We start from the raw sequence: 72089 nt of genomic DNA, 5'->3' as shown, positions 1-72089 counted from the left end.
AAAACCGTAACTTTGCTTTAAATAATTTCCACTTAGAAACTTTTAAGAATTTCTTATTAATTCTGAAGTCATGTTAATTAATCAGTCAAAAATTTTCAAAACGTTTAATCTATGCGAAAGCTTTTAAGACAGTTTGCGTATTTGTGTATATTTTGTTAAAATGTTTGATTCATTTTGAAAACTCGATTATTCCTATCATTGACAGTTATAAACCAAAACAATATAAATCTCAAATTAAAAATAAAAATCCAGAGAGGCTGTTATCACAGTAAAATACCCCTAAAAAATCAAAATTATAATTAAGTAGAATTAAATAGGTCGTGTGGCCACCGCTGAGTCCTCCGTCGCACCGATCATCCTATGTCTAGGGATTACCTGTATAGTCAAATCAAAAGGGTGAGTTTACAAAAACTCAGTGTGTAATCTCATATAAAGCAAATAGAAAGAAAGCAATAACAGTCTGGGCCTAAGCCCTTTTCAGTGTCAGAGACAATACCAGTTTGGGCTTTAGCCCATCTTAGCACAAAAGCAATCATGTGTTTGGGCCTTGGCCCATTACACTAACAATAATCAGTACAGTAACAGATTATACAGTATACAGGTCCTACCCAGCCAGCCTCTACACTCCAACTCCGTCCAACCCTACACTCCATGTGGGGATATAATCAACCCACCCATCCTTACACTCCAAAGTAGTACCAAATGCAGCACTAGACAGTAGTTACAGCTGAGTTGCCAGTAAGTTAGGCTCAAAGCCTTTCAGTACACTTCCTCTAATCAATATCAATCCCCAACCCAATGCAATGCATCATACAATCATGTCATGGTATCATGTATAAATAGTATAGAGTATATAACATGCTCAAAGTACAAACATACATATCTATATCATATAGGCATATAACAGTCTTTCAGTCGTTTCAGTGAATTAGGGGTCTAGGTAAACTTACCGACCCTTCAGTAGGTTCACAGTCGACTTTGACGATCTGTGCAACATTAGCAGTCAAACAATAAAAATGGCCCCATAGGCCCATGTTGCAAGCCCAGGTAGGCCCACACGCTCGTGAGGCCCACAGGGCCCAAAATGGTTTTGACTGTGTGGTTTACACGGCCTAGACCAATATTCTCACATGCTCGTATTGTTAACCTGTGTGGGGCCCAATTAAGCCCGGCCCATGATTCGTACATGGCCAGCCTTGTCGATCACACGCCCATGTTCGATCACACGGCCTACCACACGAGCGGTCACACGCCTGTGTGGCTTCGAAAATCATATTTTTTAGCTTTTCATCGATTTCCATTTTCAGAGTTGTGTTTACACACCTGGTTTGCTTGTGACGTAAAAACACTTCCGAGATCCCCAGCATCTATGGTCAACAACCAAACCCCATAATCAGTCCTAATTCCTAGTTAACTCGAAACCAAAATATTGACAATGATTCGTTCAATCCATTCGTTACTTACCTTCAAAATTGAGTAACCCCCAACTACGGATCCGAACGAGATAGGTCACCACAATTCGCTGCTGACAAATCTGAAAGACCCAATAAGACAACAATTCACATCTTCAAAGCTTAAAAGAATAGAAAAGCTTCCCCTAATTCACCAAACACAATCACCTTACCTACTAAACGAGTAGTGGCAGAACCACACCGCTCCAATGCTAATTGAATCGTTCTACTCCTTAACCTTCATCAATGAAACAGTCGACCTATCGGCAAAAATCCATAAACCAAATAACACCACAGTTACAAAACTTGCCACCAATGTTTCGAAATATTTACTACAAATTTTTATTCTTTTCCTTATAATTTATACCATCTTTAACTTTTTAATTTTGAATTAAATACATAATTAGCATTTAAAATCCCCTTGTAGTAAAATAATAAATTTATTACTATATGTTTATGAAATTAGTTTACTTGAATTTTTTTCATTTTATAAATTATATAGTCAATATTTTTTAGACTTTGATTCATGGTTAATATTGAATCAGTATGTAAGGAATGGTTGACTATTAATAGGTAGATCGGAATTGGTCATAGTTGTAGTAAATTGGATATGTTATGTTGGCATTGATACAATAATGGTTATGTGCTTTGTTTGATATTGGAAAGGTTGATAATTATTTTATGTATTGGCTAGATGTTATGTGCAAATTGCATGTTTTAGTTTGAAGTTTAATGCTAATACTTATGTTTTATACACCTTAAATTGTAAATGTACCACTGAGTCTTATTGTTCAGCATACGGTTTGTTTTCTCTATATAGGTATAGGCAAATCTCAAGAATTCGAGAAGTCTTTCCAACATCCAAGAATCAATTCTCCGACTCAGCAAAATTTGTAATGTACCTTTTTAATTGAATGTGGCATGTACTTAGGCTTTTGGTTGGATATTTGTATTGAAAATAGTTGAAGTTAGAATTCGATAGTTGATGCTATTTTGAAGTATCATTTTGGCATAGTTTGGTTTGATTTCAATTGCTATGTTGTTGATTGTGTTGTATGAGAATATGTATGTATAATTTTAGGTCACTCAAGCTTGAAACAAGTTGATTTTTGATGTAATAGTACGTCACATTGCGTCAAGAAATAACTTAGGATCCTCATTACGACGACATAGCCTCAAGGTCCTAATGAACCTAATTCAGAGAGTCATATAGCGGGGAGGAAACCCCAAAGTCACGACATCAAATCATAAATTTTTTAATCTTTACAATTTGAACCATTTCAACCCTAAGTTAGCAAAAGAGCTTTCGTAAGTTTGTATAAGACTTCGAAATGATTATGTACTGTTTAATACACTTGATTCACTTGTATTTAAATGTATAATGGTTTTGGATTGAATATTATTAATTGTAGTTGCTCTGGAAATGAATATAACACCTTGTAGCTCGAACCTGGCGACCGGGTTGAGTATCGGGGCGATACATTTATTGGTATCAGAGCTGTAACCCCCCAACTTAATTTAGACATTAGGCTCAAATTCGGAAGATTACATTAGCCACCAAAGTGACCTAAAAAGCTAATAAAGTTTTAAAAATTGGTCACCTTAAAGCTTTTGTATGATTTAGTATAAAATTTAGTTAAATACCAATTAATTATGCATCAAAATTATAATTAAACTCTAGCAGCAAAAAATGATGCTTTCCAATGTTTTTAATAAAAACCAGGGTTCATGCCTAACCACTTAACATTTAAATATCTTAAAACTTGATTAAATATCATGTAATAGGAAAGAAATATAAAATTTCAGTCCCATGTCGTAGTTCGAAATGAAATAATACAGTTTATGAATAATAATAAAAATGTCAAATAATAAATCTAAAATATTTTAATAAAGCAAAGTCAAGTCCCTCCGGATGTCGTGCCCAGGTCTTAACCTAGTGATTTATCTAAAAAGATAGAATATAGCGTCCTAAACTAGTAGGTTATCTAAAAAGATGGAATATAAAAGGGAGTGAGCTATGAAGCTCAGTGTGAATTCTATCACAAGATAATCAGTGCAATCGATTAGCATATAAAATCACATCAAATATAGTAGTTTGTAATGATGGATTTGGAATAATGGATTAACAGATTAGCATCATACACGTATACATATAAACATAAATATACATCATCTCAAATATCTCATATTTGTTTGCACATACTTTTGTGAATACAACACAGATATAGATTTAGTAAAAAAGATCCTACCCCACCGCTACACACCATAAGAGCTCCCCAGAAGTAATCCATCCCTACACACCACGTTGTGGATAAACTATAAAGTTGCAAGTTAATATGCTACCAAATGGTTGTGAATACATAACATAAATGCATATGAAAGCTACCAGATAATGAGCGAGCGAACCACCAGTGTTGCAGGTTAATACACTGCCAAATGGTTTTGAATGCACAACTTAATTGTAGATAAAATCTACTGGATAATATGTGGATGAACCACCAGAATTACATATTAATGTTCTACTAGAACTTCATCCTTTCAAAATGTCTCATCCCATGCAATAAAATTTAGCATGCTTATAACAGAACAAAACATAAACGTGTATCATGTTTATAACATATCAAGAATGGAATCAATAAATATATCCTCAACTAATCAATATAGCAGCCAAAACATGTGGTTTTAAAGGATCCAATTCAACGGTATCATAAGGCATGTTGTACAAACAATTCACTAATATAAATACATTAAACAAGCTTAATCACAATTCATACAATCATATAAATATAATATCAATATAGTCAATTAAGTCATGAATTTCATCATTATTCATATTATCAGGGACTTAATTGAATAAAATAAAACACTGAAATAGATCGAGAACCATTCAGGGACTAATTTGCACAAAATATAAAATTTTGGGAAAATTTGTAAATTTTAAGAAACATGGGACACACGGACATGTGATAAGACCGTGTGAAGGGGGTACATGACCATGAGGCTGGGTTGTGTGAAAAATGTAAAATCGAGGTGCAAGAGAGACACGGCCATGTGGTAGGTCGTGTAAAGGGTCTCAAGCTGTGTGAGAATCGAACTCCTAGGGTTTTAGCGGGAAGATGACTGTGTGAGAGGGTTGTGTGGTCCACATGAGTGGCCTACACACCTGTGTGGCCCTATTTCGAGGAACGATTTGCCCCAATTCACTTGTAAATAAACACATACCGAGTGCCATCCCTCTAATTCAAATATGGTTCGAGATACCTAAATTGTGTCAGATTTAAACGAAGGTTGCATGGGTTTCAAGTAAAATGAGGATATCACATGTGCATCGAACAGATTCTGATATAACTCTCTATATGTCATCAGAATGAGTGTGAACTCGAGTTTTTCTGTGTTTGGTATTGAGTTAGATTCTTGTCTCTAAGGGCCTTGATGGCTAGTTGTCATGGACCTTGGTTGGTCCACAGTGACCGTTTTGAATAGCTCTTGTTATACACACTCGTGGTATTCACTTCATTTTTTTCTTCCTCGGGGTTGATCTTTTGGCCTTTTTCCCCACGTCTATTTTCTCACTCCTTATTGTATTTTTAATCATCTTTCCGGACATTCCTTTATCTGAGAAGCTCTTACTAGCACTTCTCAATATATGGTTAATGAACGGGGCTTTTAGAGTGTTTATGAAAAGCACTGTTGTTTTTTCTCCAGAAGAGGTGGTTGGACTTGCATTGCCACCTCTCTCCATCTTTGAACATACTGCCGAAGCTTTCACTTCATCTTTTCATGTTCTGCAGTGTAATTATATCGGGTGTCATGTTGGTCACATAGCTGTATTGTTTCATGAAATCCTGTGCCAGGTCTTTTCATGAGTTGATTTTGGCACGACTTAGCTGGTTTTACCACTTGGCGGCTGACCTGATCAAGTTATCATGGAAGCAGTGAATTAACAATTGGTTATTATTGATGTATCGCATCATTCTATAGTAGAACATTGTGATATGGGCTTCAAGACAACTAGTCCCATTATATTTTTCAAATTCTAGAGTTTTGAATTTTTGTGGGAGCACTAGGTCAGGGACTAAGCTCAGCTCCTTAGCATCAACCCCGCATAGGTAGTCGACACTCTCCATAGCTCCAAATTTTTCTTCCAACCACTTGCACCGATTTTCTAGCTGTTTCAGCAATTCTACTCTTGCTCTATCCATTTCTGCCATGTTGTCCAAATCTAGAACGAAGGGATTAGTCGGATTATTCCCGAGATAAGAACCTGAACCCGTAGCGCAATTCAATGGTGTCGAGGTGCCGGCTTGGTATTGTTGTGGTCTTATGGTAACGGGTACCCTTCGTGGATATGTATCTGGTTGGGCTTAGACATTTATTGGGGTAAAGCTTGAGGGGTATATAGGATCTTCATTATCATCTCCAGAGTTATTCATAGTATTTTTCCCATTTTCAGTCCCTCCAACCAGCAAATGGGTCAACTAGCTTATCATGCTTCATTAGGACTCTTGTATTTGATCCCTAATGTCTTGTTGTACCTTAGCTAATTGTTCTTGCAACTGATCTTGCATGTCCTTCTAAATTTGTTCCAATCTCTCTAACCTTTGATCCATGGCTCTAGTTTTACCGCGGGTACTGTAACGATATTCGGTTGGCAAATTCTTGTTGGTTTCTAGGGTAACTGTCATAATTTTGATTAATTAAGGTCTTTTTATGAAACTTAATGCATATGATGAAATGTTATGTTGATGAATGAAAAATGAATGCAAAAAGAGGTGTTGATTCTGATTCAATTCTATTAGAATAACTTTACTAGAAAATGAATCTCTTTACATAAAACGGATACATTTTACATATATGACGTTGCCCTAATACTCAAAGCCTTGGCTTTCCTCAAAAGCCAAGCTAATTCTCAGCTCCGATCAGATTCTGATTCGTATTTTAAGCTCAGCATGTTGACTTGAACTGCTAGGGTTTGTAAATGGTCAGCTACTTCTCGTACTTGAGTCACAGCTTCGCTCATAAATTGATCTATATCTCTAATATGACATTTAGAGTGTTGGAATTTCTCTTTCCAGTGTTCATTATTCGTTTCTAAAAGTTCAACTCGAAGTTCACAATTTTGTAGTGGGGTTTCAGCTCTTCTATCTTTCTCTTCAACTCTTCAATCTTATTTAGGCTTACTTTCAACTCAATTGTTGAGTTACGACTACGATATTGACACAGTGACCTTTCTAATTTTGCTACCCGGGCTCTTAATCCAACCTTTTCATTTTGACTTTCTAACAAATACCTTTATGGAGCATCTTCTCAAACTTGAGCATTTTGGAATTTCTTTTCCCACTGATCAGCTCTAATCTTTTCTTCTTTGATCTCTCGCCACTATTGTTTTGATGTTTTACCCAACCCGGCAGTCTTTATTGACAAGTGCCGCTTCTTATCATCTATTTTTAGACTATCTAAGTCTTCCTCAGCCCTGTTCTTTCCTTTTCTTATTTTCTCGGCTTCTAACTTCTGAACATCGATGTCTAATCCTAGCTACATCTTTTCCTCTTCCAACTATTCTATCTTTTTCTCCAACTCCGAACTCTACTTTTTAAAGTCTTACTTTATGGTTTCCAACTCAGACGGGATTACTTGTAAGTCTTTTTCTATTGGCTAAGTGTTTTCTTGACTTGACATAGGGATATTGTTATTGACTTTTTTACCCCACCACCAATCATATTCAGGGGTCGTCATAGGATTTGCGGAAAATCTTTTTATTTTGTTAGTTTGATTCTAAGCGTTCGATATTTCACAAACCTTCTTATTGTAATTATCACCCTTGTATGCAAACTCGCCTTGATTACGTTACTTGTATGAACTGCCTCGATCTATACTATCTCAATACAAGTAGAGGGATGCATCCAATAGTTCCCCATATCCCGAGTAGAGGGACCCAGTCGAAGTCTCTGTATTGGTACAAAATCTCATCAAGGATCATCGAAGGAGCCCTCCATTCAATGTCTTCATCTTGGAGACTCTAGAGAATTGCCATTCATTTTTCCTCTAAAATGTCGTCTTGCCTTGGCGTAGCCATGAATTCTTTCAACGGAGAGTAATTCTTAGAGAATACTCGATAAGAGACATTTTCTACCTTTCAAAAGTGGCTGTGAAACCAGGCTAGCAAGATTTGTGCACACTCAATAAACCTCCTTCACCCGCTCTTCGGCATACACTTAAGGATTTGAAAGGTTCGACCAAAATTATCGGGATGGGCGTGACCCTTTTGTCAAGCCAGTTGAATAGGTCTAAAACTGTATCATTTATGTGCCCTAGCACTTTGGGGAAAATAACCAACCCGTAAATACACAAAGCAAAGACATCAACCCTTTTCTTCGTATTTGGATGTGCTAAGATCAAATCCCGCAAACTTTTCTAAGGGATGCATTATCTCCCTTTTGTTTAATCCGGGTTTCGACCTATTGCTCACTTATCCTCGTTATGCTCATTAGCCTCTTCAAGAAAGTCGAGATGTTGGCAGCTCTAGAATAAGCTTCGTCGGCTTAGATCCTTGGAAAACGAAGCAGAATTGTGCACTCTTCTACGGTGGGCACCAAATCTACCTTCCCAAAAGTGAAGCAACTATAGGCAAGATTCCAATACTGGGTAAGTGCTCGGAATAAGTGCTTATCCACTTTGACATCGAGTAAATAAGACAAATCACCATAGTTAAAGTAGAATAACTGCTTGATTTCATCATCCCATTGGTCCCATACCTCTTTCAACTCTTAGAGATTATTCTGAGTCATATTGATGTGAGTAAAATCCTACAATTCTAACATATAACCCTTCGTTAGGCTATCATCCTTCTCATGCTGTGTCTTCTCAGACCATATCCGGACGGCCGTATTGTCTTTCACTTTATCAAGAAATCCCTTTTCCATGACAAGCTCTCTATTTAGCAACTAAACGTGAATCAACACCCTTTTTCTATGATGAAAATGCAATGCAATCACAGCCAAAATAAAATGAAACAAGTCAGTACATTTCATACAAATCTAGAATTCAAAGCAAACAAGAGATAATACATAGAGCACCTATTCTGGTGACCACTAAAGGTTTGGTGTGGCTCTACCTAGGGTAAGTTCTTAAGGCTCATTATATGCGGTTCAGTTCTAAAGTAAGGGTACCTGAACTGGTAAATCCCTCTATCCTCACCCATTATAGGCTCATATGGATCGAGTTTAGTTTAGGGGAATACATTTCCCTATGGCTATACAGAGATGAAGATCTCATGAAGACATAGGTATGGATGTATCCCGAAAGCGATCCACTATCCTATTTGGAGGTGAAGACCTCACGAAGGAAGAGTTTCTCACTCCCACTTAAGAGGGGAAAAATCGAACAGTTTTGCAATGCAATATACGACAAACACACAAAAACACTTTCGAACCAATAAAACAGATATACTAGATCGTTATACAACTCGAAATATCAAAACATGAAGGATGAAATGCAACGAAGGGATCGTAAATTTAAACCAAATTATCGATTTTCGACACAAAAACCAAAAGTAATCAACTCGCGGCTTAACTCTCTTATTTTGTCCCCAGCGGAGTCGTCAAGCTGTCGAAACCTTTTTTTTTAAATCGACTTTTTATTTTAAGAAAAGACGAAAATGGGAGTCGCCAGTAATCACTTTTAAGAGGCATGATCGGGTCACCTCGTTATTTGATCATTTTAATAAGAGGTTTGATTTATTAAAACAATGTTTTTTAGTCTACAAAAATCTAGAAAATGGGTTTGGAAGTCGGTTATGCACAAGGAAGGATTAGCACCCTCATTACGCCCAAAATTAGTACCTAATTGATTACTTGATGTCTTTAGTGTCGAAAATTAAAAATTTGAAGAGATTTTAAAATAAGATCCTTTGTTAAGACATTACTTAACTAAATTAATTTTCACGAAAAGGGGCTTATTTCAAGTTGTCCCATAAGTTAGGACACAATGCCTTAAATCCTTGTAAACGAGAACAAACGCGAAGATCTTATTTTTTATTTATTTTAAAATACATATTCGACTATCTCGATTTTAGAAGGAAGCCATATTCCGTAAGTTAGAAACACGACTTTTCTAATTTCAAAATAATGAACATTTGTCTCGGTTTAAAAATCTTCCTTTTTTATACATTGTGCAAAAAAACGAACGTAACGCTTAAAATGATATGCATTTTACTTCTTCGGGCATAATATAGATATGGATAAATTCTTAAACCTAATGTATGATATAGTGACAGCGAAATAATATAAGATGGTCATGTGGGTAGAACATTTATATTAGAATGATAAATATCAAATAAATGGATAAATACTATAATAATAATGTAAATATAGCAATAATAAGAATGTTAATTCATGGCATTAACAACAAAATAAATAAAGCAACTTAAAATAAAAAAAAATGAAAATGAAAGGTGCTTAATGAAAAGGAAGTATAAGTAATATCAAATTTAAATATTTAAAAAGTAAAAAAATAGATAAAAATATATACATAATATTAAATTTAAGTATTTAAGAAGTAAAAGAATAATAAATAAATTGATAAAATAAATATAAAAATATTAAATTTAAGTATTTAAAAGTAAAATAATATGAAACAAATAAATAAATAGATATAACAAATATAAATAATATTAAATTTAGGTATTTAAAAAGTAAAAGAATAATAAATAAATAAATAAATAAATAGATAAAACGAATATAAAAGGATGAAATTAATTGAATGAAGGACTAAATTAAAATTTAAACGGAATTAAAGGTATAAATCATAATAAAATAAATAATAAAACCGAATAAGGACTAAAATTAAATACGCGTAAATGAGGAGGGACTAACTGGGAAATTATTCCCTGTCCCATAACGTGTCGTTCCTTAAGGGACCGAATCGAAACAAAATTAAAATCATAGGGTATAAATTAAAAAAGCGAAAAAGGACTGGATTGAAAAGTAATTAAAAAGTGGAAGGGCTAAAGGCGCAATTAGACCCCCTTTAAAAAACACGCGGATCCTGCTGGGTAGGATCGGGTTGGCCCCCAAAACGACGTCGTTTTTGGGTCTTTCAGACTCTTCTAAAACGGTGTCGTTTTGGCACCTTATATAAGTCAAAAAAATTTCAAAAAAAAAATCATTTCAGCCCATTTACAAAAATAAAAATTCAGAAACCTTTTACTTTTTTTTTCTCTCCAAGCCTTCTTCGACCTGACTTGGTTTCGACGAGTCACCGCCGCAACGGCCATCGGTTGTCGGCGATGGCTCTACTGTGCACAATGGCCGAAAAACAAAAACTAAAACCTCCCTTTGGGTCATTTTGGCTCCCTGAGCCCAAATCTAGGGTCGGTTTTTTACAATCTGGCTAAAAAATTGCCGAAAAGGCAATGAACCCTTCGGCTCCCGACGGTAGAAAATGAACACCAGGTGAGTTTTTTTTCTTTTTATTTTATTTTTATATATGTAATAATAGATTCAAAGAAAAGAAAAATAAAAAAGAGATCACCTTTGAATTTTTTTCAATTGTTTTTGTTTTTTTATTTCGATTTCTATTTCAGAAAAAAAAACCCACCCCATAGTTGATTTTTGTAGGCCTTTTATAGCCAAATTACAGCATTATTTTTCTATTTTTTCTCTACTATTTGCTACTGTTCTTACGTGCTTTTTGCTGATTTTTGCAGGTGGTGGTTGAGGAGCAGTTGGTGGTGCGGTGCTGATGTGCGAGGAGAGGCAATGACAGGCTAGGGTTAAGGTGCGGCGCTAGGGTTTCTATTGAACACTGTTTAGGTTTTGGGCCATTTGGGTTTTTTCTTTATTTTGGGCCATTTTGGCCTCTCTTTTTTTGTAATTGGACTGGACTATTTTTATTTAGTTTTATTTATTTTATTATTTTTGTTCATAGTGGGCCGGGCAGAATGGCCTTTTACAGGCGCGACATTGTCCTGAAGATCAAAATGGTCAAATTGCATCTTTCTTCTTAATTCCTCGTTCTGTCTTAGCAATTCCTGGTGAAACAATTGTTGCTGTTCAAACTTGATACTCTGTTGAGTCATTTGTTCTTTTATTAACCTTATTCTTGTAAACCAAATAACTGCTGCGGCGACGGTCCTTAATCAAAGGGAAAGGGTGGCCCCTAACCAGAAGCGGCATTGAGAACAAAGGAATTAGAAAAACCTCATTGGCCTAAGTTGCCTAGGTTTTCTGGCCAATCAGCAAATCAGCCAGCGAAAAGATCCATCTCTCGAAGTCGATTATCGATGTCAGAACCTCCTGCTTGGCTAGATGGGAAGTTGTTAGGGAAATTCTCGTTCGGGTGAGTCATATTGGTTTTCTAATTTTTTGATGGTTAGAAGTTTGTCCACGCTCATCACACCAAATTGTTGAATATTTTTGTCTGTCTCTCTCTAAGAGATGCTAATTTTCATTTTTATATGATACGGTTCCTGGATGTGACATCCTAGGTAGGCCTTTATGCATGCCAACACGTATCCTATTCTAAGATTAACACGTGTTTCCTCAGTATGAGTTCGCTTGCATGATGATGCGAACCCATGTAAGTGAACTATAGAGGCCATTGCTCACATCATCATGCAAGTGAACTTGATCCCAGTCAGAAATTTGGGTAATGAGTCAGTAATGATGAGCACCATAACATGCTTAGTTTTGAGTTTTAGCTCATATGTACAAATGGTAAGTGCCCTTGAATTTGCTAATTTTCCTTTAGTATCATGATTAGGAGTTTGGATAATTAGTGTAATAATGGTTAAAATAATTATGTGAATTAAAATGTAAGTAACCATGACTTGATTTGTAAAGATAATTAGAAAGAAAATGGTAGTATTAATAGGTCTTCGATTAATTGAATGAAAATAGTAATATTGATAAGAAGAGTATTAACTAACAAGTGTTGAATGTAATCGTAAGGAACATTATACTCTCAAAGAGAGAATGCATGCTCAAATGTTGGAGTTGACATTGTTGGGAGAGGCAATCGTAAACTTGAACATAAACCGTAAAGCAAACATGGAGGAAAAAAACGATGATTAAAGATTAATTACTTCTATTTTAATTAACTTTTTACATTTTGGTGGTGCTATTTTATAATAAGTTCTATACCTTTTAACTATTATTAGATTGAATTTAAATATTTGAAATATCGCATAAAAAAACTTATAGCAAATAAAGTGGAACTGATAATATAAGTAAATTAAGAACATTAAATGGGAACCAAAACAAATGATTGGAACAAAGAATCTAAGAATAAACATTAAAAGTTAGAGGTCATATCCCTGTTGTAAAAAGCAGCCAACCTAGTGATCAAACCCTTAGCTTTCTCACAATCCAAATCATTCAAATGAAACCCATGACCCTCCCCATCCGTCTCCATAATTTCCACTACGCCCATCCACCCATTTCGCCCCAAAGCCTCATAATAACGCCACCCTCTATCTCTTAACACATCTTTCTCAGCCACACACACCAACACCCTCCTGCACCCAAGCCCCACTAAGCTTGGTCCATCAGTGCTTACAGGGTTAACCCTTGGGTCATTGTTGTCTGGGTTTGCTGGGCAGAGGAATGGCCATAATCTATCCAAAACAGCCTTTCCATCCTGGTTCAATGCCTCTGAGCCAAAGGGTTCAGACCCCCAGAAATATGGGTGCACTAAAGCTATCCCAAGTAGCTGCACGTTTAGCCCAAGAATCTTCATATGCTGTAGGGATAGGGTGTTTAGGAGCTTTTCTATAGTTCACTGAAACCGCAATCACGTTATCTTCAGCAACCAAAGCGTTGAAGTAATTGCTGTACTTGGGAGTAAATGGTGATGAAACACAAAACGCTCCGCCATGGAAATAGACAAGGAGAAGTAGCTTTTGGTTAGGGTGGGTCGGTTTTGGAAGGAAGAGACGAGCTAAAACGTTAGATTCAGGGATTATGATTATATCCTTGGATGAAACACCGGTTTTGGGGTGAGTGGGTGGCGGAACAAACTCAGCTTCAATGAGTCTTTCAACATGGCCATCTTTATACACTCTGATAATGCCTGGGAACTCAGTAACCTATTAGGAGATAAAGAAGTGTTGGTTAGTTGTTAACAGTTAGTTAGGTAAGGGCAGTTGTAACTGCTATTGACTTACTGTATATATACATACGTACTTTGCATGAGATAAAACAAGAAAAAATGATAGATGAAGTTTTATTCAGTATTCTTGAAATTTAACTTGGTATCAAGAGCTAGGTGAATCTTGCTGATTTTCTGAAAGAAAAAAAAGGGTATCTCATGGCCACTGATGCAGCAGGTGATACTCCCCGTCACTCGTCCAACACTAGAGAAGCTGAACACTCACAGGGTAATGGTGCTCAAGGCTCGACTGAAGTGCACTATTTCTCCAAGCATGATACAATAAAGCTTGCGTCGCACAACTACCTTTTATGGAAACATCAACTCTTGCTGATTCTTGAAGGGTATGGACTTGAAGGATATGTACTAGGTACCACTTCCTCCTCTCCTCAGTTTATTGATGGTCATGATGGTCAGCAAATTGAATCAAGATTTCATCGTTCATCGAAAGCAAGATAAATTTCTTGCCTATTGGCTTTTATCTACTATTACGGATGATATTTTGGCTCATCTTACAACCGCCAAAACTAGTTGTGATCTGTGGAATGCGATTGAAAGGAAATTTAGTGCTAAATAAAACATAAAAATCTTGAGCATGCGGCATGCTTTATACTCTCTCAAGAAGTCCAATCTTTCTGTTAAAGAGTATATGTCGAAAGTTAAGCAACTCAATGATGATTTGACTGCGGCTGGGAGCTTTATATCTGAACAGGAACAAGTGAGCATTATATTGGCTGGACTTTCTGTTGAATTTGATTCCATTAGAGTTCTAGCTACTGCAACTCCGTTATCTCTTGATTTGTTGAGTGAATTGTTACTTGACTGTGAAGCACGTCAGTTAGAGCTGTTAAAAGACACCCCATGTCAAGCAAATTTGGCAACTCATCAGTGAAATAGCGATGATACGGGTAAACAATCAGCAGACTCTGCTAGGTATTCTCAAGACTCCAAGCAGAATGATAGAGGACAGGGCCGTGGGTGGTCTCGTGGTCGTTTTCGGGGAAATGGACGAGGATGGTCACGTTCGAGGCCGCAATGCCAGTTGTGTGGGAAGATAGGCCACATGGTTCAAACATGTTACCATAGATTTGATGAGTCATTCTCTGGGAATGCAGGAGCTGGTACGGTTCAAGTTAATTGTCATCAGTTGCACGCTTCCAGTTGTGTGCCAGCTACTCTAACATGTCAAGCGATGTCTCACTGCTGTCACACAAATCCTCAGTCTTCCTCTGGTTCTTTTCCTCCTCATCCATCTTCACAAAGTAGTTCTATCTGGTACCCCGATTCTGGAGCGACGAACCATATAACACCAGAGGTGTCTAATCTTGCGGCTCCCTCTTCATATACAGGTAAGAGTTGTGTCACTATGGGTAATGGTGATTCGGTGCCTATAGCTCATGTTGGTTCAACTGTTCTTTCAACTGGAACCCGACTCCTAAAGCTTCAGAACGTACTGCATGTCCCTGCAGTGTGCAAAAATCTAATGTCTGTGGGTCATTTTGCTAGAGATAACAATGTTTATTTTGAATTTCACCCTGTTCTATGTTTTGTGAAGGATGTTCAGACAGGGAAGACGCTTCTCGAGGGCCGCATGCATGATGGCCTTTACAAGTTTCGGTTTGCAAAGCCTGTGTCAGCTTCAGGTGCTAAATCTCCAGAGTCAAATTCAACTGTATTGAATACTGCCAATTCTGTTCAGTGTGCACCTTCTTCGTTGTGGCATGACAGATTAGGTCACCCGTGTACTGAGGTTCTTAAACGAGTTTTAAAAACTTGTAATATTCCAGTTAAAAAGAACTGTGTTCAACATATGTGTACAGCTTGCCAACTAGGTAAAGCTCACAAACTTCCATTTACAGCATCTAAAATAATGTATTCCTCTTCTTTTGAACTTGTTGTATCTGATGTATGGGGCCCTGCATGGTTACCTTCCAATGGCTTTCGTTATTACGTTTCATTTGTGGACATGCATAGCAGATTTACCTGGGTCTATTTTCTTCAAAACAAATTGGAAGTGGCTCGGTGTTTTAGAGATTTCTATCAGCTGGTTAAAGTGCAATTTGATAGGTCTATTAAAATGCTACAAACTGATGGTGGTGATGAGTATCGAGTACTAGCTCGTGAGTTGTCCTCTCTTGGTGTCCAACACAGGATTGTGTGCCCCTACACTTCGGAGCAAAATGGGGTTGCTGAGAGAAAACATCGACAGCTTATTGATATGGCTTTGTCTCTCTTAGCTCATGCAAGTCTACTGTTGAAGTTTTGCTGTTATGCATGCTGTTCACCTAACCAATCGACTACCAACTCCGGTCCTCGGACAGACTAGTCCCTATGAGGTTCTCCACAAAGTCAAACCGAGCTATGAGCTTTTAAGGGTCTTTGGGTGTGCGTGCTTCCCAAATCTCAGGCCTTTTCAGCCTCACAAGCTGAGTTTTCGGTCTCAACTATGTGTATTCCTTGGGAGTGTTCCTAATACCAAGGGCTATCGATGTCTCGCAGAAGATGGCAGCATGTTTGTGTCTCGACATGTAATTTTTGACGAGGAAAAATTCCCTTTCAAAGATGGGTTCCAAACTAAGGCAGTATCACAAAATTCGCGGACGGTGCCTCATCGGTCTGTTCTCCCAATAGTTTCAGCTGGTAGTTCGCATGTTCCTACTACGACATGGGCATCAGCTAGCCCGTCTACCATAGGCATCTCTCCTGGCCAGTCTCAACCCAATCCTACAGAGTTTCCTACTCCTAATGACACAAATGGTCCACCTGATAACTCTGACCTATCTCCATCGCTACCTACCCAAGTCAATCATCACCCCATGCAGACACGTTCGAAAAATGGGATTTTTCGAACTAAAGTGCTGGCTTCAGTCGTAGATGAAGTTGAACCTACCAACATTCATGAGGCATTTCAGAGTCCAGCTTGGACTACGGCAGCCGAGGAAGAGTACAATGCCTTGATTTCCAATCACACCTGGGAGCTAGTTGGTTTACCTGAAGGTCGACGAGCCGTTGGATGTAAATGGCTCTTCCGTATTAAGAGGCATGTAGATGGGTCTGTTGCTAGATACAAGGGCAGACTCGTGGTCAAAGGGTACCTCCAGGAAGTCGGTGTTGACTTTCAAGACACTTTCAGTCCCGTCGTCAAACCCACCACAATTAGAGTCGTCCTCGCCCTGGCTGTCTCTCACCAGTGGTCTCTTGGTTAAATGTGTCTTTCAATTAAACTCAGCTTCAATGAGTCTTTCAACATGGCCATCTTTATACACTCTGATAATGCCTAGGAACTCAGTAACCTATTAGGAGATAAAGAAGTGTTGGTTAGTTGTTAACAGTTAGTTAGGTAAGGGCAGTTGTAACTGCTGTTGACTTATTGTATATATACATACGTACTTTGCATGAGATAAAACAAGAAAAAATGATAGATGAAGTTTTATTCAGTATTCTTGAAATTTAACTTAACAACTTCCGGCTGGAATCCATAAGAAGAAAGAAGAGAAATTTGAGAGGGTTGAAATTTTGGGCATTTAGATATTGATTTTCAGCTATTAATTTTCTCCTCCTTGCGTTTGTACTTATAGAAAAATTGGCAGAAGCACAATGGATATACTTCCCTGATCTGCTTTGAACAATGGACAAAGTGGCCTCAACCATTGCTTTTAGTTATAAATTATCTACTTTAGTAATGTAATTCAAATTTATGCTGTTCATGTTTATTTTTATATTTCATGACAAGCTTTTTATTTATTTAAAAAAAATCCATAATAAGAAGATCAATCACACTATTAGATACTTTTAATTAAATATTACAATGGATGTATAGATAATCAAAATACATTTAATATTTTTAGATGTAAATTAGAATAATTTACAATTAAATTATAATAAATTTAAAAAGAATTCACATAAAACTTATATAAGATAAAATTTAAACACGAGATTTAAAATTATTTATGATCAAAATTAGGTTTAGGGTGTGTTTGTTTGGTGGAAAATGTTTTCCAGAAAACATTTTCATTCATTTCCAGTGTTTGTTTTGTGGAAAGCGATTTTCATAGGAAAACATTTTACAAACACGAGTAAAATCTAAAGCAAAATTTTGGAAATTGTCTTACTGATTTCTAATCTGTAAGACATTTTCCCTTTCTCCTTTCTCTTCTAAGCAAATTTTCTTCCACATCCTCTGCCTCCCCATCTCCGTTCGTCACCTCACCTCATCATCTCCGTCCGTTATCTCTGTCAACCGTCGACCTTACTTGTATTTTGAAGAAATCCTAAAAAATTAGCAGCCACATTCAATAAAAGAAGACCCAGAAGAAGTGGTTCTCTCTCTGTCATCAACAGGTATTTTTTTTTGTTTAATTCTTTTAAAAATCCAAATTGTTTGTTGAAGCTTCCATTGTTGAAGATTTTAGAAAACATTTTTTATGTTTAATTTTCACTGATTTGATTGGTGGATCGGGCTGGTTCCAGAAAATAAATTCTTAGCCTAGTAACAACCCATGATCGATGATAGTTTTTTTCGCTGCATCTAGAGGAACCAAAAGGAGGATCAAATAGCTAGGTAAATTTGTTTACTCAAAGTTTGAAATTTGTGGCATCTTTGGCTTTTTTAAAAACTAAGAAAAGCTAAGTGTATCTTTGTCCGTATGTTAGTAGGAATAATTTGAACTGTTAATTCCAATAAGTTCAGGTTAGGAGTGAGAGATATAAGTGAGAGATATATGAATAATGGGAAGTTAATTCAGGTTGTAGGGCGTAGAAAATTTGAAGGTTGAAATAGTTTTAGTACTTTTGGGATGATAGAGAATTGCAAATTTGGTATAAATTCTTGTTGTGACCGTGACACACCTTTGTTTTGACTTATCTATTCATGGAAAATGTTAATTTTTTTGTTGGTAAGCGATTCTGGTTCAACACTTTGTTAGTTTACTGTTAAATGATATATATATTTGGAGAGTTGTTTATATTGTCGTAGTGAATTTGAGATTTGTAATTGGCCTTTTGGAGTAAGGCTTCCTCTTTTATTTTGGACTAAATTTGTAATTTTGTATGATGAGCCTAGTTTCTTTAGGATCAAAAGAAGCATTCAACTGAAGAAGCTCATGAATGCATATTGTGATCGAAAATCTGTGGATTTCAACTCGATTGCCTTCTTGTTCGATGGTCGCTGCCTGCGAGGCGAGCAAACTCCTAATGAGGTATCATTCCATTTTCTCTGTTAGATGAGTGACCACTCGTGCTAATGTGCACATTACGGAGGGGGAATGTGTTCTAATGCATATTTTTCTCTTTTGTTTCAGCTGGAAATGGAGGATGGTGATGAGATCGATGCTATGCTTCACCAAACTGGTGGCACAAGTGCTTGATGTTGTCAACTGTGTGAAGGCAAGTTCTAGCTTACTGTTTGATTGTGTAGATGTTATTATATACAGACTTATTTCTATGGTATCTTTATTTACCTATTTGGTTCTGAAATATCTAGCTTTTCTTTATGAGTTCTAATGGCTTCGGTTTAAAATGAGACGGGATTTGGAGCTTGTTTTTTTCATTATGCCTTTGGTTTGATGGCTGTTTGGCAATTGCTAGCTATTTGTAAGTTAGTGATTTCTTGGTTCTTAAATATTTATATTGCATGCATAGTGTATTCACTATATTATGATCCAAATTTGGATGAGGTTTTATTATGGATTGGATTTTATTTGTTGAAAGAAAAAAATATGTAAAAAGGTTAAATTCTGCTATTGGTCCTATATGTAAAAAGATTGTATCACCTCTGAATGTGAAGAATGTAAAAGTAAGTAAAAAGGGATTGTATCTTACTCCGGATGTGAAGAATGTAAGTTCCTCCTCAATCTGAAGCAGTAACATTGTAAATCTTTTAGTTTCCTTTTTATGTACTGACATTAGTATGATGTTATTAGGCTAAGTAGAACTACTCTTTTGTATTAGATTCAATATCTGAAATTTTACCCATTATCTCTTTGTTTTTAATAGAAGGGGACATTAGTATTGGAGCATAAGGATGAGCGCGATTTTGGGGCTCCATTTGCTGCAGTTTGCTGAGGTAAGAACTTAAGGGAAAAAAAGAATAATCTATTTATTTTTTCTTAACTCAGGCTCGGTCTGACAAATTTTTATCTTGCTTTCAGGTTGTTAAGGAGGCTTGTACCAATTTGTTACCGAATGTTGTGTGACTACCTCTATAATTTATCCGAAATCTTCTCCAAATTTTACAGCAACCCTGAGTGCAAGGTATGATCAACGATCTAATTATATGGTTTCTTGGTAAAATAAACCTTGTTATTGCTTGTCACCCTGCCTTCACAAGGCCATTCACCTAGTGTTGAAACTAGGAAAGTTCTAATGGCGAAGTGAATTCTAGGTAAAAGATGTTGCAATGAAACTTTAAGATGACATGTGCCATATATTGATGAAATGAACAGGTTATCGGGTCAGATAAGGAAACAAGTAGACTACTATTATGTGAAGCAACCGCAGTGGATATGAGAAAATGCTTCAATCTCCTGGGAATCACACCTATTTACAAGATATGATTGTACTTTGAAAGCTTTACATATAACCTATTCTTGAGAAAGGTGGGTTATATATTACTTCATATAAAATCCTATGTACCGCGACAATTGTATTCAGATCTCGTTACTTTATTTATTTGGACAGCTTTGATTGTGCTTATGTGTTTTAGCTATGAATTTATTCATACCTGCAGTAAGGCTTATGTGTTGAAGGATTGTCATGAAATTTAATGTAGACAATTAATAAATAATTTATATAACAAACAAATTAAAGAAAAATAAAAGACAATTTCTAAAAGCTTCAGAAACACAACTTTATGTGTGTTTTTATTAAACTTTCATTTTATAGATTTTTTAAAATAATTTTGTGGATAATTTTGTTGTTTAATTGTGGTTTGAAAGCTAATTTATAATGATTCAATCCTTGTTTTTTTTTTAACACAATTACAATTAATTTATTTGACTTTTGTTGTTTTCAATTTATGACGGTTAATATTGTAACTTAATAATTGAGTATTATTATATATTTAATTTGATTTATTTATTTATAAATAAATCATTGCAATATATGTAAAAAAAATTTAAAATATAAAAATTTATTAATATGTATATAACTTTATTAATATATGTAAAAATAACTTTTTCAGAAAATATTTTCAGGAAATCTGCCAAACAACAGAAAATATTTTACACAAATTCATCCAAACACCAGAAAATATTTTCAGTAAATCATTTTCCAGAAAGGTAAACCATTTTCTAAAAATTATTTTCCGGAAAACATTTTACTGCCAAACAAACAAACTCTCCCGTTATGGTGATTGGTGTTCCCATTTCCTGCCCCTTTTTGCCATAATATGCCACAAAAATCTACGTTTATTGTTTTAGTGCTTCAATATTTATTATTATTTGCCCTTTTTGCTTAGATTTTTTAATTAATATTTTATTTAATAGTAAAAATTAATCTAAATTAAATTAACTCTAAATTATTATCCTAAATTAAACTTTTACAATTAATAAAATTTTAATAAGTAGAAAGAGCAATACACAGTTGATAATTTGTACTCTTTGAGTTACGTAATTATGTGAAATTGAGTACCTAAATTTTATTTGGTATCTAAAGTTGATTGATACACCCATTTAAAAAAAATTTGAGTCAATCAAGAAGTACCACATCATCATTTCATTAAAATTTAATTAAATAAAAAATTATATTAATATTAATATTAATTAAAAATAATTATATTAATATTAAAAAAGTGTATTCCCACCCCACCGTGCCTCTCTCCCGGTCCCGGGCTTCTTTTGGATCAACAATTAACACTAATGTGATGGAATCTTAAGGAATAATACTTTTTTATTGAAGTTTTTGGGTGTTTGAAACACCAATGGTGAGGCACATTTGGAAAGTCTCACCTCACCGAAACTCCAATTTTCAACTGAAGCTTAAAGCTCCAATGAAAAAAAAGCAACCCCAGTCAACCTGATTTTTTTACAATTTTAACCTTTTATTTAATGTATGTTTGTATTGCTGATTTTTTTAAAAAAATAGTAGTTATATATATTACCATTATAAAATTAATATTAATTAATTAAAAATAAACATTTTAATAAACATATTTTATTAAATTTATAAATTTACATATTTTTAATAATTTCGTAAAAGTAAAATAATTAAAAAAATTCTATTATATAATATTTCTAATGTAATATTTTTAATAGTCATTTTATATTCTCGAATCAACGTTACAGTTGCGTTTGAATACAAACACATACTTTCTAATCTCATCACTTTATTATCCAATCTCACCGCTACAGTAACTAATCTCACCACCACCGCTGTTTTTAACCTCACCGGAGCTAAACTCACCGTCCATCCAAACTAGGCCTAAATAGATATTCAAGAATTTCTCAGCAAAATCTTCAGTAATGGCAGATGGTTAATTTATAAAGCTTTGGATGTCAAAAAACACAGAGCAGAACTAAACCCAGAAACTGTTGTAAAAGGAAATGCAAATTTGACGATTCGTGTTTGCTTGGATGAGTCCATAACAAATTGTGTTACTGGGTTCTTTTCTGCTTGCCTGTTTCCAAGTCCTTCCAAAGATCTCCAGTGAATTTTCTGATTGGGAATGGGCAGCATCAACACTAGTAGAATCAAACAAAAAGTATAATTTAAGAGTCTTTTATTCAATTAAACCTCGGAATTAAATCAAAATAAATTTAAAAACAACTTACTTTAAAATCATACCATGCAAATTTAAATATTGAATCTAATCTTTATATATATTCGTGAACATTTTTATTGAATCGAATATTGCATGCATATAGCTCAGGTTTAAAACTAGATATATAATGGAGCTAAGATTCCCACAACTCAAAAACTTTTCTAATGTAAGATTCCAACACAAACAACATTTATGCTCCTAACGTGGGACTACAAAGATGTAGAAGATTTATTTTAATATATTCACTAGTTATTTGTCGGATTTATTCTTTGTGTTTGGGTTACTTCAATTTGGTACAAGGTATTCTGTATTGAAGTTACATTGGGAAGAAAACAATCCGATCTCCCAAAACTAACTTTGATGCATTTGGTCCTGATGAAACCTATTTGCTAAAGAAGGTAGAGACAGAGTTGGGAGCAAAGATGAGATAATGTGGTCCATTTAGAATTCATGTGATTCATGGTTCAGTGTGACACTAGATAATTAGAAGTGAGGTAACTTTTCCATTCTGTGAATAAGATGTGAGAATCTGCACTATGATATTTGTTCATTCTTGCCTGATCCGTGATTAACATCCTAGGCTAAAATTAACCTGTTTAGATCATACAGTCTGCAGTAACCATTTTCAATCCATCGTCAGGAATCAGCAGATGCATCTCTGTGCTGCATTTATAGTGTTGGACAACAGCACTCATTGTTGGTTAAACTGTGTAAATTCTGATTGTTAAATGGCTGCTTTCGTTGGATTCAACAGTGCTCAACAATGTCAAGTATAATTAGACAATATGGCGACTTAGCATCTCAATTTGGTGCCTTTACGCCAAGACCAAGACTCGGAAGGGGATTTAGGCAGAGGCGGGAGTAACACAGTCTTCTTGCATAACCCAAATGGCCACCCTTCACAATGACACAGTTCGTGAATGATTGACCGCCTGCTAAAATCTCGGAAATCGAATTTCCATATCTCCGGGAAATCGATCTTGTTTATGCTCGAAGAACGGGAAAAATCCGTGTTAGCCGATAGAAATGCTTCCCGACTAGCAGCACTCGGACACAAGGAGAAACAACTCCCAATAGAAAAGAATTCATCTGCTTCATCTTCTATTTCATCTTTGTCTCGTCCTTTGGCCTGCTTTGATGGAGATAATACCCATGAAAAGCTTTCTGCTACTAGACTCGGCCTGTGCTTCATCTTCTCCATTGCTCGACTTCGAATTTCGGAAACAACTTCCTGTATAGAACATCGCAAACAGTTAAGATGCAGGTAGAAGACTAGGGACAAAAAAAAAGCATCTTTTGCTGCTACTGCTAGTTAATAAGTTTAGTACTTGGGATACATCATTGATGTCGCTTGTTGAATATTCTTCCTCTAGACCTGAATCAGAACGCCGTCCATTGAATGTACGGCAATTGGAAAATGCTTCCTTCAGAACTGTAGCTAGGAACTTGCATCTCTTGGATTGACGGGGTTGCTCTTCCTGATAAAAGACACTCATGTTGGAGAAAGCGGCTGTCTGGAACTGTCAAACTGAGACATGAGATTTACTTATAAAGAACGTTAACTGTCAATGGTTCATTTTTATGCTGCTCTAACCGTTTTCGACAGCGACATTTTAAGAATCCTCAATTTTTGAGTTACACTAGTAAACTATTCAAAAATTTTCAAAAATGAACTTGAATCTTAGGTATCTTATTCAACTCGTCGATGATTATTAATCCCACCGCACTACTTGTCGAATCATTACTTAAAACTCATTAGCCGAATATATCAAACATTTGTTAAAATAAATTTAACAGTCTAATCAATTAAATAAAAGTTCCATTTGAAATTACTAATCAAAATGTTACCTTAAACAAAATCCCAAAAATAAAAAACATCATACCCAATTCGAGTGTCATGAATTCATTCTTTAGAATTTTGATGTTGAAATTGACCTGCTAGTTTTGATAGTTCCCTCACAACTTACTCTAAGTACAGGCACTCTATCCTTTGGGGTAAAGACGAAGTTAAAAAGGGGTAAGCATGATAGCGAGAGATTAACTACCGACACTCAAAACCCCACTTTTCAGCTTCAGATTGCTATCTAATGCTCATCAAGGCTAAGACTAAGAAGTCCCCTATGGAGTTGAATGATATTCCTGTTCATCTTTCCGTAGATAGTTCCTTTAGAGTAATTCACAAGTTTCCACTTCAAGCTAAAGTCACGTTAAAAACTGAGACATGTTACCGAACAAGGACGATAAGGATTGGACAAATATGATATGAAAGATAACGTTAGTTCTTTGACGTTAGACAATCTAGAAACAAGTAGCTTTAAACTGCAAATCAAATCATGGAATAGAAATCCAGCTTACCTGAATAAAACTGGGTAAACGATTATATTGAGAGTGAAGAGCAGTATGTCGTGAACAACCAGATCCAACCACAGTTCTATTTATATGCTTCAATATTGAATGACAGTAAATGGCAATCTGAGCCGGTGAAATTGGTGCATGACACTCATGATAATGGCCAACCCACATTAACTGTACTAAGGGAAAGAGCTGTGGGCCATTTAAATGGAATCTTGGTGGTGGGTGAAATGTTTAGAACCAGGTTAATTTAGATTTGTCACGAGGCAACCAAAAATTACAGCAACTTCATGAATTTATTAATGGCAGCTGTTGGGAAAGGATAATGAATTTATTAATGGAACTATGTGTGCAAACCATGTGTGCAAAGGATAATGATGACGGAGAGGTAAAAAGGCTTGTTCGCACGAAATCATCACAAGTAGGATATTATAGCAATAGCTAACTATGATGATAGACCATAATAAAACAATAGCTTTTGTTCAAGGATTCTGTTAACATGGAAGGAGCAAGCAATGGGGCATTGGCTTGTTCATTATACCTGTGTCATAATTATGTTTTATATTTATACTAATATTTGATAGATTAAAACTATATTATATAAATATTGATATGTTCATATATTTATGTATATTTTCTTTTTCTTTGCATCATGTGCTCGTGTCCAACATTATTAAATTTATCCCTCCGAGAACGAGAGAACCATTTCTAAATGGAAAAGGCAACATGATAGAGTTGGCGCCACCTAATTTAGAAGCAAACATCACATACATGAATGATATAAAAGAAATTAAATAAATAAGAGCAATCATTTCCACTGCCTTCCATTGTTAGAACCCAATATTCAATATTTATTGCATCTTTCAAAACCTAATTATTATCTTAAAGAATAAACAAAAAATAATTTTACAAAGTCAGTCCAAATATGAACATAAACCCAACCATCTCAAAGTGAACATCAACTTTTTTGGCGGATCATTCATATCTGTTAATACTTAGTACTAAGTTATAACTCTCAAAAGATTAAGACTATTACCAAGCAGATCCAAAACCCACAACTTTGACAGACTCTTGATTCAAGCTCGACGAACTATAAGTTACTTAACTCGAGCAAGACATAATCGACATTTCTTTTCGAGTTGTATCACTCCACCTTGAACAGCTTAAAGCATAAACCTCATCTCAAACACAACAGATGTATCAAAAAGAAGTTAATCAACTGCAAGCTTGAAACCTCCTCACAACAGTCTTTCGAATTGTGTTGGCACAATACATAGTTTTCTTTGTCACCAATATAGCTAATGTAACCCAGTCACGGTGAAAATCAGGGGATATTGAGAGACAAACATTCCAAGAATAAAGACCTTCATCAGCTATGTTTCAACATCGAAAGCAAAAATGAAAGACCAATCATAAATACCCATCAATTGGAACTTTAATATCTGGATTTATCATCAGCCGAACAAGCAATGAACAAGAGCCACAAGGAAGAACGATTGATGCTGGTAAAGCATCAGGAGTCCTTACAAATATCCCAGTCCCATCCCTCATTAAAGTGTACCCCATTTGATTCAACTCCAAAGAATCAACCGAGAAGTTATCACCACACTGGCACTGGTAATAGAGCTCCATCACCTCACAGGCATCTTCAATTATCATATCATCTAAGCTAATATCTTCCGAGGCCACTACATCCTGTCTTAAATCTCGCAGCTCGCTATCATAGGCAGTCCGTGACTTGGGGTCACTAAGGATTTCCCATGCCTTATGTACTCTCAAAAATCTTTCTCCAGTCTCATGGTCAGAATTCAACTTATCAGGATGAGAATTAAGGATAGCTGTACGATAACTCGCACGAATTTCTTCATAACTCGCATCTTCCTTAACAAAGAGAACATCATAGTGGGTTTCTCGGACAGAGTTACTTCCGAGAATCATGGTTCAGCACCACCGTTCACAAGACTAATATCACTGCAAATACAAAAAATTAGATTTCACAGGTTAGTAGAAACTATAATTTACGTCTTCCCCTATGAAGGGCATTGCAGGCAGTATTTGAAGGTTAAATGGTTAGGTCATAGTAGTTCATACATAATAATGGCTTCCCCAAATTCAGAGTTTGACAATCAAATGACAGATATCGGAAGGATTAAAATTACAAGCATTATTGAAAACTAAAACTTGTATCCGATTTTCAAGAAGAATGGTAAGCATAGTATGACTTAAATTATGAATGAACTAAGGAAAAGAAACCCTAAGAAGGAGAAGCTTTTGCATCAAAATGAGCATGACTCATGAAAAAACACAAAAACCAGAAAATAAAAAACTGAACCAACAAATCTGATAACTAAAATGAGATAAATTAACGAATTACGAAGTCAAAACAATCAAATACTTAATTAAACCATAAATTAGCGGTCAGAAACAAGAAAAGCGCCCCCAATTTTAGAAGAAATCAAACCAAACTAACTTGATCTAAACGACTTGCACGATTTGACAATCCCAAGAGACATAAAAGAGTCGCTGAGAATGACATGAATCTTCCTCCTCTCTCTTGAGCGTATTGGCAGCAGAGCGCAAGGACAAGGAGATACACAAAGAACTGTGGATGTCGTAGTTTCCGTTTTATGCTTTTGCTTTGGATGAGTTTGGGAGGCTCGTGAAAGCTGAAATATCCATGTTCAGTTACTTCGAAACCAAAGCCCCCAAAACTGCAAAAGCTTTTGACATTGGGTCAAATTATGGTTTTCATTACTATACTATATCCATGTTCAGTATAATTTGTTTTCTTACTATTGCTATTACTGTTAGTACTAAACGGCATTTTATCATTCATATTCACAAGGTTGCAGCCTGTAAGGAATATTTTAAGAATAAATAAAACTTCTGCTCAGAAAATATGAATTTCCTTCTCATAGATTTTCTTTTTAAAAAAAGATCTCTGAAGTCTGACATGTGAATTTTTTTCATAATTCATCATAGCAGAAGCACTTTGTTTCTGAAAAGCAATTAATCCACAAAATATTAAAATAATAAGAAATTAAGAGTTAATTAAGATTTCTGCCAATAAAATGTCTACAAATAAAAAAATGAATTATTGAGATCAGAGTTTGGTTAAAAAAATTTATCGGTCACAGTTTAATCAGAAACACGGACCAAATAAAACCTCATCATATCTCAAAATATTTGAAGAAAAAAAATTAACTATGAAGAAATTTCAAGAAAAATATGTAAGAAAAGAAAGATCATCAAACTTAAATACAAGTAATCATGGAATAAATCCAATCATATTGTTGCAGTTTTATTTTTCTCATCAATTGATCGATAAAAACGAAATTTACAAATCAAAATTTCAGAAAAGAAAAAACAAATAAACTTACAGTACATTTGGAAAGAGATTGAGAATGCCAGACAACCCTTAACGAGGAGAATAGAGAAAATATAGGATGGCTAGGGTTTTAGGTTTGGGCAATTATTTATAGATCTAATTGAGGGGGCTTCAATAAACCCTAGATAGAAATGGTACCGTTTTTGTCTATGCCTCTATGGGCCTTCCCAGCTAATCGTTGGCTTAATTGGGTTTTCAAATTTTGGCACAGCAGGTTTTTTTTTTTAAATGTCAAATAATTCATCTCAGATTAATTTTTGGCCTCTTTAGAAACCATTATTTGGGTAAACAAATTTTGATTTTGATTTGAAAATATAAATTCCTTATTTGAATAAAACATAAAAGTCAAATTTAAATTTAGACAAATCGAACCCTATTTTCATAATAGTTGAATTTTGAATTTCAAAATTCTTTTTAAAATCTGGAAAAACATTATAACCTTTTTAATTTTAATTTATAATATATCATCAACCAAGTTTGAGATTTTTAGAATTGGATCGGAAAACAAACCGATCAAATTAATGGATTCTGGTTCAATCAGTTCAATCGATCCAATCGATTCGATTGAATAAATTATTAAAAATAAAAAATATTTAAAAAATAGATAAAACAGTTTAATCGCCAATTCGGGCGATCCGACCGGTTCACAAGTCAACCAATATGACCCCTTATTTTGGATTGGTACCCCAATCGACTCCTGATCCAATCAGTCTGATTGGCCAGTCCAGTCCAGTTCTAAAAACAGTGACGAAGCTTCATGCATTTAATTTAATACAATATAAATGTTCAAAAATTTCATTTATACCATAATTTCCACAATTTTATTTTTAAACCTTTTACTTTTAATTTGTACCTAAATAAGTCCACTTATGCCTTGTGTAATCAGTTTCGTGTGTAATCAATCTGACCAACAAGTCCAATCTAGTTTTTAGAATCGAACTGGTTGTTGAACTGATTAGGCCACCAGTATGTTAGTCCAACCAATTCGATTGGTTTGACTGGTACGATCGGTTCGACCGTTCCATCCGATTCTATTAAATGAAAGTTAAAATTTTCATAAAATTAAAAAATTAAAGGGTTAAATATAAAATTGGTACTTAAACTTGTCCACTTTTCCCAAATTGGCACTTATGGTTTCTTTGTCCCAGATTGGTACCCGAAATTTTTTTCCGTCAACTAAATCGGTACCTGAGTCTAATGTCGTTAAGTTCAGGACATGTGGCGGAATAAGATTGTGACACGTTTCATAAATGATGTCATAATATAAAAAAGTATTAAAATATATATTTAAAACTGTTTCCTTTTTTTTATTTCTTTCTTTTTCCTGACGACCTTTCTTATTCTCAATTTCCTTTTATCTTATTTTCTCTGCTAAACATGTTTGCTTTCAATGGCTGATTTCAGTTCCTCTGTAACACCCCTAACCCGTATCCTTCCCCAAAATAGGGTTATAGAGCATTACCGGAGTTTACAAATTAATTTTCAGACATTTCATTTCATCAAACATTCATATTTATAACCAATCAAAATCAAAACATTTATGAGCTGACATTAACCAATTTAACTTATACAATAACCAGAATCAAGTCATCCAAAATTTCCGATAGAACCGATGGATAATGTGATATATCTCCAACAAGCTTCCAACCCAATCGAGCTTCCGATAATCATTTCAAAACATCCAATAATAATTCAATTCCAAACACACATATATATAATATTCATTGCCAAATAGCATTCAATTCAATTAAAATTATACAAAATATAGTTCATACGAACTCACCAGGCTAAATTGCAGAAATACCAAAATTCAGGGACATTTTGAAAAATTTCTATTTTTTTCTCGAATTTCCACCCAATCTTGATCTAAATTAATATTTCATTCAATTTAGTAATTTAAATGATAAAACAATTCATTTCATGCAATTTGGTCATTTTTGACATTTTTCCAAAATTGCCCCTAAAGTTTTACTTTTATTCAATTTAGTCCTCGAGCCCAAATCATACAAATTAACCATTTGAAATGCAAATCCATGCTAGCATAATATTCATAAATTTATTTTCCTCCTCCTTCTCTCCATTCCACATCATTAATTTACATAGCATTCTTATAAGTAACATTATCTATAATTTCACTAGTTTCTTGTAAATTTATTCAAAGTTGTCCATTTGAGTCATAGTCACTAAATCATTTATATCTTGAGCTAAAGAAATCCAAATTAAGATCCGTTAATTTTTCCTGAAACTAGACTCACATATCTTCTTGCCATAAAATTTTCAGAATTTTTGGTTTAGCCAAATAGTACAGTTTATTCTTTAAAGTTTCCCCTATTTTGCTGTCTGACAGTTCCGACCACTCTTCACTAAAAATGAATTATCTAATTTTACAGAATTTGGATGATGTTTCCATTTATTTCATTCGAAAATAGATTCATTAAGAATTCTAATCATATAAATTGTAACTCATAATTATTTTTATTCAATTTTTTATGATTTTCCAAAGTCAGAACAGGGGAACCCGAAATCATTCTGACATTGTCTCACAAAATTTATTATATCTCATTATTTACAATTATATTGCTTACACCGTTTCTTTTACGAGAAACTAGACTCAATAAGATTTAATTTCATATTTTATTCATCTTCTAATTCAATTTCGACAATTTTTGGTGATTTTCCAAATTCAACCTACTGCTGCTGTCCAAACTGTTTTAGTGCAAAATATTGATTACTAAGTTTATAACACTCTTATTTTCTTTCTCTACACTATTTCTCATCACTTTCTCTTATTTTCTATAACACTCTTATTTTCTTTCTCTACACTATTTCTCATCACTTTCTCTTATTTTCTCTTCACTAACATACCAAGAACATAAAACCTTATATAATAAAACTCTACATTAACATCAATTTCATACCTTTTCAATAATATCAAACTCAAAAATGTATTGAAATCTTGATGTTCTTACCTTGCTCAATTGATTTCAATCTTTAACTTGATTTTCTCTCTCCTCCAGCTTCTATTTCTTGAATCTAACTTGATATTCTAGCTCCCCATAGTCTCCTTGTTATCTTTCTCTCTTGATGGATATGGAAATTCTTTTGATTTCTAAGTGAAAATGGTGAATTTTTTATAAAAGGACCAAATTGTAAAGAAAAGAAAGTTTCTTTCTTTCTTTCCTCTTCATACGTTGGTTGCATGGGAAGAAGATGATAATTCCTCATCTTTTCTTTCATATATATACTAAATAGAATAATAATAAATTAATAAAATATCATTTAAAAATCATATTAAAATATTAATAAACTAATATTTATTTAATTAATTAATCTAAACTATCACCAACATCATCATTGCCTTCTAGATTTCTCTCTCTTCTAATTGACCATTTTGCCCTTCATAATCTTTTAAAATTCCATCATTTAGTCACACTTAATTTGGTAAAATTATGATTTAGTCCCTCATAATTCTTATCTTATTCAATTTGGTCCTAATTCATCCATTTTCCTTAGTTTCTAGATCATTCCACCCTTAAAATATTTACACCTTTGGTCCATCAAATTTTTCATATTTACACTTTAACCCCTCAAATTTTGAGTATTCACTCTTAGGCAATAATAATTTTCTCACTTTTGCGATTTAATCCTTCCTTGCATTAATATGTCATAATATACTTCTCAATGTTGGCATAATTCAAAATTTCCCATTTTGTTACTTTATTTCCTTATTTTACTATACCAAGGATAATATCTTACTGTAGAAAATTTCAAAATATTACATTTGTGGTCCCGAAACCACTATTTCGACTAGGCCCAAATTCGGGCTATTACATCCTCTCATTCACCTTCTGCTACCGCTGCTGCTACTTCTCTGTTCGACATAAAAGGTATTGAGTTTGATTCTCGGGCATGGAGGAAGCAGGTTCAAATTTGGGCTACAAAGATATGGATTACCCAATAGACCCGAAATGAAGAACTCGTTATTGAAACCCGACAATTAATAAAGTTTCTGGGTAGTTGGATTTTTTCTGTTTGTTTCTTGAGAAAATATGAGAAATAACAAAAAAATGGATCTTTTTTTTTTGTTTACATTGCTTTCTTTTTACCTTTTAGGTTCAGAGTTTATCTTTGTTTTATATTTCGAGTCTAGGGTTCATCTGTTTTTTGGATTTTCGCATTCAAGTTCTTTTTCCTCTTTTTTTAGTTTTTGGGTAGTTGGATTTTTTTTTCTATTTGTTTCCTGAGGAAATATGCGAAAGAACAAAAAAATTGTAGATGCAAACAACTCCATTGGATTTTTATCTTCTTATTTTATGTTGGTTCGATTTTTTATGGCTCATACTTCATAATAGTTAGAAGACAATAAAAATCTAGTAATCACATAAACAAATTTTCATTGTTGGTTGGAGAGCTTATTAGAGGAGGCCAGATGGTGACCTAGCAGTGGTGTAGAAATTGTCATGTAAGGACTTAATTGTAAACTTAACAAAAAGTATGGGAATTTCAATAAATAAGGGTCACACTGCCGTGTATCCAAGCCGTGTGACAAATTGTGACTATGTGTGCCTGAGTCACACGGTCGTGTCATCAAGCAGTGTAACTAACTAAAACCGCATGGAACTAAAATTTACCTTATTTAGTAGTTACATAGCCGTGTCACCAACCCGTGTGGAGACACATAGCCGTATACCAGATCCTGTACAGCATAAAGTAACTTTACATGCAAGTTACCTAACTCAAACGTTCCAAACACATGTCAATGCTTATACTCAATGATGTACCTATTTAAAGATGTCAAAACACATTTCAAAACAATGTCTAAACTTCTAACTAATGTGCCTTATTGGCACCATTTCAACATCAAAACATTTCATTCATTGCACTTACATTTGATACCAAAACGAACCTAGTTAACATGAATCATTTCATGCCATTTAACTACTTATAATATACAAGTTCAACCTATCACTTGCCATCTCATTTTCATAGTCAAACAACCATACCAATTCTACCATATTAACATAATCCTTTAATATTATAAATTGGCTATACATATGCTCCAAGCATAACTTACTAAAGTGCCATAATATACATCTTTAAACATCTTATCAAACAACCAAAATCATCATCATCATCATCATCATCATATCAAACTTAGAAACCTTATACAATCCACATACTAACATGAAATTCAATTCAACCATTAGGCCATACCAAATAACCATTTATATACATACAAACCATAAACAAACTTGACCATTATACATCCATTGTCTCAAGTAAATCACATTTCAAGTTGGTTATTCACTTGCCACAACATATCACATAAATATACCAAATCATCCAACATCACCAAACCAATACCATGAACAACCAAAATAACTTAAACATAAATACAACCCTATATACACGCCATATAACCTAGTCTGGATCAATTAAGAAACTACCTAAATAGAGGTTGGATAGTGTGTGCTCCAAGTTGACCCGATCGACGCGTTCCGCAAGATGTCAACTACGAAAACAAAACAAAAAATAAAATCGAGTAAACATTATATGTAACTTTCGATATTCTGCCATAACATCTAGGCCAAGTTTGGGGCATTACATTTAGTGGTATTAGAGCCCGATTTAAAACTCAGACTGTGTATTTTAAATTGGTCTACATGCATATTTTAAAAGAGTTTTAGAAAGGCCTTTTGTTATTAAATTTTAAAAAAATATTTAAAAACTCCAAAAATTTGAGACTCCCAATACTGATCTAAGATAAGTACTCTTTATGCTTGAAACTTTAGTTAGGAAATTTTAGATTAGAGATGATATACTTTTAAATAGTGAGACTTTGATTGATAATATTCAAGTGATAACACAAAACTTATTCTATAATTGTCAAAAAATTTCATAAGACTTAAACTATGAATAACCAAGGAGCTCGAACTCATGGTGCACATTGTCATACGGCTCGAAAAGAGTCATCTACTGTCAGGTACCTATACAGAACCTTGGTGTTAACAAGAGCGATCCTATTATGGATAACATAAGTCATGAGTCCGAGCAGTTTGTTAATGAGGAGGCAAATCCTAAACCTGTTGATGGTGCAATATCTTACGCACTATTGAGGCTGAAAGCTGCAAGTCTATTACTGAGAGGCTTTGATCTAGTGCAGTTGAGGAGTTTAGGGGAGTTGCTGCGATGGCCCCTGTGATAGTTGAATACTAGATGACATCTACCGAGAGAATCTTGGATGATCTTGACTGTACCCTAGAATAGAAACTTAAGGGTACAATGGCTCTTCCAAGAGATGAGGCTTATTGCTGGTGGCAATCCATTATGGAAGGTTCTCAGGCTGATAGGATAACTTGGGATTATTTTTAAATTCCCTTCCGAAAAAAGTATGTGGGCTTGATGTATGTTGAAGCCCAAAGACTAGATTTTATCAAACTAAAACAAGGGGAAAGAATTGTATTTGACTATGAGGATGAGTTTTTGAGGTTGGGCCGATATGCATATGTATGCATAGGTTTGAGAATAGGTTATAGTATGATCTAAAGGTCCAAGTTGCTATGCTACATGAGAGAATCTTTGAGACCTTAGTTGAGAATGTGAAGATTTTTGAAGAGGTTAAAGGGGCTAAGTGAGAAAGAAGAGAAAAGATCAAGACTCCAATGAAGAGGGACTTAGGTTTGGGAAGTGCTAACCCGTGCCTGACAAAGAGGACTCGATATGATAGACCTCGACAGTATCCAGCTGTTACGGCAAATAGAAACAAAATTCGTGAATGTGTTCACTGCGGGAAATTCCATGAGAGAAAGGATTGGAGGAAAATGGGAGCTTGTTTAAAATGTGGATCCATGGAGCACCAAATTAAAGATTGTTCGCATGTGAGGGGTCAGAGGCAAACATCACAACGCCAACTAAATCAAAATCAAAGGGGGTGTGGTAATAACAGAGCCGGTAACATTGGGTGGAGAACAACTGGTCAGGGTGTGAATCGTATTGTTGTTAGACAGCTTGCTTTAGTTTATGCAGCGAGGCGTAGAGAGGACCATGATGCATCTAATGTTATCGAAGGTACTTTTAAGATCCATTCTAATTGTGCCTTACACTGATTGAGAATTGGTATTAACAAAATATATGTTGTTAATAGTGTATCTGTGAAATTAAGAATTTTGGAATAAGGAAATCGTTAATGATATTTCTATAGATAGTCCCTTGAGACAATCAATGTAAGTAAATAGGAATTCTATTGGATATTTAGGGTGAAGTATTAGAACTACATTGGAATCAGAGTTGCACAGTGAAAGCATGGTCGTTGGTTTTGAAAGAAGAGTTATGAATTTTGTGAATAAGTGAATTGGCTTAAAAAATAGGAATTTTGAGGACGAAATTCTTTTTAAGGAAGGGAGAGTGGTCACCACCTAAAAACTGGGTTAGTAGAAATTGGGTTAATGAACCGAGAATGGTCACGTGTGAATTTTTTTAGATGACCTTAACACATTTGATAATAAATAAATATCAATTATAGTGATTGAGTAGTGATGAAGCTGTCCTTGATGATCTAAGTTCGAATCCCTTCTCTCTCGTTAATTTCTATTTGGTGCAAATTTTTTTAAACCCTTAGCAAATGTCATCCCATGTTTTAAAATATTTTCTGTTAAAATGATAACAAGCAAGTGAGTGGTCAAGTGGTTAAGAGTTTAATTAGTTTATTAAAGTTCCTATGTTCAATTCCCCACACTCTAAATATTTATTTAATTTTTTTGACAACTTTAGCTAGCGTGAACACTTCTTGCTGTCCAACCTAGTTACCATGCATGTGGAAATATTCTTTCCTTGTGTGTGAGTCAACCTTCCCTCATTAAGCCTTCTTTTTACTCTCATGATCCTCTTTTTGCTCCTTTGTCCCTTCAACATACCATTCTCTTCACCCTTACCTTGTGTGATGTTCATTGAACCTAGATAAGATGAAGAACACTTTTTTGTTCCATCTTTTTATTATTTTCCTTTTCATTGCCATTCCCCTCCTTTGCTCATTTCTTTTCTCCCCCTCCCCTTTTACACCACATTGAACCACAATTATTTTGATTATGGCCTCCTTTCCTCCATCATTAGCCACCACCATTCGACCCAAATACCACCACTTCATCACCTATCCTCTTCTTCTCTTCTTTTTGTTCCATCGCTACCTTTAGCGCCACCCTCCACCACCGTGGTAACCACCGCCCAACTCTTCTTTTTTCTTATTTTTCTCTTATTTCTCTCTCTTATCCTTTCTCATCTTTTAAGTGTTTTTCCTCCTATTTTTTATCATTTTTCAACCTACATCATTTCTTTTAGTAAATAAAATTTTGCACTATATATTTCTCTTAGTTTCTTAAACTCTAAGTCTTTATTTCGTAAACTTACTCTTAATCAACCCCATTTTTAGATCATTCAATTTTTTCGAATCGAAATCATGACGATCCACTGATCTCTCCTTTTCGATCGAGATAGAGGAAGTATAAGGGTTGAATGAGAACCACTCCCCCCTCACCGTTTCTCTCTTGACCAAATATTCAAAAGAGTTATGGTGAATTTTTCCTTCGTTTATTAACTTAGTTATGATGTCTTTTTGAAGGGCTGATCGACATCAACACGAAAAATCGTCATACTCGTGAAAGGAATCACAATTCTTAATTCACAAAGGTAAGTGTCAAATTAGAGATTCGTTTAATAAAATTATCTCTTATGATGATCATGGTGTAAACTTTAACAAAGGACTACTGTTTGTGTGACATAGTGATCTACTAAATAGATCCAAGTGTAGGCGTCTTAGAGAGTTGTAACACACTGAATCTACAATTAGGTGTAGGTTTTACATTAATTAAAAAAATATGAAAATATGTTTCATGTTGTTAAAAATTTATTAGTATTATTAGATGGTGCTTATCAATAATACTCTATGTATTCAAAAAGAGGAATAAAAACCCATCGAATTGGAATATCCAAGTAAGTAAAAATAAATCGTTGTTTTTGTGATTTGTATGATGTGTGATCTTGATTATTATTGTTGATATAAAATGTATGAAAATCTCATTCTCATGTTATGTGATGTTATGACATATGTGAGTTTTGCATGATTTATAAAATGTGAAATATTGATATATATTGTGTAAATATGTGATTAGCAAGTTAAACATGCCTAAGTGATTTTAAGTGATAAGTGATATAATGAGCATGTCTCACATGCCAAAGTGAAAAATTGATTTTTAAAGTGAAAAGTGATTTTTGTGGCCATATCACATGCATGGGATGAGATATGTGAAAGGAGGAAAAAGTGACAGTTTATCTGCAAAAATGGTTGCTTGTCCACAATATTATAATGTGGCAATTTATCTACAAAAGTGGTGGCTTGTCTATAATTTTATTAAGTGGCAGATTATCTGCAAAAGTGGTGGCTTGTCCACAATATTATTAACTGGAAGTTTATCTGCATTACTGTGACACTATTCACAAATTGGAGTGTTTGGATGGATGAGTTCTGGGAAACTAGATTGTGGTGTGTAGCGGTGATGGGTAAGACGTTTTAAATAAATTTGCATAATTTTTTTATAAAACAACACTGCCATGATCATGTGCATAAAGTGAAATATTTAATTGATTGATGATTATGTGTTTATTTACATTTATTTGTTAAAAGACCCACATTGCGCTTTAAAAGCTCACCCCTTTTAGTGTTATAACCTTTCAAGTAATACTCGGACATAGGACTTGGATTCAACATTCGGTGGAGCCTCTTAGATGGTTTATTTTATGGGTTTTTAATAATGGATTTTTAAACTATGTGGTTTTTGTTTGTGGACTTTGGACTTCGAACTTTGGACAATTCTTTTATTTTGGGTTGTTGGTTACTTTATAACTTAGAACTGTTATACATGCATGAAAAATTTATGCAATTTCAATTATTTTAAAATATGGAGTTTATTTAAAATATTTACGATTTTACGTGGTTTAAAATAAAATTATAATTCGTAATTTTTTAAGTAGTTTTATGGAATTCCATTGCGAAAGATTTTTAGCCAAAATTTAAATAAATAATTATAGTACAAAATATTTATTTTCAAATAACTTAAAATGACATTATAATATAATGTCGCACTTTACTTTCAAAAGATTATATTTTTAATAAGTATTTTTTTTCAAAGAAACAAAATCAGTAAATATTCAAAGTTTTAAGTTTTCACAAAACATCTTAACCGTAGTCAAAAAACAAAATCATTAAATATTCATTTAATTATTTTTTTCGCCTAGAGAACTATAATAAATTTACTTTGGATACATGAGATAAGATTGCTCACATGAACTATGACTGTATATGCTCACACGAGCTGTGGATCGGGATGGTAAATTTTACTCGATGTTGCTAACATGAGCTATGAAGAATCCACAATAAATGCAGGACCTTGCCCATTCTTTATTTCGTGGGCATGTACTAAAGGAAGCGTAGAAGTAGGAGTAGGAATAGCAGGCACTGGTCTTGACCCTTACCCCCTAGAAGGGGTTCTAAAACCCTTAGTCCAATTAGACTGAATTAGTGGTAGTATGCCTTTCCTGATTTCTTATTTTCTTTGCTATACCTTTACTGTTTGGAGGAAGAGAATCAGCTGTTACAGACCCGGTTGTGAAAGAAGGCAAGTCTACTGACTTGGCTTTTTGAAGGATAAAATCCCTTGTTAATGTACGAGGATGGGGACTAGAAGAAAGATGCCCACAATCCGATGCTAGAGGAACTGAACTGCCAGTATATGAAGATCTTAAGTATGAAAGGGATCCCCTAATGAAGTCAATTAGACAAAGTAGATTATCTCATGGAGTGAGCAAAGCAGTACTCTCGAGTAGGTACCTCTTGAAAAGGGCCGTCAAAAGGATAGACTGAATTCAAATAAGCCTTCACTTTCAATCCGTTGAAATGTATGGGTTAGGATGATCAGCTTTTGTACAAGTGTTTACCTAGAAAAAACCTGTCTGTGAGACCGACTCGGCAAAGAGAGAGGAAAGTCAACCAAGTGTTCAATCTATTAAATAGACTATTTTTCTTTCATTAAAGTTTACAGCTAATGAGATAGTTCAAAAAGGCCATATCTTACTTAAAGGGCAATTGACGTTCTTTGGCCATATCTTATAGGGTAATTGAGTCTTTGAGGTTTAGTGCAGAAGTCTAGCTCTTTACCTTGCCTAGATAGGCTTCTCAACCAGATCTTTTCAACCAGAGTGGGAAAGTGCTTTCCTCTTCCAATTGGGCAAAGTACAGGTGGGGTCGGAAAAGAAGATTTTTGCTATAATACTTTGATGTCCAATGTACCCCTATCCAGATAGCCAAACCCAACCTGAAGCGAGGGCTTTGGGCTCGAAAATAAGGGAAACAAACAAATCAGGGTTGGCATCCTTTTAGTTATATGCTTAACTCAAATACCCAACTCTCTAAACAAAGATGCTCAAATTAGGCATTTTGGCCTCAAGTTGAGTAAAACCACATGGGTTAGAAACAAGTATTTTAGCTATAGCAGATGTGGATTCAGCTCCTTCCGATAAAGCTAGCTATTCCCGCTAAACCCGTATCTGCTGCTTGGTGTCTTTCTGCTGTTGGTGAGAACTTCTCTGGAGGGAGTTGGAGCAGCAGGAGCAACCGGCACCAACAGGTGGAGCTAAGCTAACAAGGCCTTACATATGCGAAAGCTCACCCCATTGGAAAATCAAGTAGCTGACCTTATTATCGATTTACTAAAATCTGAAGTACCATCACCTAATAAGATTCAACAAATCATCGAAATGCTCGAAGAAGAAAGAATATGGTCTGGAAAAGCTGCACTCAATCAAAAAGCACAACCAACAATATGGCAGAAAGAGTGTATTTTTTAGGAACTCCAAGAAGTGTTTTAATATGTTCTTGAGAACTATAGTCTCAGATCGAAAATAAAATATAAAGTATAAAAACTATTTTTTAGCGATGTTAAGTAAGAAGCTTTCATGTTTATTATTTAGTTTCTAGGTAACCAACGTAACTCAGTGCTCCATACGGGGGAAATGAAAGCAGAATTCATTCGGATCCTCCCACATGTTCAATTTTTTTTAGCAGTTTCCCCAAAGATCTTTATCATTAATGCAACCTCCATTTTGCTCATTCATGGGGTTGTATTTAGTACCTCTAAGAAATATGATTATCCGCCGTTAGTTAGTAATATGGGTTGGCTTGGATTACTTAGTGTTGCGCGCCTAGGAAGGCAACGCGCTTTGGGATGCGGAGGAGCTATTTTCGCCCAGCCCCCTAACTTAATGCCCTTCCCCTGCCATGGAAGGACTTCAACCTGTGGTGTGGTTCAACCCATGGGCAGAATCACCCTCACCCTCCCATTGTTCAGTGCTCCCTGCTGCTTCGCTGGGCTTTACCCGTCCCCGGCGTGGACGCGGGCTTCTATAATATAAGAAAATGAGAAGCTCTCAACACAAGAAAACGCGAACCACGCAGAGCCCGCCCGAGTTCGTTTTCTGCCGCCACTGGTCGGCCGCCATCGGTAAAACATCCAAGATCAACATTTGAAATTGTAATAACCCTAATGACATGTCATTTGTATCATAGCTATTCTCTAAGTTCACACAGGCCTCCATATTCATATTCATTTCATTCCAATCCTTTTAACATTTTTATATACATGTAACTCAACCATATACATTCTCATATTAATTCACATTTATCAACTATATCTCATTTCACAATTTAATTATTTCAATATTGAAGTCGTTATTTTACAACAATTTAATCACACAAAAATACATACAACCCAACATAAACAAGAATTAATTAAAATAAACATCATACACATATAATAGAATTATATAACAATTCCACAATCATCCAATACCACACATTTATTCATTTTATCATATATTTCATTATTTTACAATTTGACCCATTTGATGACAAAACTTTATATATAAAATTTCTAACTAGCAGTAAAAAAAAACATAATCATATCAAAATTAAATAAAGTAAGTCTATACGAACTTACCTAACCAAAACAACCACAAACACATCTAAGGACTATTCTGTAATATTTCATTTTTCGCGTTTATATACCATTTGGTTCAAACACTAATATATAATATAATTTAATTCAATTTATCAATTTCAAAAATCTCAAAAAATCCTATTGTAAGCATATATTAATTCAATTTCAATTTTCAAATTACCGTAAAATTTTTCATTTTATTCAATTTAGTCACTACAACTGAAATAGCTATATCTATCAAATTTAAACCCCAAACTTTTTAATCAAACTTCGATCTTATCCCAATACAGCCCTCTAAATACAATAATTAAAGAAATTTCTTATCAATTTTCACATCTACACATTTTAGTCCTTATACTCAAAATTAACAAATTTCACTTTACAGATTAGTCTTATTTTATAATCAAATTATTAAACATCAAAAACTTCAGTTTCATCAATGAAAACTTTAGAAATCTTTAACAATTTTTAAAACGAAGATACAAATTAACTAAACTTAATTTCAACGATATAAAAAATATAAAAATTATTAAAAACGGGCATTGAGAAGCTTACCATGCAATGGCAGAATGTTGAGAGCTTAACAACAACAGCTTCCCTATTCTTTTTGGTGAGTTTTTTGTGGTGAAAGAAAAACTAAAGAAGATGACATTGTTTTTTTAATGTTTTATCATATATTATTAATTATATTATAATAAACATATTCTTCACTTAAAAACTACAAAAACCGTCCATCATTTATTAAAAGGGTCAATTTGCCTTTTAAATCCTTAAACCACTAATAATTAGGCACTTTAGTTTATAAAATTCAATAGCGATTAAATTTTATAGTTTTACAATTCAATCATTGTACCTTAATTACTTATTTAAACACCAAAATTTTTAGACCAAACCTCAATTCTCCTATATAATAGCTCTATAAATATTCAATAGAAATATTTATAATCTCAGTTTACAAAAATAAGGTCCCGATATCTTATTTTTCAAAAACACTGACTTGTATGAACCACTTGTACGTTGTCTAACTGACCAATTAACAAATCTATCAAATCATGATTCACTATATTACTAGATTTGAGTTGTAAATATTAAATAATATTATTTATAGACTCACTCTTCAAAATTTGTGATCTTGAAATCACAGTTTTCGACACTATTGAAAAATAGGCTGTTACATTGATGCCTTTCTTTGTCACACCCCAAAAATTGGGTTAGAAGAAATTGGGTTAGTGAAACCAAGAGTGGTTGTAACAGTCTGATTTTGACCCTAATCAGAACATTAGTTTCGGGACCAAAAATCTGAGTCTGAAAAATATTTTAATATTATTTTCTGTGTTAAATATGTGTGAAATTATGTGTGAAAGTTTCGTGAAATAATTTTATTGTTTGTGTGCTTAATTTTTGAAAATGGCTTAATCGCGTAAAGTAAAAATTTGAGGGTTAAATATGAAAGTGCTTAATTGTTTTTGTCTTTATAAAATGGAGGTTTTATGTGGAAATTAGGTCATTTTAATGTTAGTGGGTGGCAATGGTCAAAATTAGCCTTATATTATATGTTATAAATATTTATTACTAAAAGGTTAATTTTGTAACTTAGTTAATAAATTAAGTTATAATAAAATAAGACATAAAAGATGGCTATTTTCATCTTTGTTGGCCGAATGGAGAAAAGAAAGAAACCATCCATGTTTTCTTTAGGTTTCGGCATTATCTAGCTTGATTCAAGGTATGTTTTACTTTAGTTTTTGATAATTTTTATGTTTTTGAGATCGTTGCTTCGTGTTCTTCAAAACCCATGCCTTAATTTTGTGAATTGCTGGTGATTTTGAAATGTGGCATTGATGAATGTTTGAGATTTTTGTTGTTTGATGATGAAATTAAATATATGTGTTAAAGTATCATGTTTTGTCTTTAGATTTTTGATGAATTTGAGTAAATTGGACTAAATTGTGAAAATAAATTTTTGAGGGACTAAAATGTGAAATAAATGAAATGTATGGACTTAGATGAGCTAGAGTGATATTCGGCCAAGCATGGGTATTATGAAATTTTGTGTATTTTGTGTTTTATGCAATAGGGACTAAATTCTAAAAAGTGTAAAATGTCAGGGGCAAAATGGTAAATTTCTCATTTATGTGTTTTTGGATTAAATTGAATGGAATTATGTTTAAATAAGTTTAATTTGAATATGTTTAGATAGTGAACCAAAGAAAACAGATTTGGATTGGGGAAAAACAAAAATAATCGAACAGTCGTCTATTCCGTCCGTCGATTTCGAGGTATGTTTATAAGCAAATAGAAGTTTTTAATTTTAATTAAATGTGAATTATATGTGCTGAAGTGAATATGTGAATAAATATATGTATTAGTCGAATGTGTACAAGCTTGGCAGCTACGTTTATGAATTCATTTTGACTGAGTTACGACGTCCGAAAGCCCCGTATGAGCCTTAGGAATAGTTAGGATACATATGTCATGACATAGGATTTCGATATGTGTTTTCGTGTAAGACCATGTCTGGGATGTTGGCATCGACTTGTGTTTACGTGTAAGACCATGTCTGGGACATTGGCATCGTATTTGATTTGTGTAAGACCCTGTCTGGGACAGTGGCATCGATATGTGATTACATGTAAGACAACGTCTGGGACATTGGCATTGTACGAGTCTTCCGACTATCCGAGTATCCTTTTTAATTCCGAATGGTTCAGCGGGCAAAGATAAGTTGTGTACGAATGTATAAATCAGGCTAAGTGACCAGATATGTGATAGTTGATTACCTATTTGAAAATAAGGTAAGTTGTATACTTGAATTGATGATATGAAGTTATGTGAAATATGAATTATGTGATTGCATATTTGAATATATATGTATTCGACCTTTGATATATATGTGCATTGAGGAAAGTGAAGATTGGTTATATTAATGTTCAATTGATTATTCGGTAAAAAGGGAAGTTATTACAAATTATATAAGTTTTGATATATAAGTTGATAAATTGAATTATATGTCAAATTATAATGGTTTATTACTAATTTTCTAGCTTAATTTACGTAAATGATTAAATGTTTATTTGCTTATGACTTACTAAGCTTTAATAGCTTACTGTGTGTAATTGCTTTCAATTTTATAGATTTGGAAGTTGGTTAAGAGCACGGGGATCGTTAGAGAAGTCTATCACACTATCGACTATTTTCGGTATTTTACTAGGTTTAAATTTAAACTTATGGCATGTATAGTCTAGTTAATATGTTTGATTTTTGGGTTGTAAATATGAGCCATGCGAAAATGGCTTATTTATTTTGTTAAGCATGGTTTTTATGCTTTTGATCAAGTGATAGATATGTTGATTTTGGTATTTCGGCTATGGCATATTTATTTATGTGAATTATGTTTGATATGTTTTGTTAAGAAGGTGGTAAATAATTCGGCATAGGTTAGCTTAATTAAAGCATGCAAGTGATGTGAGTTCGGTATATATATGTTATGGTGTTTTAGTCATGTGTTTCGGTAATGAGGTAAATGATATTCAAGCTTAATTAATCTTGGTTATGTGTTATATATATATATATGATATGTGTGATATGTTTGGTTTTGGTCTTGGTGTTTCTGCTATGGTTTATTTATAAGTAAATATATGTGAATCTTGTTTGATATGCTTTGTTAAGGTATTGTTATGTAATTTAGTAATTAAGTGAACTCGATTATGGCATATAGGTGAAATGCTAAGTAAATCATAGATGAAATGACAGTTAAATTTGGTTTGTAAGAATATATTTGCATTAATAAATTGATTTAAAAGAAACTTGTAATGTGCATATGTATGTACGATTATAAGGTATGGAAGAATATGAGTATATTTGGTCATGATCTAGACCTATTTTGGAAGTGTGTTTTATGCTATAAATTGGTGTATGGAGATAGGTTTGGAAAATGTGAATTGACATGTATGATTTTATTATTTGAATCGATATGGTTTGATTAGGAAATGGCATATTTTGACTTATGATTTAATGGCTAAATCTTGTACAATTTATGAGGTTATTTATGGATGCCAATTTGTTATGAAATAAATTAGGAATGTGGAGTATTTAATAAAGGTACGATTTGCTTATGCAAGTGGACTTAATATTTGATTTTATATTTGTAAAATTATATGAATTGTATGGATTTTTGGATATGGCTAAAATGGTGTATTCATATGCACAAACTTGTAATAGATAAATATGCATGTTTTTGGTATTTTAAATGATATATATATAAATAATTTTAAAGTAGGCTTAAAATTTATGAATAAGATACATACAAATTCGGGTAATGATAGTTAAGTGAGTAATACAAGTTTGAATTTAGCTTTTATAAATTTATTGGATTAGTCGATTAAAGGATAAGTTGATTTGTATTGAGCGTGTATAGTTTATGATTGAATGATTTCATTGAAATGGTCACATGTGTATAATATAATGACATCAAAGGTACGTACGACCATAATATAATGTTACTAATGTTGTATATGTGATTGGACACTAAGTTGTATACATATTGATTTCATTATGTACATATACAGAAGTTATGAAATGAAATGTTTGATATTTAGATAGTGAAATTATGTACGGACATATTTTCTGTATATGAAAAGTGAAGATATATGCTTGAATATGATTTAATTATGAAAATGTCATTAATACGATGGATTTAGGGAAATCGAATATTGAAAGTATTATATAATTTAATATGACTCTGATGTATATAAGTTTGGTTCGAATTTGCTAATTATAGAATATGTTCGATTGAGCTTTGATGTATGTTTAAATTGAATTAGTTTGAATTTTGAAATGTGTTTATTTGTGATACATGCTTAGTAAGGTATGATTGATTTGAATTGTAATTATCATTTATATATTTGAATTTAAAAAAAGTGAATTGAGGATATTCAAGTTTGATAATGTTATAAATGTATCGTTATTCTTTGGTGTATGAAAGGTGATAAATGACTGTGCTGAACTGTGTCTTGTTCGGTAATGCCTCGTAACCCTAATCTAGTGACGGATACGGGTTAGGGGTGTTACATTGGTAATGCCTTGATTTTGAGTTAAGATTGTGAAAATTTTGTCAAGTAATTTAATCTAGTTCAATAGTTAAGTGTTATGCTAATGTGTATGAGGTTCTGGGTTCAAATCCATTCCCTTGAATTTTTATTAATTTTTGTTCCAACCTCTGAATTTGAAGACCAAACTTATATATTATTTTTGCTCATTTGTTACCAAGAATGAGCTTGTTGTTCAGTGGTAAGGCCTTAGCTTACCTAGTAGTTTTGTGTTTGAATCATTTTGTATGCAAAGTGGAGTTTATTTTTGTTTTAAACTCTAAAGAAAAGAATCTGATTTAGATGATTATAGTAGTTAGTGGGTAGTTAATTCATAAAAAAATAATAAAGGAAAAATCTCTAAAAATGCTCCCCCTCTTGCCGTCCAAAATTTTCCACTTTCTCCACATCTTTCTTTCATTATTTTGTTCTTGTAACTTTTCCATGCAATTTTATTTTCCCCCTTTTTTGTGAACTTTGGTTATGAGGGAAATTTGTGATTCTATTTTTTTCTCCTTGTTCCTCTATTGCCACCACTTCTTCTATTTTCTTTCTTTCTTTTATAGTGTTCCTTATTATTGTGCTGCTAGTCTTTTTAATCGTCTCTTGGGACAATATTGTGAGACAAACAATGAACCTTCGACGAGTAAAACACGTTTAAAGGCCGCTGTTATGTCATTATTTTTGGGGTAAGTTCTTGAATATCGGTTTTGGGGGTTATTTTTAGTTAAAAGGGGTATTAAAGTTAATTATTGGTTTAATTAAAGGTTGTTGAATGGTACAATTTTATGATTATATGTAGGATTTGAGAGTGCTTTGTTGTGTGGATTATTAGAAATAACATTAGGTGTGTGATTCTAACTCGAAACGTCGATTAGAGCTTGGAAAAACTCGAAAGTAGAGGTTGTTTTCGAAACTGCTCTACTTCACATGGTTGTGTGGTTGGCTGTGTGTCAGGCCATGTGCACCACCAGGACATGTGGTTAACCGTGTGTCAGGCCGTGTGGAGCACACGGGCAGGTTAGGTAGGTCGTGTGGGCCTATTTTTCAAATATTTTCATTTAGGCTCGTTTGACTCAGAAATTTGTAAGAATACCTTCCGTCGGGTATGTTTGGCTTAAATAAGATTCGAAATGTGACATTTATTAATATGTGACAGTATGTGACATGGTTAAGGTTTGTGAAAATAATATATGTATGATTTGTGTTATGATAACTTTGAAAGCATAATCACGTGTAAAAAAACATTTATGACATCTGTATGTAGAATAATTGTTTGCAACGCTTTGAATTTTAGACTATTGTTGTTAGTTTCTGTTAATAGTTATGTATCTGCTTCAGTGGTTAAGTCTTCTGTTGTGTGTTTGAGGCCAGGAGTTCAAGTTTTTCTTTTAGAAAATTTTATTATTCTTTTGGTTCAACTCCTATCCTTGAAAGTTTGAATTAAGTCAATTTTTGCATTAATCTATGTTAAGAATGAGCTCACTGGTTCAATGGTTAAGCTTCTATATACCTTCTAGTCTTGTGTTTGAATCTCTGTGCATGCGTTAAGGAAATTTTTGTGTTATTTGGTAAAAGTCTATTAGTTTTTTTGTGGTTGATTTAAAAACCTTTATTTAATGTTTTTTCCTTTCTTCTTTTTTTCTTCCTTTATTTTTCCTTTTCCTTTTCTTCTTATTTCTTATTTCTTCTTTCATTTTTCATTTTTTTATGTGCTTCTGTAAACTATTACTGGCTTTAATTTGGAATTCTGTGTTGTTCATTGCATCGTTTAAAAGGTTGTTACGTAAGTTCTACCATTATTCTCTTTAGTTTTCGTGAAATTTCGTTATTGTTCTTCGAAGTTAGAAATTATTGTTGTTTGTCTAAATTTCAGTTAATTGTGCGACTAGGGTTTTGTTAGGTGAAGGTCTTGCAAAAAACTTTCCTTCAGCAGTCTAAGTTCGAGTAATTGTTACTGATTCGTCGATAAGTGTTAGTTTGCAATGGGGGTTTGCGTTGAAGTTTTAACATGTTGGGTTGATTATTGTTCTTGTGTGAATTGTTCATTTAAGTCATTGATTGAACCTTCGGTTGTCGTTTTTAGGCTTTGGAATCACTCATATTGCTTTTGCGTTGAATCCGTATCAGATGTGTAATGAAAACCTAATTTTCTACGAATTGCGAACACCTTAAAACATGGCTCCTAACGCCACATGGCCGTCTAACTCACTACTTTCATATTGAAGGCATACGGGCTAGGGACACGGGCGTGTGTCCAAGCCGTATAACTTACTGTTTTGGATTTAAGGTCACACGAGCTAGAGACACGGGCATGTGCCGAGGCCGTGTAACTCATTGTTTGGCTTTAAGGTCACACAGGCTTAGGACAAGAACGTGTGTCCAGGCCATGTAAGGGGTTGTGATTTACATGGGCGTTTGATTGGCCGTGTGCCAGACCGTGTAAGTCAGTATTTTGAGCCACACAGGTGTGTGGGCCAAAAATCAAAAAATTTCCCTAGGGTCGTAATTGTCGTTCGGATCGAATGTAGGCCTACCGTAGGGTTTGTATGATATGAATGAGACATTGAAACTGTATCTGACAATCTGTTACCGAGTAATTTATTATTATGATACATACATTGTTATGAGACCTGATAAATCATTGAAATTGCATTACATGATCATGGTCTGAAATTGTATTACTGTATACTTATATCTGATATCTATCAAATCTGCATTTGCATCAGGGTTGGGACTGTTTGAAGAAGGAAGTGTGGGCAGTTTAATGATCTGCCAAATCTAGTGGCTGAGCCTCAAATATTTCTGATTCTGGTGATCTATCATAATATGATCCGACAACTAGGCTACAATTATTCTAAAACGTGACATATAGTCACTATGCGGTGTGTAAGGATGGATGGGTACTTGATGCCCTAGATGGTGTGTCTTGATGGATGGAGTTGGTGTGTCACGGGTAAGGGTAGGAATTTGCATCTGTATTTGATATGTTCTACATTTGTATATGATATTTTCTATTTCTGTATCTGATTTTGAGAAATGACTGATCTATGGAAAGTAAAATTACATCTATATATTATTGAGTATTATTGAATGTAAGTTACACACACATTGAGTTGTAAGCTCATTTGGTTGTTTATCTGGATTTCAGGTAACCCACAGACTTAAGCGAGTCGGCGTGGCTGGAGCTCAGTCACCTCTTTATTTCTTATTTAATGTCTTATCCAGATTTATACTATTATGTGTATTTTTGGATTTCAGATTATAATTTGGGCTTCTATGTTGATTTAATTATATAAATGATTTCAACTGTTAAACTATAAATAATTAAGCTTAGTTATCGGTTGATGGTTTGATGTAACCTCTAGACTTTGTCTTAACGTCTAAGTCGGGTATAGGTTGTGTTTCTAGACACCTATTTTTGTTAAAATGTGTTTCAAAGGAAAAGTTTTATTCGGGTAACTTTGAAAACTAATTTTATAAAAAGACTGAGCCTCCGATGCTGAACTTGTAAGTACTTCTGCTTTAGCTATAGTATTTAGCTAGAAAAATATTGTAATGACTAAAGTTGTGGTTCTATTTAGAGACTGTGATATGAACTATGAAGTAAGATATCTGATGAGAATTCTTGGCTAATCTGTGAACTTCTGGCATTGTAAATAAGTTGATCTAATGATTTCGCGAGGTAGTCATGGACGTGGTTCTCGTGGGCGCCATGGACACCAAGGAAGAGCTTGAGCAAAGTCATCCTCTATGGGTAATATGGCCAATCTGAAGACCAGCGAGACCGTTGGTACTCCTACTGCTGAGACTGGGTCTCAGACTTCGACAGTTGGGGATAATGTACTATCCTAAACTATGCTACGCATGTTAGAGAGGGTCGTTGGGACCCATTTTGGATCCAAGGGTCGAGGTTCGGGTACTAAACAACTTTGGTCAAATGGTGTTGAGTTGATTAGAGGCGTCACTAGAGTCCCCCTATAGTGGTTGAATACTAGCTATAGGCTACCGAGTGTATTATGAACGGCATTGATTGCACTCCTACACAGAAAATAAAGGGCACTGTATCTTTGCTCCGAAATGAGGCTTACTAATGGTGGTTGATAGTTAAACAAGGCATCCAACCCAAACAGGTTACGTGGGATTTCTTCAACGGCTCTTTCTAAAGTAAGTATGCAAGGGCAAGTTATGTAGAGGCTTGTAGATGTGAGTTTATAAGCTTAGTTCAGGGTGAAAGGTCTGTTGCCGAGGATGAGGTCAAGTTTTTGAGATTGAGCAGGTATGCTTGTAGTCTAGTTTCGAACGACAATGAGAAGAGTATTCAGTTCGAGGAGGGACTAAGTATGACCTGTGAGTTTTGATAGCTCCTCAGAGGGAGTAGGTTTTTGCAGCCTTAGTTGACAAGGCGAAGATAGTTAAGGAGGTGAAGTAGACTGAGTGTGAGAGGAGAGACTGAAAGAGAGGTCAGAGTAAGATTAAGAGGGATTCGGGTCCCTTTAGTTTTGTTCAACACCCTAAGAAGCATGCTAAATTTGATGGGCCTCTAAGGCTGAGCCTCCAACTGCACCGACTGAGATTTAGAATAGTAGCGGTTGTGGGAAATGCCATTTGGGTGAGTGCTAGAGGAAGTTGGGGGCTTGTCTTTGGTGTGGATCAGTGGAGCACCATGTTTGAGACTATCCCCAATGATCTGATCAGGTGTTAGCTTCTACACAGGCTCTGGCTCCAGGTCTTATTTAGCTGCCAAGAGTAGCTCATTAGCCACTTGGGGCCATGGTACGGTCAGAGGTGGAAATTGTTCTGGCTAAGGTCAGAGAGCACCAGAAAGAGGTGCGGGTCAAACTGAGGCGCGACAACCTGCCCTGGTGTATGTGGCGAGGTGCCGCAAGGACAAAGATGACACCGACATTATAATGGGTACGTTCTTTATCTATTTTGTTCCATATTTTGCTTTGATAGATATTAGTTCTACTCACTCGTATATAACTAGCACTATTTCTATGAATTTGGGTATATCTGTTAAAAGTACTGCTAGGGAGATTTCTGTAATTAGTCTATTGGGTCAGACGATCCAAGTTGATAAAATGTATGGAAGAGTTCTGTTAGAGATTCAGGGAGTGGTGTTTCCGGCTAACCTGATGGAATTGCCATTTGGAGAGTTTGATATGATCTAAGGAATAGATTGGCTTGTTAAACATCGAGTTAGTTTATATTGTGGTTCTAAGAGGGGAACTCTGCGATTGGATGAGGATATTGAAATCGTTATAATTGGGGTGCGTCGAGATTAACTCTCTAATGTAATCTCCGCTCTTGCAGTTAAAAAGCGATTTTGAAAAGGTTGCGAGGCATATCTGGCCTTTGTGTCCGACTCTGGTTCTGAAAAACCTTTTGTCACTAATATTCATACGGTAAAGGATTTTTTGGATGTTTTTTCGGATGATTTAGTTGGAGTACCTCTGGACAGGGATGTTGAGTTTAGTATTGAACTGTTACCAGGTACCGCTCCGATGTCCATTGCCCTTATTGCATAGCACCAAATGAGCTTATGGAATTAAAAGCTCAGCTTCATGAATTTCTCAATTGAGGGTTCGTTCGGCCGAGTGTGGTCTCGTGGGGAGCACCGGTTCTATTTTTCAAGAAAAAAGATGGCACAATGAGGATGTGTATGGATTATCATTAGCTGAATAAGTTGACGGTAAAGAATAGGTATCCGCTTCTAAGGATTAACGATTTGTTCGATCAGTTCCGTGGGACATCTGTATTCTCCAAAATCGATCTTTGTTTTGGATATTATCAGCTCTAATGTGTATAAGACTGCCTTTAGGACTCGTTACGAGCACTACGAGGTCCTAGTCATGCCTTTTGGTTTAACGAATGCTCAGACTGCATTTATGGATTTGATGAACTGGGTATTTTAGCTGTATGTGGATCAGTTCGTCGTAGTGTTCATCGACGACATTCTGAATTATTCTAAAATTGATAGTGAGCACAATGGACATCTTCAAATAGTTCGACATTTTTCAGTGTGTAGGGATGGATGGGTACTTAATGCCCTATATGGTGTGTCAGGATGGACAAGGTTGGTGTGTAGCGGATGGGGATAGGAATTTGCATCTATATCTAATATGTCCTACATCTGTATCTGATATTTTCTACTTTTGTATCTGATTCGAAGAAATGGCTGATCTATGGAAAGCGAAATTACATTTATATATTATTGAGTATTATTGAATGTAAGTTACACACACACTGAGTTGTAATCTCATTGGTTGTTTGGCTGGATTTTAGGTAACCCACAAACTTAGGCGAGTCGGTGTGGCGGGAGCTTGATCACCTATTTATTTCTTATTTTGATTTATATTATTATGTGTATTTTAGATTTCAAATTATAATTTGGGCTTGTACATTGATTTAATTATATAAATGATTTCGATTGTTAAGCTATAAATAATTAGGCTTGGTTTTCGGTTGATGGTTCGATGTAACCTCTAGACCTGGTCTTAGCATCTAAGCCGGGTATGGGGTGTTACATGGTTAGTATAAGCAATTTGATATGTATGATCTGTAAAAAAATATGTTCAGGCATGCATGCCATACCATTCATGTGATATGTATATATGTTTTTATGATTTTTCATGTGCATTGGGGTGGGTTTTGATATGATTGAGGGAGCGTTTTCTGGTAGTTTTACTGCAATATTTGCGGTTAAACCGCAATATATGTCTGGCAGCTCAGTTGCTCCATTATGAGTGACATACCACCACGATCTAGTGTGATTGGATGGATGGACTCATGTTGTCCTATTTAGTATGATTGGTTGGACAGAGGTGGTATAGCAGATGAGAGTAGGATTTGTTCTGATATGATATGACATTTTGATATGATATATGTTTATGAAATATCACTTTCTGATCTGGTATATGTTCTGGAAATATGACGTTCTAATTTGACATATGTTTTTGGTAATGTGTAAATTATAAAGTAAAATTCTGTATTGGTATTTTCATTTGTGTATGTTATAAGAAAATTTCTGTTGTGGGCCAAGTCACACAATGGGATTCTAGCTCACTCATTTGTTAAATATGTTAGGTGATCTTCAAACTTAGGATTGGACGGTGTGCAGGAGCTCGGATTGTTTTCTCGGCTATTTAAAAATGGTTATTTACATTAGTAATTTTTTTAGACTTTTGAGATTGTAATCCATTTTTGGGCTTTGATTTGGTTTCTGTTTTGTCCATCAATTTTTGGTATTTTTGAAATTAAACTGTAAAAACATACAATTTACTAAATTAGAATTTGGTTTTCAAAATTAAATCTCTTAAATTTTAGCTACTAAACTAAAAAAGTCATTAAGTGATTTTACTGTAAGTTATGTGTTTTAGAACATAAGATTTGACTAAAATATGTAATATTTATTCCACACTTTTATTTTCAAAACACGCACGGAAAGCAAAAATTTTAAACGAGTTCAAATTAAGAGTTTCTCTGTGAAATAAATAAGTTATGTTTGTAATTTCCAAAATAACACATAACTGTTGTGCTGAAAATAATATTTTCAGATTCACTATTTTTAAAGCTAGGATTAAACTTTCAAATTTTTAAACAAACTAATGTAATTCCTCCATATTAGGCCATAACATCTAGGCTGGGTTTGGCGTGTTACATTCTCTAGATTAGAACCTTGGAGTAACACCCTATAGCCAACCCAGTTGTCGAGCCCGAATTCTAGGATGCTACATCACCGTCTCACAACATGTTCATCTCGTCACGTTATTATGCATGCATCTTTTTTTCTTTTATTAACATAGCATTCACATGAATTTTAACCCATACATTCACTTTTTATCGATAAAACATGCCAATCACTCATTAAATAAACATAAAATAAGTACTAAACTTGCAATAGGACCACTTAGCAAAATTTTCCATAACTGTTACGTAGGTATCGATACTGAAAAGGAGGTATTGATAATTCCTTCAAGTGGTATCGATACCACTTGGAAAATCAATACCAAAATAGCTTACTATTTCTCGTATTAAAAACCCAACAATCGAAAAATATCGGTACTACAAAAAAGTAAATATAATTTTACCCCGAGTATCGATACTCGTGATAAATTATCGATACCAACGTACAAAATTGTATCTTGCACTTTAGAAAATCACAGAGTTATCGTTTTTACAACTCGAATATCAATATCTTTGTTCTAGACCATAAAAACATAACATATATCAACATATAAATCATACCAAAATAGTTCTAAACCTCATGCATCAATTACCTCATAAAATAAACACCAAATGTTCCAAATAGCAATCCCAAACATCATATTCTAAGTCCACAAATCATCAAGCTTAATAGGCATGCAATCAACTAAAAACCATAGAAAAATTGATATAAAATCTACCACATTACCTTTTATTCCCAAAAACACAAGTAATTAAGAGAACACCTACTGATAACAACTAAAGCTCAAGCTTGAATCACCCATTGAGACCACACCATTCACACCGACACTACTTATCTGCAATGGTTAAAAAGGAAAGGGTGAGCTTAACAAGCCCAATGAATGCTCAGAACAAACACTACGCAAAGAAGTCACCATGCATTGACTAAGCAAATAGTAACATATTCATAACATATTTAACTCTATTATCATAATTCACACATTTAATCATCTTCCATTTATACCATTATGAATTTATCACTTTAACCACATGATTATTCAAGCATATATCATAGCACATATAAACCATATTTAATCACATTTAATCATATTATAAGATAGTTTGGCTCTTGAGGTTATGAAACATAATGTGGAATCTATCACCACACATCAGATACATGGATTCCCAACACACCGATAATTGCTCATAGAGGCATACATGTCCCATAAGTGAAGCGTAAAGCTAACATTCTCCAACACACTAAATAGTCATATCCCGGTGAATGGAGCTTAGCTCACATTTCCTTATCTCTCCGAAAACTGACCCTGGGCCTTAACACCCCATAAACCACATCAGAAAGGTGAGTACTCACAATCCTATGGCATATCAACTATATCCCACAATCTCATAATAACACATGGCCAAAATATCCATATTATTACCACATATTTACTTATAAATTTCCACACATATTGACTGCCTATTCACAACACTATTACATGGCGTGAACAACACACCCTCATATTTACTAGCACATCAGTCATCATAAGCTTATAACATATGTCATAGCATCTCATGTATGTTCATAATTTCACAACTTCACAATTTCACAAGCGTACATATATCACATTTAATCATAGGCGTGGGAACACTTACACTCGAAATTTAGAGTAGGGGATTAGGCTACCTTAAAATTCCCAAATACATAATGAATCATCTACGAGCAGCGATTCCAAAACACTCACCAGAAATATACTTTTTTCGAAAAGCCAAAAAGCTTAGACAAGCTTTTCTTTGCCTTTGTCTCTACTCGTTGAGGGTCTTCTTGACTTCAACAACTCAAAAGGAAAAACCACACAAACATACAATCAACAATCAATCATCAACTCACCTTAAACAACCAAAAACAATAGCCTAATCTACGTTCACTATTAACTAAAACCTTCGACATAGAAAACTTTAAATTTGAATATCTAAGCCTACACTTAATATTTTTGCATGAAATGAATTTTGTTCATTTACATATTCATCTACGACTAATTCCCAACCTTTAAACTACAAAAAACTACACGTTTTAAGGTATCGACATTTTTTTGACAAGTTGTGGTCATTATGATGAAAATGCATTAAAACTCAAGAAATTCTTAACAAAAATTCAATATAGCTTTAGAAACATTCTAATCATGTTAAAATAAATTGAAAAACACTTTGAAACCATATTTTAATCCACAATCCTGAAATTCACCATTAACAATCAATTTTTTGGGTTTTATTTAAAACATGCATTCTAATGGCTAATAATTTAGTTTTAAGGACTAGATATCATGAAAAACTCATAAGTAATCAAAAATTACCTTTGATTGATGAAAATCAAACTTTAGATACAAACCCGAGAAAACCAAATAACTTGAAAATGGTGAAATTGTAACGCCCTGAATTATTAATTTATGTTTCTGTAAATCTTGACACAAATGTGTATCTACTTCAGTGGTTAAGTGTTTTTGGTGTATGTATGAGGTCTTGGGTTCAAGTCCCACTTTTTGCAAATTCTGTTATTTTTGGTCTTAGACTTACCCTTAGTGGGTTGGATTATATTTTCTCTTAAGTAATTTATATCAGAATAAGCCTACTGGTTTGAGTGGTAAGGACTTAGTATGTTGGAGGTCTTGTGTTCAAATCTTTGCGAGAGTGTGAGTGTTAATTTTTGTGTCTCAATTGTCTGACAGAGTTTCGATGGGGCTGGAATTCTAAAATGGTAGGTTCGGGTTAGTGGGGAGTTAGAGAGATTTTAGGGATGTGATTAATAATATTAGTTAAATTTATTTTCTTTTCTTTTCTTTTCCAAATTTTGCCTTTTTCCAAATTCACATTCTTTTTCCCTATCTTCCACATTGTGTTTTCTTTTTCTGGCTTCTACTTGCAGTTGGTTATTGGCGGAGTGGTAATTTCTTTGATTTTGTTTAATCGTTTGAGTGCTGCTAATTATCGATTCTACAGTCGAGTTTTTTTGTAAGTATTCGTACCCCTTTTTTGTTACGTGTTAGGGATTTTCTGTTGTAAGAGTTGGGTTGCGATTTTTTTGAATGTGGACTATAAATGCTTGGGTTAGATTGATTGTGTAGGAGAGGGGTTGGAAATGATTGATCCTTCGGTGAATTTAGTTTGAGAAGCGTTGTTCATCAAAGGTTTTTGTGATCTAAGGATTGCAAGTGCTTCGAAAACAAACTAGGTGTGTACTCCTAACTTGAAAAATTGAGTTTCAGTGAAAGCCAAAAACGGGGTCTGTTGACGCTACACGGGCGTGTGGATGGCCTTGTGGTTAGCCGTGTGGGAGACACGACCGTGCTACTGATGAAGGTGTGGTCGTGCGCAAGACACGACCATGCGATGGTGTGAATGTGGCTGTGTGGGCCATATGGGCTAGGCTAAGTTGGGCATGTGGGCCTACACAAACATGCCACACGGGCAAATGGGAGTTGGGCCAGGTTGTGTGGGCCACCTGGGCGTATGGTCCCATAAATCTAAAATTTTTCCTAGGGTCGTACGAGTCGTTCCAATCGACTGTGGCCCTATTGTAGGGTTAGTAAGGGCTAACCAAACTCTAAATCACGTGATCTGATATTCTAATAGTCCGCTCTGAGTAGGGCACCGATATGTATGTCTGACTGTTTTGTTTAAGTATATATGTGATCTGTGTACGAGCATGTTAAACATGATGGGTGGGTGTTTTTAACCCCATATGGTGTGATGAGATGGTTGGAGATGGTGTATAGAGGATGGGGATAGGATTCTGGATATCTGTTCTGCTTATCTAATTCTGTAATCTACACCTGTCATGGACTTTGGTCCGAATCTCTATCTGATTGTATATGAGATTTCTTTGTCTATTGCATGTCTACTTTTGTTGAGTTACACACTGAGTTTACGAAAACTCACATTTGTTTGTTTGTTTTGTTCAGGTAATCCACGGATTTAGGCAGATCGGTGCGATGGAGTCTCACGGTGACCACAAGTTCAGGAACAGTCTTAAATAATGGTTTTTATTTAAATTAAGGATTATTTCTGAGAATTGTTTAATTTTTGGACTCTGTAGATTTTTTTGATTTTTTGATTTTGGTTTTGGATGCGTTTTGACTCTTTTATTGCAACGTTTGACTAGGATCACGATTTTATGAAAATAAATGTTTTTTTAAAAATACAAAATGCGGTTTCCAACTACAACGATTTGCGAGCTTCTGCCATAAAATTATGTTTTACTTAACAAGCAATAAATGACAAATTTATTTAAAGGGAACGATAAGTTTTCCAGAAATGTGAATTTTTTTAGTAGCAATTAATACAATAAATTTTAAACACGAAATTTGGTTTCAAAACCCTTCTTCATAATATTTCCAGATTCAGCAATAACATCTAGGTCAAGTTTGGGGTGTTACATTTAGTGGTATCAGAGCTAGGTTACAAAACTCGGGTTGTGAATTTTGGGTTCTAGACTTGTGTTTTGAAAAAAAAAGAACTAGTTTTTATATAAATTGGATCATTTTGAGTAAGTATGTGGTACACCGAGTCTTCGCCATCGATCTTGTAAGTATCTCTGAATTTAGAAAACACTGTAGTTAGTACTTTCTAAAACTACACTGAATTAAGTTAGAAACTGAAACCTCTAAAATACTTCTGAACTTCTGATAAATTAAGCAACAAATATCTGTTAATAAACACTGGAACTGATGTATAAAATTTTATAATGTAGATAAAATTGAAATTACGATGAGCGCTCGTAGAATTCGTGGTCGTGGTATTCGTGGGCGCGACGAACGCCATAGAAGGCTCGGGTTGACTCTTCCCCTCTGGGCAGTATGTTGAATTTAGATACGAGTGAGACATCAATTTCACCTATTATTGAGACTGGGTTTCAAAGCCGCTCAGCTAAGGACGACGCACTGTCCCAAACCAAGTTGAGAGTGTTGGAGAGGGTCGCTGGACCCTTTTTGGATCTGGGGGACGTGGTTCGATAACTGAACGACTCCGATCCAATGGAGTCGAGTTGTTAGGGGTGTCACTGGAGTCACCCTACTGTGGTTGAGTATTGGTTGGAGGCCACTGAAAGGATTGTGAACGACATCGACTGCACTCCTGAGCAGAAATTAAAGGGTGCAGTCTCTTTGCTTCGTGATGAGGCATATGAGTGGTGGTTGTCGGTTGAAAAGGGTACTCAACCGGATCATCGAAACTGGGACTACTTCAAGACTTCCTTCTAGGAAAAATATATGGGCGCGAGTTATGTTGATGCTCATAGGCATGAGTTCATGAATCTCACGCAAGGTGATAAATCTGTGGTCGAGTATGAGGTTGATTTTTTTGCTACGTTTGAGGAATTGTGGTATTTGAGTATGAGAAATATGTCCATTTTGAGGACGACTTGAGGGAGAGTCTAAGGGCATTGATTGCTCTACAGAGGGAACGAGAGAGAGGCAAGAATAAGAGGGATTTAGAGCCCTCTAATTCTGTTCAGAAGCCTAAGAAACGGGTTAGACCTGATAGGCCTGTTAGAGTGGGGGTTTCTGTTGCTCCTATTGGGATTCAGCCTTGTGGTGATTGTGGTAGGCGCCATCCGGGTGAGTGTTGGAGGATGTTAGGAGCTTGTCTGCGGTGTGGGTCTTTGGAGCACCAGATTAGAAAGTGTGCACATCATACAGATCAGATGCAAGCTATGGGATCGAGTTCTATTTAGCCTCAGAGGGCAGTACAGTAGCCAGCTAGGGGCCGTGGACCGGTTAGGGGTGGTAATGGTATGGGTCAAGGGCAGAGAGCACCTAGGGGTGCTAATCAGACAGAGGTGAGGCAGCTTATATTGGTTTATGGTGCTCGATGTCGAGAGGATAGAGACGCTCTCGATGTGATCATGGGTATGTTTTTAATTTTTGTTGTTCCATATACTAATTTAATAGGCATAGGTTCTACACATTCCTATGTAGCTAATACTATTTTTGAGAACTTGGGGATTGTAGTTGAATGTACTACTGGTGAGATTACTGTACTGAGTCTGTTGGGGTAATCTGTTTGGGTTAGTAGATTATATCAGAATGTTCCGTTAGACGTACAAGGGATTGTGTTTCTAGCAAATCTGATGGAGCTACCATTTGTGGAGTTCGATTTAATTTTGTGTATGGACTGGTTAGTTGAGCACCGAGTTAGCTTGGATTGTGCGACTAAGAGGGTCGTTCTGAGGATCGAGGATGATAACAAAATGGTCGTGATTGGCGAGCATCGAGATTACTTGTCTAATGTAATCTCCGCTCTAGTGACTAAGAAATTGGTTCGAAAAGGGTGTGAGGAGTATTTGGCTTAAGTCAGTGTTTTAGTTTCTAGGGACTTTTCTGTTTGGGATATCAAATTATGATTGGAATTTCTAGATGTTTTTCTTGAGGAGTTATCGAGATTACCTCCAAATCGAGAAGTTGAGTTCGACATTTAGCTTCTACCGGGTACAGCTCCGGTGTCTATCGCTCCCTATCGTATGGAACCGAAGGAGCTTACAAAGCTTAATGCTCAACTTCAAGAGCTTCTGGATTGTGGTTTCATCCGTCCGATTGTGTCTTCGTGGGAGGCACTAACTACCAATAATTGAAGATGTGCATCGACTACCAACAGTTGAATAAACTGACTGTAAAGAATAAGTACCGACTTTCGAGGATCACAACCTATTTGATCAGTTTTGTGGGGCTGTGGTATTCTCAAAAATAGATTTTGGATTTGGGTATAATCTTAGAGTTAAGGAAGCTAATATTCATAAGACGACATTTAGGACTCGTTATGGGCACTATGAGTTCCTAGTTATGACATTTGGTCTGACGAATGCTCTGGATGCATTCATGGGTCTAATGAACTAAGTTTTTTAGTAATATCTGGATGAGTTCATCATGGTTTTCATTGACGATATTCTAGTTTACTCTAAAACTGAGGATGAGCATGATAAGTATCTTAGAGTAGTGCTTTAGATACTTCCAGAGAAATAACTTTACACTAAGTTGAGAAAATGTGAATTCTGGTTGTGAGAGGTTACTTTTCTGGGGTATTTGGTTTTTGTTGAGGGGATCTGAGTTGATACTAAGAAGGTTGAAGCTATGATTGATTGGAAATAGCCTAAGAACGTATCTGAGATTCTTATTTTTCTAGGTCTTGTGGGCTATTATCGACGTTTTGTTGAGGGGATCTCTCTGATTGTAGCTTTTCTAACCAAGCTTCTACTCAAGGGTGTTCATTTCGTCTGGACTGATACGTAACAATTGAGCTTCGAAAAGCTCTAGTCTGTTCTAACTCAGGCTCCAGTTCTGATATAGCCTAAATTTGGTAAAGAGTTTGCTGTGTACAGTGATACGTCACATGTTAATTTGGGATGTGTACTGATGCAAGATGGTAAGGTTGTGGCTTATGCACCCCGTCAGCTTAAGTCACACGAGGGGAATTATTTGACGCGTGATCTCGAGTTAGCTGTGATGGTGTTTGCATTAAAAATTCAGAGGCATTATCTGTATGGTGAGAGGTGTATCATCTACACTGATCACAAAAGCCTTAAGGACCTCCTTACTCAAAAGGAGTTGAGTCTTAGACAACATTGATGAATTGAGCTTCTCAAAGATTTTGATTGCACGATAGAGTATCATCCTAATAAGGCCAATGTGGTGGCCGATGCTCTCAGTCATTGAGCTATGACTGATTTGAGAGTGATGTTCGCTCGACTTAGTCTGTTTGATGATGGGGGTTTGTTAGCCGAGTTACAAGTTAAGCCGACTTGAATTGAGCAGATTTGAGAAAAATAGTTAGTGGATGAGTCTCTGGGTTTGCGGTTTCGTTAGGTTGAGAATGGTAGTACTTCTAATTTTGGACTGAAGAATGATGGGGCTCTGTGTTTTCAAGGTTGGGTTTGTGTACCAAATGATTCTGATTTGAGGCAGTTGATTCTGAGGGAGGCGCATAGTAGCTCTTATGCTATGCATCGTGATCTTCGTGAGTTGTACTGGTGGTCGAGTTTGAAATGTGAGATAATGGATTTTGTTGCTTGTTGCCTGACATGCCAACAGGTTAAGGCTGAGCATCAGTTGCCTTCGGGTTTGCTCCAACCTGTTAAGAGGGTGATTTAGTGCGTTAGTGGGTTGCCTTTAACACCCACTAAGAAGGATTCTGTGTGGGTCATCGTGGATCGATTGACCAAGTCCGCTCACCTTATTTCGGTTCAGACAGATTAGTCTCTGCAAAAGTTAGCAAAACTCTACATTTCTAAGATTGTAAGACTGGATGGGGTTCCAGTTTTGATCATCTCTGATAGGGATCCTTGCTTCACTTCTCGGTTCTGGAGGAAACTTTACGAAGCTTTAGGTTCGAGATTGGACTTCAGTACTGTATTCCATCCCCAGACCGATGATCACTCTAAGAGGGTGATTTAGATACTGGAGGAAATGCTTCAGAGTTGTGTGATTGATTTCCAGGGTAGTTGGGAGGATTTTCTGCCATTATCTGAGTTTGCCTACTATAGCGCTTAGGTTTGTGCAAGTGTACACAGTCGTTATCAAGTAATAAGTAAGTATCGAGTTATCGTCTCCACAGTGATTGTATTTGTGCTAAGTCACTTAATTTGTAAAATTATATTAACAATTCGGTAAATAAAAACACAATATAGTTGAGAAGTGGTGATTAAAATATATTAAACTAAATGCAATGATCCCTAATGTAAATTATCCTAAGTATGCAAACTATATGTATGAAATAGATTTTAGTAAAATTAAACTCAATTTGCAACAATTATAACATAAATAAACTAGGACAATTACTTTAATTAAACTCAATTTATTATCAACATGCTTAATAACATTCGGAAAAACATTCCATGGCAACTCGATCTTTCATGAGTTTGGAAACCACATTAGGTCTTTCGGAATCCTTTACTTAGTAAATACGCATTTTACTGATCCTTATTTACTAAGGGTTTCTTAGCATTCGTGTGAGGTAACAGGGACGTGTTCGGTTTGAAACAATTTAATCACATAAATCTAAAAACTATGCAGATAACAGAGCTTGGTTAGAGTTGTTATGCAACCTACAATTTAATCGTGCTAGGATCTAAATTGAACATGTACATTTCAATTATGCGCCCATTATTCGTCGCCTGGTTAGGATCACTCAACTAATTCAGGTGCATTTCAATCACATATGAATGAAATACAGACTTGATTTTAATTGAAAACATGATCGATTGAGGCACAAACATTATAAGCATGAATCAAATAAATATTATTTAATCAAAGCAATCATTCTAGCTTAAATAAAACTAAGCTAACATTATTGTAAACAAGAACAAAGAACACATAGCAAACATCTTTATATTAAGTTAAAGAAAAGAAAGATTAAACCTAATTCAGAGTGACTGTCACCCAAGACTCTGACTGACGAGACTCCTCCGTTCCTTTGTGTTTCTCCTTTGCTGATAATTCTCCAAGCTGGCCGACCAAGGGTTCTTTAAGAGGCTTAATTTCTAAAATCTCTATGAAGAGATGATGCTAGGCGTGGGAATAGAAAAGACTAAGAGAAAAAGAGAGAATGATGCTTGATGGATGCTTGAGGGATGATGAATGAAAGATTGAGAGGGTCTTATTTATAGGTGAGGAGAGTGAGATAGTTTGCTAAAAAATAGGAGTTTCCATCTTTTGAAGCGTCTTCCATGGGTGGTCAGCCATAAATTGAGCAAGTTGAGCTGATTTTTCCTTGATTTTTGGTCAATTTGAGTGCCATAACAACTCAGGACTAAGACTCAGTCAAGTTCAAATCTTTAGGTTAATCTCTAATTTCTTCAACTCTTCAAAGACCTTGTGTAATCAAACCAAAAAGTGGTTTATGGACAGCCATGTGCAGTCGAATTTTGGGTTGACTTGGTCTCCAATTTGGGCAGTTTTGTAATCCAGCAAAGCTATCAGACCTGTTCAAAATAAATCAACAAGTTAGAGGACCAAAGAATTAAATTTATCCAATTTAATTAATTAATTAAAACCCAAATTATTAATAAAATATTTTAAAATGAATTATTAAATATAATTTAATCATGCATGACCCACTTTATGTCTTAAAAATATAATATATTCAAATTAATATAAAATAAGCCATTTATTGCATGAAAACTATATAATAAAGCATAAAATCACATTTTAATAATTTCTATGTCCTAATTTCATGTTTTCAAATATTTCATTAATTTATTAAAAAATTACTTAGTTTTAACAACAAATTTAAGTAAAAAGGTGATAAATTACATAGGAAAAATCCTATATATTTTTCCGTTTACACCTACAATAGTAGTTTCTAGTCTAGCATCGAAATGACACCTTACTAGGCTTTGTATGGTCATAAGTGTCGTACTCCTCTATGTTGGACTGAGTTGGGTGAGCAATGGATTTTGGGTCCTGAGTTGGTTTCCAAGACTAAAGATAAGGTTAGACTAATTCAAGATCGTCTGAAGGTGGCTTTTGATAGATAGAAGTCCTATGCGGATCGAAAAAGTAGTAATTTGAGTACGCTGTGGGTGACTTCATATTCCTTAAGGTATCTCCATCAAAGAAAGTTCTGAGGTTCGGTTGTAAGGGCAAGTTGAGTTCTAGGTTAATTGGGTCATATCAGATTCTGAAGCGTGTAAGATTGGTCACTTATCAATTAGAGCTACCTTCAGAGTTGGACCGTATCCATGATGTGTTTCACGTCTCGATGTTGATGTGGTACCAGATTGATCCTTATCATGTTGTCTCTGTTGAGGAGATCGAGGTTAGACCGAATTTGACCTTTGAGGAGGAAGTCCATACCGTTAGTGAAGGTTCTGTGGTGGAATCATGGCACTGAGGAAGCCACGTGAAAACCTGAGGACTTGATGCGTCAGGAGTATCCTCATCTGTTTGAATCAGGTAAATTTTGAGGCCAAAATTTCTTTTAGGGGGTAGAGTTGTAATGCCCTGAATTATTTATTTTTTGTTTTTGTAAATCCTGACACAAATGTGTATCTGCTTCAGTGGTTAAGTGTTCTAGGTGTGTGTATGAGGTCTTGGGTTTAAGTCCCACTTTTGGCAAATTCTATTATTTTTGGTCTTAGCCTTATCCTTGGTGCATTGAGTTACATTTATCTTAAGTAATTTATATTAGAATGAGCATGTTGGTTCGAGTGGTAAGGAGTTAGTGTGTTGGAGATCTTGTGTTCGAATCCCTGCATGAGAGTGAGTGTTAATTTTTGTGTCTCGGTTGTCTGACAGAGTTTTGGTGGGGATGAAACTCTGAAATGGTAGGTTCAGGCTAGTGGGGAGTTAGAGAGATTTTAGGGATGTGATTAATAATGTTACTTAAATTTATTTTCTTTTCCAAATTTTTCCTTTTTACAAATTCACGTCCTTTCCCCCCCATTTTTCACATTGTGTTTTCTCTTTTTTCCTTTTCCTTGCGGTTGGTCAATGACGGAGTGGTAAGTTTTTCAATTTTGTTTAATCGTTCGGGTGTTGCTAATTGTCGGTTCTGCAGTCAGGTTTTTTGTAAGTAGTCGTACCCCTTTTTCGTTGCATGTTAGGGATTTTTTGTTGTGAGAGTTGGGTTGCAATTTTTATGAATGTGGAGTTTAAATGCTTGGGTTTGGTTGATTGTGTAGGAGAGGGGCTGGAAACAATCGATTCTTCGGCGAATTTGGTTTGAGAAGCATTGTTAGTTAGAGGTTCTGGTGGTCTCGAGATTGCAAGTGCTTCAAAAACAAACCAGTTGTGTACTCCTAACACGAAAAATTGAGTTTCAGTGAAAGTTGAAAATGGGGTCTGTCGACGCCACACAGGCATGTGGCCGGCAGTGTGCGAGACATAGCTGTGTGACTGACGAAGGTGTGGCCATGCACAAGACACAGTCGTGCGATGGTGTGAGTGTGGCCTTGTAGGCCACACGGGCTTGGCCAAGTTGGGCTTGTGGGCTAGACAAGCGTCTGGGCCCACACGGACATACCACACGAGCATGTAGGTGTTGGGCCAGTCCGTGTGGGCCCACACAAGCATGTTGGTGTTGGGTCAGGCCGTGTTGGCCCACACGGGGATTTAGGTGTTGGGCTAGGCTGTGTGCGCGCACACGGGCATGTGAGCCCATAATTCTAAAATTTTCCCTAGGGTCGCACAGGTCGTTCTAATTGACAATGGGCCTACCATAGGATCGGTAAGGGCCAACCAAACCCTAAATCATGTGATCTGATATTCTGATAGTCAATTCTTTGTAAGACACCGATATGTATGTCTGACTATTCTGTTTAAGTATATATGTGATCTATGTACGAGCATGTTAAGCATGATATTTCTGTATATGTATTCTGTATTTGTGATTGGGCTGAGAATTGTACATGTGGAGGAAGTGATATGTATGGCGACTCTTCGCCTATATTTTGGCAGCTTGACTACTTATTATCTGTCATATATCGCACAGACTTAGACGGATCGGTGCGACGGAGTCTCACGGTGACCATAAGTTCAGGAACATTCTTAAATAATGGTTTTTATAAAAATTAAGGATTATTTTTTAGAGTTTTGTAATTTTTGGACTCTCCAGACTGTTTGATTTTTATTTTGGTTTTGGATGCGTTTTGACTCTTTTATTGTGACATTTGACTAGAATCACGGTTTTATGAAAACAAATATTTTTCTAAAAATACAAAATGTGGTTTCCAACTACAACGATTTGTGAGCTTCCGCCACAAAATTACATTTTACTTTGACGGGAAATAAATGACAGATTTACTTAAAGAGAACGATAAGTTTTCTTGAAATTTGAATTTTTTTAGTAGCAATTAATACAAGAAATTTTAAACATGAAATTTGGTTTCAAAACCCTTCTTTGTAACATTTCCAGATTCAGCCATAACGCTTAGGCTGGGTTTGGGGTGTCACAGAAATCAATAGAGTTTTTGGGTGTTTTGAAGAGATATTATAGAGGTTTACGGCTTAAATAATAGTAGAAATCAAATAATCACAGTTTGGGAGTCAAAATTGATTGGGGAGAACTAGGAAATCAAAGGGACGACAAGCACAGTGAAGAAGGAAAAACTAACGTGAAAACATGTTGGTAGGGGAAGAAATAGGTTTAATTTTAAGAATTGGCGAAACTGCAACATAAATGCTCACAGTTTTGACTCTATTACAAATCAGTCTTTTTTTCTAAAATTAAAAGTATTTAAAACTCATTTTCAGAAAATGACTTAATTTCCTAATAGCTATTGTCGAAAACATTATCAATTACCAATCTTACGAAATTTCAAGCACATATAAACTAAAATTCCTAAAATACCATCGAAACATCTAGACCTAATTTTGGGGTGTTACAATTCTCCCCCTCTAAAAAGAATTTTGCCCTCAAAATTACCTGAGCTAATTAGATAAGGATATTGACATTTCATCTTTTCCTCAGTTTCCTAAATAGCCTCTTCTATTTTGTGGTTTTGCCACAAAACCTTAACCAATAGAACTCTCTTGTTTCATAAAACCTCCTCTTCATGAGCTAAGATCTCTATCTGTTCCTCATCATAAGTGAGATCAGGTTGAACATTGATATCCTCTACTGGCCCAATATAAGATGGATCTAAACAACACTTCCAAAGCATAGACACATGGAATACGTCATGAATTCGCTCAAGTTTCGGTGGCAACTTGAGTTGAAAAGCTACCGGTCCAATCCTTTCTACTACTTCATAAGGCCCAACATATCTTGGACTTAATTTACCCTTTCTTCCAAATCTTAAAACCTTTTTCCATGGAGAAACCTTCAAGAACACCTTATCACGAACTTGAAACTTGATGTCTCGATGTTTCAAATCTGTATAAGATTTTTTTTCTATTTTTTGTTGCTTTCAACCTCTCACATATCATCTTCACTTTCTTTTCGGTCTCTTGAACTAATTTCAGTCCAACGACCCTCTTTTCATCTAACTCCATCCAACACAAAGGATTCCTACACTTCCAACCATACAATGCCTCAAACAGTACCATACGAATACTCGCTTGGAAACAATTGCTATAAGCAAACTCTACTAAAGACAGATATCGCTCCTAACTACCACTGAACTGGATCACAGAACTTCGCAACATATCTTCTAAGAATTTAATTACCCTCTTAGATTGGCCATCAATTTGCGGGTGAGATGCCGTAGTGAAAGTAATTTTTGACCTAAAGCCTCTTCTAAAATCTTCCAAAACCTTGAAGTAAAATAAGGATATTTATCAAATATGATAGAAATCGGAACACCATGAAGACGTACAATCTCTGCAATGTACAACTCTACCAACTTCTACAAAGAATAATTGGTATACACTGCTAAGAAATGCACACTCTTTGAAAATCGATCTACTATAACCCATACCAAATCTTTCTTCGATGGCATCAAAGGCAAACCTGAAATAAAATCCATAGTAATCCTTTCCCACTTCCATTTAGGAATCGCAATCGGTTGAAACAAACTAGAGGGGAATTGATGTTCAACTTTCACCTTTTGACAAACCAAACATCGAGCCATAAAATTCATAAAATCATGCTTCAACCCAGGCCACCAATAAACCTTATGGAGATCATGATACATTTTACCACTACAGGAATGCGTAGCGTAAGGGCTACTATGCACCTGGGTAAGGATCGCTTGTCTTAAGTCCACATCTTGCTACACACACAATCTACCTTAGAAATCCAAGATACCTTTTACATCAACATAAAAGTCTCCCTTAACACCTTGCTCAACTTGACAAATCCTCTTAACGAATCTCCATTTAACGGTTGTTTTTCAGTAAACTGTTGAGACAAATTTGGCCTCACTTGAAGTTCAGCTAACAAACCACCATCACTAGCCAAACTTAAGTGCTCAAACATAGTTCTCAACTCCGTCAATGATTTCCTACTCAATGCATCAACAATAACATTTGCTTTACTAGTGTGATACTTAATCACATAGTCATAATCCTTCAACAGCTCAATCCAACGTTGTTGCCTTAAATTCAACTCTTTTTGGGGGAGGAGGTACTTAAGGCTCTTATGATCCGTATAAGTCACACAATTTTCCCCATACAAATAATGACGCAAAATCTTAAGTGAAAATTCCACATCAGCTAATTCCAAATCATGGGTTGGCTAGTTGTGTTCATGCGTCTTTAACTGTCTTGAAGAATAAGCCACAACTTTATTCTCTTTCATCAGAACACAACCAAGACCTGAATACGAAACATCACAATAAACCACAAAAATTTTTCTAGGTTCTTGTGGAATCAACACAGGTGCTCTAGTCAAAACTGCCTTAAGTTGTTCAAACTTTTCTGCCTTTACTCAATCCACTAAAAAACCACATCGAATTAGTTTTGTGAAGAGTGTAGCAATAAGGGAAAACCCTTCAACGGATCTATGATAATAGCTAGCCAAACCCAAGAAACTTCAAAATTTCGTAACACTCTTAGGGGGTTTCCATTCCAAAATCACCTTAATCTTCCTAGGATCCACTCGAATCCCTTTTGTTGATACCACGAGTCCTAAAAACACAAGTTCCTTACGCCATAATTCATACTTACTTAACTTTGCAAACAACTGCTTATCCCTTAAAATCTATAAAATAAATCTTAAATGCTCATTGTGATCCTCTTCAGAATGAAAATACATCAAAATATCATCTATGAAGACCACCATATACTGATCCAAGTACGAGTGGAACTCTCGATTCATCAAATTAATAAACGCAGTTCGGGTATTAGTTAAACCAAACTGCATCACTCAAAACTCATAATGCCCATACCGAGTCCTAACAGTAGTTTTTAACACATGAAACTCTTTCACCTTCAACTAATAATACCCAGATCTTAAGTCAATCTTTGAGAACACTGTTCCACCTCAAAACTGATCAAACAAGTCATCAATCTGAGGCAAATGATACTTATTCAATTTCCTATTATCTAAACACATCTGCATTGTATCATCATTCTTCTTCACAAATAAAATTGGTGCACCCCAAGGAGATACACTTGGTCGAATGAACCTTCTATCCAAAAACTCTTACAACTGAATCTTGAACTCCTTGAGCTCTTTTGGTGCCATGCGATAGGGTGCAGTAGACACTGGTGCAGTACCAAGATAAAGCTCAATTCCAAACTCCACTTCTTGCTCTGGTAGTAAGCCTAACAACTCTTCAGGAAACACGTCAGGAAAATCTCTAAAGGTTCGAACATCCTGAACTTTCAACTTCTTACTACCCGAATTCATCACATAAGCTAAGTAAGCTTTACAACCTTTCCCCATCATCTTTTCAACTTTCAAAGTTGAAACCACATTAGGCAAGAATCTTTGTCTTTCGCCCATTACAACAATTTCCAACCCATCACTATTCCTCTAGGCAATTCGCTTCGTCTCAAACTCTACCTTAACCTCATGTTCAATTAACCAATCTATACCAAGAACAAAATCAAAACCATAAAATGGTAGTTCCATGAGAACCACAAAGAAAACATGCCTTTGTATCATAAGAGGGCATCTACGATAAAATTTATTCACAATGGAACTATCCTCAAAAGAACTAATTACAATCATACCCAAAATCAATCATCTCTACAAGAATCCCTAACTTACAAGATTATTCATTCAAAATAGATGAATGTATAAAAGCATAATCAACTAAGGAAAATAATGGAATAGATTGCAAAGTGAAAGTACCTGCAATAACACCAGTTAGATCTTGATCCTCAGGTTCTGTAACAGCATAAATCCGAGCTAGAGCTCTAGACTCAACTTGTGAAGCAATAGTGTGAGCAACAATTTGTTTTCCAACCAGTCTCCCATTACCTTTACCACGACCTGGGCCCCTAGCATGCATAGAAACAAGTGCCAAACTCTAAGTTTGTGAAACCTCAAATTTATTCAAAAAATCCCTGAGAAAATGTTCTTTCGAACCATACTTATAACATGTAAACTTATGACACTCTTCAAGTTGCCTAAGTTCACAATGAGCATAAAGCGGCCATCTAGTACCACCAGTCGAACCCTTAGTGTTAGCCACAATGTTACTCTACTACCTAGAGTAACTCAGTCGAGACCCATGTCTCGCACCCCTACCAGAATTGTAATTATCCCGCCCTCTCTTGGGCGGTCGTCTAGAAGCACCATCAGAAGCCCTCTTACCAGTATCAACCACCATAGAACGAGCTGGCTCAACCAAAGTCTACTCAATAGCTTTGGCTTTCTCCACAAGCTCGTCAAAAAAATCTGTATTTTAGGCCACCAATTAAACCCGAATCTCTCAATTGAGCCCAAACAGAACCTCTTACAATGATCCTTCTCAGTCAAAACCATCTAAGGAGCGTACTGACTAAGGCGCCCAAATTCTACCTCATAATCAGCTACAGACAACCCATTTTACACAAGATCTAGAAATTTTCGCTTACGAGTTTCCATATACTGCCCGCCCATGAATTTCCTGCTAAATACTTCAAGGAAGTAACCCTAAGTCAGAAGATCGACAGTCGTGCCTATCTTGACAGTATTCCACCAACGATGAGCTTCACCATCAAGTAAGGACACTATAAAACCCAATTTCTCCTAATCAGAATAGAACCTCTACTCAAGGATCCTTTCAACTCCTTCCAACTAGTAGTCAACTATGGTCAGATCGGTCCCTCTAACTCTGGAAAACTCCTTACCACCTAATGCCCGAAGATGTTCAAGCGGTAACCCACGACTCACAGGTGCAAAATTAGCAGATGTAGGAGTAGGGTTAGCAGTAACAATCTGTTGAAACGCTCCAATTATCACTTTCATTAGAGGCCCTACACTCTCATCAGGTATATTCACTCTATGTGATGACACATGAGGTGTAGAGGAAATACCATCCTCTTGATCACTAGCTCTCGCATTCACATGTCTAGGAGGCATATTGTACTAGTCTAACATACACAAAAAAATAAAAAAAGTGTGAGTGGCGGAGGCAATGATCCAAGTCTCGTTTTTGAAAGAAAATTTTAGGATCAAAGGCAATGTGTTCCCAATCCTACCCCACATGCATCACAACATGAGATATCTCATGCAATTCAAACATTCAGAATAATTTAATTACTTGGATTTGTAAATTCATGGGTTGTGAAACCCCAATCAGCATATCAACAATAATCACCTAGGTCCGAGAATTAT

At 35.2% G+C, this 72089-nt stretch overlaps 2 protein-coding genes, 2 long non-coding RNA genes, 3 other non-coding genes and 1 pseudogene across 13 annotated transcripts; 2 read left to right on the top strand and 6 right to left on the bottom strand.

The window, feature by feature from the left end:
• Positions 1-12743: 12743 nt before the first annotated feature.
• Positions 12744-13640, bottom strand: LOC107908101 (probable carboxylesterase 2; annotated as a pseudogene).
• Positions 13641-17540: 3900 nt separating this feature from the next.
• LOC107910739 (uncharacterized) lies at positions 17541-18989 on the top strand. Of its 2 annotated transcripts, XR_005910623.1 has the most exons (4): positions 17541-17939; positions 18069-18159; positions 18661-18796; positions 18899-18989. It is a non-coding gene; the product is annotated as an uncharacterized lncRNA (long non-coding RNA). The 2 variants fall into 2 exon arrangements; XR_005910622.1 differs by lacking the exon at positions 17541-17939 and having other exon boundaries at positions 18035-18159.
• Positions 18990-19587: 598 nt separating this feature from the next.
• LOC107910738 (uncharacterized) lies at positions 19588-20291 on the top strand. Its single transcript, XR_001687764.2, has 3 exons — positions 19588-19662; positions 19748-19850; positions 20042-20291. It is a non-coding gene; the product is annotated as an uncharacterized lncRNA (long non-coding RNA).
• Positions 20292-22766: 2475 nt separating this feature from the next.
• LOC107908102 (uncharacterized) lies at positions 22767-25100 on the bottom strand. Of its 2 annotated transcripts, none has more exons than XM_041089355.1 (3): positions 24712-25100; positions 23694-23876; positions 22767-23587 (listed from the first exon to the last, which is right to left on the bottom strand). In XM_041089355.1, the coding sequence occupies exons 1-3, from the start codon at positions 24877-24879 to the stop codon at positions 23150-23152; spliced, it is 789 nt and encodes a 262-aa protein (XP_040945289.1). In that variant the 5' UTR covers positions 24880-25100; the 3' UTR covers positions 22767-23149. The 2 variants fall into 2 exon arrangements, with proteins under 2 accessions (XP_040945289.1, XP_016690857.2); XM_016835368.2 differs by having other exon boundaries at positions 23685-23876; positions 24712-24903.
• Positions 25101-25507: 407 nt separating this feature from the next.
• Positions 25508-28248, bottom strand: LOC107910740 (DPH4 homolog). 5 transcript variants are annotated; one of them, XM_016838707.2, is made up of 3 exons: positions 28089-28248; positions 27179-27428; positions 25508-26679 (listed from the first exon to the last, which is right to left on the bottom strand). In XM_016838707.2, exon 3 carries the CDS (start codon positions 26644-26646, stop codon positions 26119-26121), a length of 528 nt encoding a protein of 175 aa, XP_016694196.1. In that variant the 5' UTR covers positions 26647-26679; positions 27179-27428; positions 28089-28248; the 3' UTR covers positions 25508-26118. The 5 variants fall into 5 exon arrangements, with proteins under 5 accessions (XP_016694196.1, XP_016694195.1, XP_016694197.1 ...); XM_016838706.2 differs by having other exon boundaries at positions 27179-27419; XM_016838708.2 differs by having other exon boundaries at positions 27179-27419; positions 28094-28248.
• On the bottom strand, positions 27592-27696 carry LOC121215202 (small nucleolar RNA R64/Z200 family). Its single transcript, XR_005910931.1, has one exon. It is a non-coding gene; the product is annotated as a small nucleolar RNA R64/Z200 family (small nucleolar RNA).
• LOC121215103 (small nucleolar RNA SNORD18) lies at positions 27808-27887 on the bottom strand. The gene has a single exon (XR_005910835.1). It is a non-coding gene; the product is annotated as a small nucleolar RNA SNORD18 (small nucleolar RNA).
• LOC121215199 (small nucleolar RNA Z199) lies at positions 27952-28031 on the bottom strand. The gene has a single exon (XR_005910928.1). It is a non-coding gene; the product is annotated as a small nucleolar RNA Z199 (small nucleolar RNA).
• Positions 28249-72089: the final 43841 nt, after the last annotated feature.

The sequence above is a fragment of the Gossypium hirsutum genome, chromosome D02 (assembly GCF_007990345.1).
Source record: "Gossypium hirsutum isolate 1008001.06 chromosome D02, Gossypium_hirsutum_v2.1, whole genome shotgun sequence".
Taxonomy (NCBI): domain Eukaryota; kingdom Viridiplantae; phylum Streptophyta; class Magnoliopsida; order Malvales; family Malvaceae; genus Gossypium; species Gossypium hirsutum.
The sequence above is the reverse complement of the archived record's forward strand: the minus strand, read 5'-3'. Positions and strand labels throughout refer to the sequence as shown.

Coding starts and splice junctions, on each gene's coding strand:
- LOC107908102 (XM_016835368.2), bottom strand. CDS start 24,879: ATGTGGGTTGGCCATTATCATGAGTGTCATGCACCAATTTCACCGGCT. Junction 23,877..24,711: donor GTTTACCCAGTTTTATTCAG/GTAAGCTGGATT, acceptor TCAGTTTGACAG/TTCCAGACAGCCGCTTTCTC. Junction 23,588..23,684: donor ACATCAATGATGTATCCCAA/GTACTAAACTTA, acceptor TGTTCTATACAG/GAAGTTGTTTCCGAAATTCG.
- LOC107910740 (XM_016838707.2), bottom strand. CDS start 26,646: ATGATTCTCGGAAGTAACTCTGTCCGAGAAACCCACTATGATGTTCTC.